This window comes from Liolophura sinensis, chromosome 8 (genome assembly GCF_032854445.1).
Source record: "Liolophura sinensis isolate JHLJ2023 chromosome 8, CUHK_Ljap_v2, whole genome shotgun sequence".
NCBI lineage: Eukaryota > Metazoa > Mollusca > Polyplacophora > Chitonida > Chitonidae > Liolophura > Liolophura sinensis.
This window is the reverse complement of record NC_088302.1, coordinates 57,246,861-57,307,808: the sequence shown is the minus strand read 5'-3', so window position 1 is coordinate 57,307,808 and position 60,948 is coordinate 57,246,861. Positions and strand designations below refer to the sequence as shown.

Genomic DNA, 60,948 nt, shown 5'->3' with positions numbered 1-60,948 from the left:
AAAGGTGACAAAACTGTTAGCATTATCTCTAAGCTATCCCCATCAGCACACGTCCCCGACTGTAACAAAACCAATGTCTGATGACATTATCTCTAAGCTTTCCCCATCAGCATACGTCCCCGACCGTAACAAAACCAATGTCTGATGACATTATCTGTAAGCTTTCCCGATCAGCACACGTCCCCGACTGTAACAAAACCAATGTCTGATGACATTATCTCTAAGCTTTCCCCATCAGCACACGTCCCCGACCGTAACAAAACCAATGTCTGATGACATTATCTCTAAGCCTTTCCCATCAGCACACGTCCCCGACTGTAACAAAGCCAATGCCTCATGACATTATCTCTAGGCTTTCCCCATCAGCACAGGTCCCCTACCGTAACAAAACCAATGTCTGATGACATTATCTGTAAGCTTTCCCGATCAGCACACGTCCCCGACTGTAACAAAACCAATGTCTGATGACATTATCTCTAAGCTATCCCCATCAGCACACGTCCCCGACTGTAACAAAACCAATGTCTGATGACATTATCTCTAAGCTTTCCCCATCAGCACACGTCCCCGACTGTAACAAAACCAATGTCTGATGACATTATCTCTAAGCTTTCCCCATCAGCACACGTCCCCGACTGTAACAAAACCAATGTCTGATGACATTATCTCTAAGCTTTCCCCATCAGCACACGTCCCCGACTGTAACAAAACCAATGTCTGATGGCATTATCTCTAAGCCTTTCCCATCAGCATACCTTCCCGACTGTAACAAAGCCAATGCCTCATGACATTATCTCTAGGCTTTCCCCATCAGCACAGGTCCCCTACCGTAACAAAACCAATGTCTGATGACATTATCTCTAAGCTATCCCCATCAGCACACGTCCCCGACTGTAACAAAACCAATGTCTGATGACATTATCTCTAAGCTTTCCCCATCAGCACACGTCCCCGACCGTAACAAAACCAATGTCTGATGACATTATCTCTAAGCCTTTCCCATCAGCATACATCCCCGACAGTAACAAAGCCAATGCCTCATGACATTATCTCTAGGCTTTCCCCATCAGCACAGGTCCCCGACTGTAACAAAACCAATGCCTGATGACATTGTCTCTAAGCTTTCCCCATCAGCACACGTCCCCGACTGTAACAAAACCAATGTCTGATGACATCTGTAAGCGTTCCCCATCAGCACACATCCCCGACCGTAACAAAACCAATGTTTGATGACATTATCTCTAAGATTCTCCATCAGCACACGTCCCCAACTGTAACAAAACCAATGTCTGATGACATTATCTCTAAGCTTTCCCCATCAGCACACGTCCCCGACTGTAACAAAACCAATGTCTGATGACATTATCTCTAAGCTTTCCCCATCAGCATACCTCTCCGACCGTAACAAAACCAATGTCTGATGACATTATCTCTAAGCTTTCCCCATCAGCACACGTCCCCGACTGTAACAAAACCAATGTCTGATGGCATTATCTCTAAGCCTTTCCCATCAGCATACCTTCCCGACAGTAACAAAGCCAATGCCTCATGACATTATCTCTAGGCTTTCCCCATCAGCACACGTTCCCGACTGTAACAAAGCCAATGCCTCATGACATTATCTCTAGGCTTTCCCCATCAGCACACGTTCCCGACTGTAACAAAACCAATGTCGGTTGGCATTGTCTCTAGGCTTTCCCTATCAGCACACATCCCCGTCTGTAACAAAACCAGTGTCGGCTGGCATTATATCCAGGTTTTCCCCATCAGCACACGTCCCAGACTGTAACAAAACCAATTTCGGATGGCATTATCGCTAAGCCTCCACCATCAGCACACGTTCCCGACTGCTGATTCTTTTAATTTGCAGAAATCTTCTCGTTAGCTAGAATTAATCATTGGCCCTGTTTAATAGCCTTTGGCATCAATTACTGACAGCGAGCAATGAATAAACAGAGTATTTTATTGTCCCATTGTCCTATTATACCATTCCAAGATGTTAAGGGTGTAAAATACAATTATTATTTGCAAGGCATTACAATTCAAATGTCAGACATATATGGAAAATATATTATTTCTTTTTTGTTGGCTTATTTATTGCTTGATTTATTACATTTGTTGGCTAATTTACATTATATGTTCACTTATTGACTTGTTGAAATGTTGGTTTCATGTATGTATTTGTTGAAATGGTAATGTGTGTATTTGGACCTAATACTTTATTTATTTGGTAATGTGTGTATTGGTTGGTTTATTTACTTGTTAATGTGTGTATTGGTTGGTTTATTTACTTGTTAGTGTGTTTGTTGTTTGTTTTTTTTTTACTTGTTAATGTATTGCTTGTTTTACTTATTTGTTAATGTGTGTATTTTTAGTTTGTCTATTATCATTTACCTCATGACTTCAGACATATCGTCAGAGAAAGGCGATGTCAGTTCCATTACATGTATAGTGTATATAAACCCAGGAGTGACTCAGGGAAAGATGCAGGCCACATTTGAACTCACAACTCCATGGTCATCGTCTTTTTTCCTATCGTCGTTGACTGCTGGTTATCGAGAGCATGAATTAGATGTAAGCGATGTTTTGAAAAGAGAGCCTAGGCCATTTAATTAACGTCCTAAGAAAGCTAATTTTAACCCCAGAGGCCTGATGTCTGTCTTTGACCAAGGAATACGACGCAATTTCCCACAACCCTCTTTTACATGGATTTGCAAGACCGCTGTTTAGCTCTTTGTTAGTTCTACTTGCTGTAGTTATAATTACGTAAAACTAGACGCAAAATCGAATCATTCCAATGAGATAGTGATTGTCAATTGCCACAAGTGAACTATATTAGAAACGATAAATTTATTGCACTCTGTATATATCGATTCAAAGAATTCCGAAAAGAACCGCTTCATTTTACTATTAGTCTGCTGATACGATAAATAAAGATAACTCTAAAGACAACTAATCGGGTTGTGGGCCGTCAGTCTGTTACAAAGCTTGGATAGCAACACACGGAATAACCTCGGCCCCTGGTGCTTCACCTCTCCACAACAATCGATGTCTTCTGTCAAGGACACCGGTAGAACTTTTAACCGCTCAAAGTACTGGATGACCGGCTGAAAAAACATACGATATATGCGATGCTTAGTCCGGTGTTGCCGCTCATATTGGTATACATGTAGCTCTATTGTAACAATTGTGTGTCATTAAACGTTACTTGTGATATTAATAATCATTATTATTGGGTGAATGAAATAATTATTTCATAAAGCGTTGCAATAACAATCCTTACTGAAAAAATATTTCTATATTCGATACATTTGCAGCGCTTAATGAAACATTTATTTTCATAAGGCCTATCCATTAATTCTGGCATGGCACACGAGACGTGTAATTTAAATAATCATGATAAATTCCAGACATTCCTGCAGATGTACACTTTCGCATCTTTGCAACTTTTTAACAGTAATTAAGGGAGTGGAGGGGTTAGGGTTTGGGGTTAGGTGTGGATGTTTGGTTGGTTGTGTGTGTGTTTGGGCGCGTTCGTTTGGTTGGATGGTTGTGTTCAAGTGTGTGGGTTTTTTGGTTGGTTGGTTGAGTGTGTGGGTGGATAGTTAGCTTGTGTGGAGTTGGTGAGGAGATGGAGATTATAGGCCAGTTGTGCATTCTTATGATCATGACGAAACCGGCCATAATGTTCCCTAGGAAATAGGGGTTCGAAACTCTAACGTAATCTGTAACTTGCTGACTGGAGGAAGAGCTGGGTTTTTGGCCACTGGAAGCAACTAGGAGCAACTGGGAGCATACGATTGGACGCTGGTTTTAGACGATCTACGCGTGCTAGCGATAACAGACAATCACAGGAAGCCAGCACGAGCTGGACTTGAACTCATAGCGACTACACTGGTGAGAGGCTCCTGGGTCATCACGCTGCGCTAGCGAGGCACCCAACTGAGCCATGGAGGCCCCCGCCGCCAATTGCTCACTATCGTAAGGTTTTGTCAAACTTGTCGACATAAGCGCTACGTGCAGGTTGACTGCGTCTAGTTGTACACAGATGCTTACGATCGCAAGTCGACCTGTAGGCCCTGCTTAAAGGCAAGTATCAAGGTCCAATTCAGTGCTACGGTCCGCTTGGGAAATGAAATCCAGAGAACTGTGGACAAAAATGGCTATAATTTGTTCAGTTTGGACATTCATGTCCGAGCCTCGAACATGTCATGGCGAAGACCCTATTAATAATAGTACGTTAGATATCGGATGCCAGACAACGGTAGATGAGATATCGGCAGAGCGATCGAAGAACTGTATTACGTCTGAGTAATACGATCGGACGCCAGACAACGGTTGATGAGATGTCTGCAGAGCGAACAAAGAACTCTATATTGTACGCTTAATAAGGTAGGCAAATATGTTACAGTTTGGGCGCCAGACAATGACAGGTGAGATGTCGGCAGAGCGAGCGAAGGGCCCGATTTCGTCCGAGTATTACGGCATATATCAAAGATCGGATGCCAGAAAACGGCGGGTGACATGTCGGCAAAGCGAGCGAAGAACCCTATTACGTTCGAGTAATACGGTATATGTTATAGATCACACGCCAGACAACGGCAGGTGACATGTCGGCAAAGCGAGCGAATAACCCTATTACATCCGAGTAATGCTGTATATGTTATAGATCACATGTCAGACAACGGGTAGGTGAGATGTCGGCAGAGCGAGCGAAGGACCCTGTTACGGCAGGTGAAATGTCGACAGAGCGAGCGAACAACTCAATTAATACGGTATATTCTATAGACTGGACACGAAAACGACAGGTGAGATGTCGGCAGAGCGATATACAGTGGATGACAGACAATCGCAGGTGAGATAAGTGGTCCAAGTATAACTACGACAATAATCACGAGACAAGACACAAAGGTGAAAAACACATGTATTTTCATATAAGACAGGGTTATTCTTAAATATTTATTTGTTTATATACTTCAATGGTGTTTTTGGATCGCCATACTCAAGAATATTTCACTTAATCGACGACGGCCAGCATTATGGTGGGAGGAAACCGGACAGAGCCCGGGGAGAATCTTCTTAATGGGGCTTTTTATTAAATCCGGTTAATAAGACGACGCTGTAAAAGACAGAAATAGACACACTTCACATGTGACGTTTCGAAGAAATTTTTCTTCGAAAAAAGTAAAACCACCAACGGCACTCCTGCCTTGCCTGAAATATCTTGAATATTGTTCAGGATGCCATCGACCTCAACACACAGGTTCTCAACAACCGGTGGTTAATCTTTCAAGGTAAACTACAGGTAAGTTGGTATGTTTTCTATTTTTTGATAACAAACCGTCTCACCATTGAACTGCACATTAAATAAGCATGTCACAAAAAGAAACCTTCTGGCTAGAAAACATTAAACATGGCTGCCAATATTCAATTGATTAAACAGTTCAAGTTTCACTGAAAAAAATCCTACAAGAAATTTCAAGGCAGTTAAAAATCTGACAAGAAGAAAATATCCGCTTTAAAGAAAGCACATTTTTCCGCAAGAGCGCAGTTATTTAACAATTTTCCTCATGTGAAATTGTAAGAGTCTGACATACATTCATAAATAAATATGTTCATGAAAATATGTCAAAAGAGTTTGATGGCATCGTTTGTGTCACTGACATGACTGATGAGTGGTTATTACGTTTTCCCGCATGTAGGCCTACAGGTAGTGACCTCTGATAACAGAGGAACACAGAGTTTGATGGCATCGTTTGTGTCGCCGACATGGCTGATGGGTGGTTATCACGTTTTCCCGCATGTGCATGTACTGACCTCTGATGACAGAGGAACCAAGCGTTTCATGGCATCCTTTGTGTCACTGATATGACTGATTGGTGGTTATCACGTTTTACCGCATGTACAGGTAGTGACCTCTGATAACAGAGGAACCCAGAGTTTGATGGCATCGTTTGTGTCACTGTCATGACTGATGGGTGGTTATCACATTTTCCCGCATGTACAGGTAGTGACCTCTGATGACAGAGGAACCCAGAGTTTGATGGCATCGTTTGTGTCACTGTCATGACTGATGGGTGGTTATCACGTTTTCCCGCATGTACAGGTAGTGACCTCTGATAACAGAGGAACCCAGAGTTTGATGGCATCGTTTGTGTCACTGTCATGACTGATGGGTGGTTATCACGTTTTCCCGCAAGTACATGTAGTGACCTCTAATGACAGGAACCAACATACATGTAAATTATGTCTCCATACCACCCTCCAAAACAACATTACAACTGGTAATCTTAACAACAAATGCCATTGGTGATTTTAACCATGAATAGCACAGCTAATGATGTACACTGTATATTCCGGTACTCTTACAGCCAAGTAGAAAATGTAATTTTGTACAATGACAATTTAAACATAAATCAAGCCTGTACAACTATGCAATGATGATCTTCAGTAACATGATCACAGATAAACCAGGCTAAACCCAAATATATTCTCTGTAAACAGTGTGGAGTGTGTCAGATATTAAGCTACACAGCTTGACAGCAAACTCTGTTATGTCCAGGATAAATGTGTCCCTACTCAATACTTAAGTTGTCTCTTCATACAGTTATATGTATGTGTGAGCATGGCGTGAGTGTGAAAACCATCAGACAAACAGCTATCTCAAAAAAGTTCAACAGCTGGACTGACATTCGAAATAGGAAGCTTTTCACATTGGAATGTTTAAACAATGTATTATCATAATCTATCAAGCTATCAGAAGTTTGGCTGAAGTCCAAACTTCCATTTCCTCAACATGTGTATGAGGTTAAACCTGATCAGTGGAAGAACTGCTGTACAGAATCCCCATAAAGGCATTTAAAAATATGGATTTCATATAACAAGTTAAAACGGATGCCACCTTGAACATGTTGACAATGTATAATACTGTACAGTATAAAACACAATCTGGTATACAAATGATCCACCTGTAAGAAAACAGTACATGTACAGCTAATGCACATGAAGGTGTAATTCTCACAGCTGTTCTAGGTATGGTGGATGTTGTAACCAGGAGTGCAGTAATCCTGATTACTCCCTTAAATGAGAAGGACAAAGGAACTGTCCCAACAGACTGGGTATAAATATATACTTTACATGTACACCTACATGCACATACGAAAAGGGGGAAAAGTCAGGTCAGGAACTGGAGCTTTTAGAGGATGTCATAACTTCAGGAAGGTTCTGTTGATTATGCTGAGGTCCTAGAGGCTCATCAAGACTTTGTTCACGCATGCTGGCCTCTAAATAGTTATTCATACTCATTGTGATGGACTTCTCAAAGGGGCGAGAGAGCAGTTCAGATGAAGCCTCAAATGATGACAGTAACTCTGAGCTTGTTCGTGGCTGCTGCACCACCTCTGCACTGGCACTGTCATCCTCAGCGTGTCTCTGCACAATGGAGGGTGCACTGTTAGACTGGTAGCCCTGGCCTGTCCAGTCACCCTCATCACCCAGATCCCTCCCTGGCCCTGCATCTGAGCCGTACTGAAGCAGGGGTATTGTCTCTGCAGATGGGGTGCTTTTTGTCAAGCCAACAGTTGGGCCTCTTCTCCCAACAGTGTGTCGGACATTTTTACCTGGAAATAAAACCAGATAAAAAATTGTATTTCTCAAAGTGGACAAATCATGGCATTTGCAGATGTATATACCTGTATCTGACTGGGGCACATACAGACTTATACCTTTAAAGGTATCTCCGTATTTCTACATGTTTATTTATTCAGTTTATTTAATTGGTGTTTTACACCGTACTCAAAAATATTTCACTTGTATGATGGTTGCCAGCATTATGGTGGAATCCCACAAACATCCGTAGTTGGTTCACAGATCATCCCATGTACGGTCCGAGAAGAAGCCAGCATGAGCTGGACTTGAACTCACAACCACACTGGTGAGAGGCTCCTGTGTCATTTCACTGCACTGGTATGCTAACAATATCGGCCAGGGACGTCCCCAAATACATATCTGATACAAGGACATACTGACCTGCAAATCAGATACTGGGACACAATGACCTACATATCAGACACAGGGACAGACTGACCTACATATCGGATACAGGGACTTACTTACCTGCATATCAGAAACAGGGACATACCAAGCTACATATCAGGTGCAGGGAGATACTGACCTACCTGCATATCAGATACAGGGACATACCAAGCTACATATCAGATGCAGGGAGATACTGACCTACATATCAATACAGGGACATATCAGATACAGGGACATACTGATCTACAAATCAGATACAGTGACATACAGGCCTTCACACCAAATACAGGGACATATTGACCTACATATCAAATACAGGGACATACTGACCTACATATCAGATACTAGGACACAATGACCTACACATCAGATACAGGGATATACTGACCTACACATCAGATACAGGAACATACTGACCTACATATCAGATACAAGGACATACTGACCTACATATCAGATAAAGGGACATATTGACCTACATATCAGGTACATGGACATACTGATCTACACATCAGATGCATGGACATATTGACCTACATATCAGATACAGGGACATACTGACCTACATATCAGATAAAGGGACATATTGACCTACACATCAGATACAGGGACATACTTACCTACACATCAGATACAGGAACATACTGACCTACATATCAGATACAGGGACATACTGACCTACATATCAATGCAGGGACATACTGATCTACATATCAATACAGGGACATACCGACCTACATATCAGATAAAGGGACATACTGACATACACATCAGATACAGGGCCATATTGACCTACACATCAGATACAGGAACATACTGACCTACATATCAGATACAGGGACATACTGACCTACATATCAATGCAGGGACATACTGATCTACATATCAGATAAAGGGACATATAGACCAACAAATCAGATACAGGGACATACTGACCTACACATCAGATACAGGGACATACTGACCTACATATCAGATACAGGGACATACTGACCTACATATCAGATACAGGGACACACTGACCTACATATCAGATACATGGACATACAGACCTACAAATCAGATACAGTGATATACTGATCTACATATCAATACAGGGATATACTGACATACATATCAGATCCATGGACATACTGACCTACATATCATATACTGGGACACAATGACCTACATATCAGATAAATGGACATACAAACATACAAATCAGATACAGTGATATACTGATCTACATATCAATACAGGGACATACTGACCTACATATCAGATAAAGGGACATACTGACCTACATATCAGATACAGGGACATACTGACCTACACATCAGATACAGGAACATACTGACCTACAAATCAGATAAAGGGACATACTGGCCTACATATCAGATACATGGACATACTGACCTACACATCCGATACAGGGACATACTGACCTACACATCAGATACATGGACATACTGACCTACACATCAGATACAGGGACATACTGACCTACATATCAATACAGGGGCATACTGATCTACATATCAACACACGGACATACAGACCTACATATCAGATACAGGGACATACTGACCTACACATCAGATACAGGGACATACTGACATACATATCAGATACAGGGACATACTGACCTACACATCAGATACATGAACATACTGACCTACAAATCAGATAAAGGGACACACTGGCCTATATATCAGATACATGGACATACTGACCTACACATCCGATACAGGGACATACTGACCTACATATCAATACAGGGACATACAGACCTACATATCAGATGCAGGGACATACAGATCTACAAATCAGATAGAGGGACATACTGACCTACATATCAGATACATGGACATACCGACCTACATATCAGATACAGCGACATACTGACCTACACATCAGATACAGGAACATACTGACCTACACACCAGATCAATGGACATACTGACCTACACATCAGATACAGGGACATACTGACCTACACATCAGATAAAGGGGCATACTGACCTACACATCAGATACAGGGACATACTGACCTACACATCAGATCCATGGACATACAGACCTACATATCAGATACAGGGACATACAGATCTACAAATCAGATACAGGGACATACAAGACCTACATATCAGATACAGGGACATACTGACCTACATATCAGATCCATGGACATACAGACCTACATATCAGATCCATGGACATACAGGCCTACACATCAGATACAGGGACATACTGACCTACATATCAGATCCATGGACATACAGACCTACATATCAGATACATGGACATACAGACCTACAAATCAGATAAAGGGACATACTGGCCTACATATCAGATACATGGACATATTGACCTACATATCAATACAGGGACATACAGACCTACATATCAGATCCATAGACATACAGACCTACATATCAGATCCATAGACATACAGATCTACACATCAGATACAGGGACATACTGACCTATATATCTGACGTGCTCTACAACATCATCCCTGACATCTGAGACATCCCACATGGACAGAAAGGAGGAGCAGCAGTCACCAGATGCACCGCCGGATGTCTCCATGAAAGGTTTGTGCGAAAATGAGAAATAGTGGGCCAATGCTGCCAGAAACATTTCAATACAGATAAGGAAATCCTGAAAAAAGTCAAATTTTAAGTGAGCAAATGTGCAATTACATGTACAGTTGAAGACCATGCATGTAGAATACAAGACAATGCCTGAGTTATGTTCACATTAATCCCATGCCCTCACTGGTGGTGAGTACCATGCTGCCATATAATACGTTAAAAATTCTTCAGTAGAATTTGACCATAAAATGCATGGCGCTAGTATTTAATCCTGGAACAACCTCAAGTGGAGACAATGTCATGCTCACTAAAGGGAGACAACTCTAACTGATATGACTTACCTGAATACCAGTGGCCACATCTTTTACAGTATAAAATACCCAGGTCTTTTCCGCAGATATCACCCCAAATTTGACCAGAGCTGCAATTACTACAGCTTGCCTGAAGACAATAAGAATATACACCTTAGTCTTGAAAACGGATCACAACAGTACTTGAGATGCAGTTCAACATGACACAATGTTAGCAAAACAAAACAAATGCACAGCTGTACTGAAATCCAGTATTTTAAAACAAGATGATTTGCAAGTACTCTTACAGAAAAAAAGGTAAAGGTGCTAAATGTACCAAAGGTAAACACATTTGGAAGTTGTACCACAGCAGCATACATGTACATAAATAGGTGTGTCTAATATTTACAATGCTCGCCATGGGAATCACACTTCACTTTGTTGTCTATGGTAAGTTTGTAGGACGCAGCCTTGATTAACATTAAACTAACCAACAAACCGCAGAATATAATACCTTTCAAATTTCTGCACAGACTTACCAAAATGACAAGAATACAACTGCTTTGACACACATAAATTTTGGAACAGGCCTAATGGGTTTTAATTCCTCCTTGGTTCCTCTGTAAAACATCACCAAACAATACATAGCCCACTGGAAGAAAAAGGTGCAGAGAAAAAGCTTTAAAACCTTCTATAAAACATCACCAAACAATACATAGCCCACTGGAAGAAAAAGGTGCAGAGAAAAAGCTTTAAAACCTTCTATAAAACATCACCAAACAATACATAGTCCATTGGAAGGAAAAGGTGCAGAAAAAAGCTTTAAAACCTTCTATAAAACATCACCAAACAATACATAGCCCACTGGAAGAAAAAGGTGCAGAGAAAAAGCTTTAAAACCTTCTATAAAACATCACCAAACAATACATAGTCCATTGGAAGGAAAAGGTGCAGAGAAAAAGCTTTAAAACCTTCTATAAAACATCACCAAACAATACATAGCCCACTGGAAGAAAAAGGTGCAGAGAAAAAGCTTTAAAACCTTCTATAAAACATCCCCAAACAATACATAGCCCACTGAAAGAAAAAGGTGACAAGAAAAAAGCTTTAAAACTTTCTATAGTTCTGTACACCTATTAAAGCTAACACTGCTTGTCTCACTATGTACATGGTACAACTTTTAATAAAATATTGAAAAAAACTAAAAGCCGTGCTATAAAAATTCAGCAGATTAAAAGAAGCCACATCATTAAATTAAATGTAAAAGAAAAACTGTCTGACACAAAATACATGCAATTTATTAATTCAACTAGAATAGTATTACATAAAAGTACTGTATGAGTACATTTGGGGTACTTTCAGCTGGAAGAATATTGTATTCATGGTAGTTGGCTATCAACTACAGACAAAAACAAATCTGAGAGTGGGATTTACTCATTTGTTTAATCTTATTACAGGAAAAATATAACACAAGACCTTCAACCTTGTTCCCTGCATTTTTTCTCAGGTGACAATAATTTCTAGTAAACTTGTCAACTATATACTGTATCAGTAAAACATGGCCATGCATAAAAGTCACAGATGTTTGAGCCCTGACAAACAGAAGCACTTTGTCCACTTACCACCTAGACAAAGGTAGGTGAGCATTGACAACAGACACTTTTTGTCCATCTATTACCTGAGAACAGGTGAGCGTGACAAACTCATTCACACTGTCTACTTACTACCTGGGCAAAAGTGACTTTGTCCACTTACCATGTGGGCAAAGGTGAATGAACACTGACAAACACACGCATTTTGTCCAGTTACCACCTGGGCAAGGATGAGTGAGTGCTAACAAAGAGATGCACTTAGTCCTCTTACCACCTGGGAAAAGGTGAGTGAGCACTGAGGAACAGACACACTTTGTCCACTTACCACCAGGGCATGGGTGACTGAGCAGGTGAGCGAGTGCTTACACACACACATATTTTGTCCACTTACCACCTGGGAAACGGCATGCACGCAGGCACGCACCGCACGCATGCACGCACGCACCGCACGCATGCACCGCACACTTTGTCCATTTACCACCTGGGAAGAGATTACACACACACACACTGTCCACATACCACCTGGGCTCAGGTGAGCAAGTGCTTACACACACACACACATGCTTTGTCCACTTACCACCTGGGAACAGGTGAGCGAGTGTTTACACACACAGAGGCTTTGTCCATGTACCACCTGGGAACAGGTGAGTGAGTGCTTACACACACACACGATCTGTTCATGTGCCACCTGGGAACAAGTGAGTGACCACTGACAAACATACACACTCTGTCCACTTACCACCTGGGAACAGGTGAGCGAGTGTTTACACACACACACACACACCTGCTTTGTCCACTTACCACCTGAGAACAAGTGAGTGACCACTGACAAACATACACACTCTGTCCACTTACCACCTGGGAACAGGTGAGCGAGTGTTTACACACACACACACACCTGCTTTGTCCACTTACCACGTGGGAACAAGTGAGTGACCACTGACAAACATACACACTCTGTCCACTTACCACCTGGGAACAGGTGAGCGAGTGTTTACACACACACACACCTGCTTTGTCCACTTACCACCTGGGAACAAGTGAGTGACCACTGACTAACATACACACTCTGTCCACTTACCACCTGGGAACAGGTGAGCGAGTGTTTACACATACACAGAGGCTTTGTCCACGTACCACCTGGGAACAAGTGAGTGAGCACTGACAAACATACACACTCTGTTCACTTACCATCTGGGAACAGATGAGTGAATGTTTACACAAACACACACAGGCTTTGTCCACGTATCACCTGGGAACAAGTGAGTGACCACTGACAAACATACGCACTCTGTTCACTTACCACCTGGGAACAGGTGAGCGAGTGTTTACACATACACAGAGGCTTTGTCCACGTACCACCTGGGAACAAGTGAGTGAGCACTGACAAACATACACACTCTGTTCACTTACCATCTGGGAACAGATGAGTGAGTGTTTAGACACACACACAGGCTTTGTCCACGTACCACCTGGGAACAAGTGAGTGAGCACTGACAAACATACACACTCTGTCCACTTACCATCTGGGAACAGATGAGTGAGTGTTTACACACACACACAGGCTTTGTCCACGTACCACCTGGGAACAAGTGAGTGAGCACTGACAAACACACACACTCTGTCCACTTACCACCTGGGAGCAGGTGAGCGAGTGTTTACACACACCCACACACACTTAGTCCACTGACCACCTGGGAACAGGTGAGCGAGTGCTTGCACACACACATGCTTTGTCCACTTACTACCTGGGAACAGGTGAGTGAGTGCTTACACACACACACACTCTTTGTCCATTTACCACCTGGGAACAGGTGAGTGAGTGCTTACACACCCACACATGCTTTGTCCACTTACCACCTGGGAACAGGTGAGCGAATGTTTACACACACACATAGTCCACTTACCACCTGGGAACAGGTGGTGAGCGAGTGCTTACACACACACACATGCTTTGTCCTCTTACCACCTGGGAACAGGTGAGCGAGTGTTTACAAACACACACAGGCTTTGTCCATGTACCACCTGTGAACAAGTGAGTGAGCACTGACAAACATACACACTCTGTCCACTTACCATCTGGGAACAGATGAGTGAGTGTTTACACACACACACAGGCTTTGTCCACGTACCACCTGTGAACAAGTGAGTGAGCACTGACAAACAGACACACTTTGTCCACTTACCACCTGTGAACAAGTGAGTGAGCACTGACAAACAGACACACTTTGTCCACTTACCACCTGGGATATGTTGTTAATAACCACAATGTATGACCAGGAAGTCTTGAAGTTGAAGTCTCCTTCATCATACACCCCGGCTAGTTCACATATTCTACAAGGAATGAAATAACAAAATCTATTATACCAAAAGCACAAATGCACTTTGTTGCCTGCAGAATATATCACTGACCAACAAAAGATACTCTGTTACCGTGTACACAGAGAAGCTAAAGTGAATACAAACATTACTTAGAGACAACAAGATGTGTACTTTCTGTCAACATAATGTGATAAATGAATTGGATGGGTAATTAGTTTCCCATATCATATCAAAAGGATAAAATTAAAGTTATAATAGATAACTTACAAGGCAATAGCTGTAGTTGTTGGTCTGACAACTGTGTACTGCAAAACACCATGCTTACACTTCTGAATAAAAGACCTGTGTAAGAAGTCAGAAGAAAAACAAACAAACAAAATATTATGATACACTAATGCAGAACTAAGATGGAGAGCATACTAAGATGCACATACATGTACATGTCCATATTGTGTTATTATCCTGTTCTCTACAAATGTCCATACAAATTAATATCTCTTCTACACTGTGTGTACTTATAGCTGGTAAACTAGCAGAAGTGATATATCTATCAGGTACAGAGTTCCTTCACTGTGAGACAAACAGCAGTTGTAAGCTGGAACACCACATGCCTTAAGCATAATACACTAAATCTCTGGAAATATACTGGTACATGTTAGCTAGTACTATACAGGTACATGTCAGTGAGCACAGTCAGAATCACTTGTCTTTGTATATGTATATTACATGTCTTAACTCCTGTCCTGTCTGTGTACCAACAGACTTCATGATGATCACCAAAACCCAAACAATGTCAGCATACATGTAGTCTCACTGTCACTTACCCTCCCATAGGCCATAAGGGTAACCAGCAAAAGGGTATGATGTGCTTGACACTGGGTTTGACCTCTACCACCTGTTCCAGGTCAGGGTACTCCGTCCTTAAGTAGGTTAGAAGATAGGTCATAAAGTTGTATATTACATAGGCTTCGTAGCACTCTCTCAAAGTGTCCAGATAAATGGCTGCCCCAGGAAAACGTAAGCCAAACCACTGTGAAGTGTAAAAAAGGACCTGCATCATTACGTGTTCATTAAAAAGATAAAATCATGGGGCCTGTACACAAAGTATTAAACGTGTAGGCTTTTTTAGGGTTATAAAAAATATTGAATGTGTCACGACAATGAGATATCACAAGGTATTCAGGGAACACCAGTAGCTCGCCTTATTGAGCAGTTTGTAAACTGCATAATGTTCAAGTCAGGTGATATGTTCAACTTTTGTTGTCTATGTCAAAACAAAGCAGAACGACACTGGCATACATCATTTTTTGATTATATTGTGCTAAGATGTTGCCATTAAATCATCAAGAGAGCTAGCTGAGAATGATTACATGCACTGTCATACATCGTATATTTTATCACTTTTATCACATAATTATTGCAGAGCAGTGACTTTGTTTGTTATAGAGTTGTAAATTGCTGCAGTAGTGAAAGAGGTCATTGTGGGTGGTGATGTGGTCTTTATATGCAAATAACAAACTGCATTTAGCAATTTAGCAATTTTAGCAAATTTAACAATTTAGCGTGTAGAAATGCCAGCTGAATTGGCATCATAATTCCATAACTGAGCTGTCAGTATTCTTCTTGGTTCAAAATAAACATTGCTTATTGTACATATTCCTGTTTATCATAGCGTTATAACCCAGGGCAGTGACAAGAGTCATGCAGTTCATTTGATGTCAAAGAAAAAATAAACAAAAAGCCTGAAACTGTTATACATGTACCAATGTGACAGATTATAGGGCTACACATATTCTTGTACATCTTACCACACGACTCTCCTGTAATAAAACAACTGTATGCATAAATACTGTTTGCAATAATAAGGTGTACCCACAGTAGGTGAAATAATATTTCCACATGGGGAAAGATTCAGGCTAGAATATATACAATAAAAACTTACAGCGTTTAAGGCATAAATTGGGACCATCCATAGAATTCTGTAGAAAAATAATAATAAATATGTACATGTAATTAAATTTATTTATTTGATTGGTGTTTTATGCTGTACTCAAGAATATTTCACTTATATGACGGCAGCCAGCATTATGGTGGGAGGAAACCAGGCAAACCCATGACCATCTGCAGGTTGCTGGCAGACATTCCCATTGCTATTGCTATACTTGTGCCACAATATTAATGTAACAATTTAGTATTATACATGTATTTTTTTCTCATTGTGTGGTGACAATGTCTAGTTCCAACCTATAATTGCAATCAGATTTATGGATGAAGGAAACTAGAGCACTCAACATAAACTACATGCAATGTGCACCTATGATTTGCACTTAAATTACAATAATCTGTGTCAGTAACATGCACTAGGCTATAGTATTTGCCAGCATGTTTTATGAACTACTAGTATCTACATGTACCAGCTACTTGTATCAGCCATCAATGCAGATTCCCAAATTCAGAAATATTATTACTCAATAACTTAATGTTCTAAACTGAGTAGAAATAAACAAACCTGATGATATGCCTCTGAAGATAGGGTTGGCTGTAGTAAACAAGGTGTTGAAGGATGCCCCAGAATGATATAGGAAGCGCCATCATTACAAACAACCCACCCACAAACCAGGCAATCACATGCTTCTGAGCATCTTTCCTGTCCAGTTCCCAGATACACATGGGCAGTGCCACGACAAGCAGTAGAAAATAGATGACCACAACAAGGGGCCTTATCCATGCCCTCCACTGGTGAAGATAGTTCATTTTGTCTGTACTTTATTGAGTCCACCTGTATGCCATTGCTACATCCAAACCACAGGAATGGCAAAGGTGCGCTGAACTTTTTGTGTCCCTCTGTAAACACACACACACATTGTTGAACTGGTCTAACAGGTCTGTCTAATTTGCCACTGTCAAAATAAATAATTTAGATCTTGAAATTATCAGAAATGGTGAAATGCTTGTAATAATAGTTGGAATTACTCAAGTACGGGTTTATGTCAATTAGATTTCAAGTCCACCTGGAAGTTAAAAAAATCAAGAGGAAATGATATTTTAGTTACAAACTAATGTACACAGGCCTGCAATGGGCAGCATGTATGAATCTCCCCCCTTCCTCCTGCCAAAATAAAATATGTCACAAATCAAGCAAAAAAAAAAAAAAACAACAAAAAAACATACTAGATCCAAATACATATGCAAAATTCAACTCTTTATTTGTCAAACTTTTGTAAGTGCAGTATAGTTGCAAATTCCAACACTTCTAATTTCTTGTTCACCTAACCAAAGTTTCTCATGTGATTGGTCAGTCAAAGCGATTTTACTGTCTGATTTCTGTCACTTTTAAATGTGTCCACAAAATTGTGTAATTTCTAATGTTGTCACTGCCAGTCATGACTGTGAGATAAAAGCTCAACCAGGAATTGACCTATAGAAACGATCAATGAAGAGTACATTGTATTCTTGTGACATGGATGAAAATTCCAAAAGAATAAGAATTTGAAAACTACAGCATGTGTACCCAAATGTACCAAAACCAAATACATGTATGTAACTAGGTTTCTTTGGATATCAACACTTGTAAGATATTTGGTTAGCCAACATAAAAGTAACCCATCTATTCTGCACGCTCTCTACAGGACCCATGCACGCAGATTTGAGTAAAGGCTGTACAGGCAGCGGACCCCTAGAGCCAAGCCTCAAAAGTCTAGACTGTTCAAGCCACACTGTAGGCCTACAAGCTGGGTTAACATGCAAGTTGTGCAATGGTGTGGATTTCACTAGTTTTGGGATAAATACTAGTATCCGCCCAAAAGCCCATGTACAAGCCGCGATAAAATCACAGCAGTAAACAGAAAACTTTAAGTTAAAGAGAGCTCGTGTAGCACCTAAACCAGAGATACTGATCGAGATACCTGTAGCATACATGTGACAGATACGTTGTTATTACTGGTTTATGTGGACTAAAACCCTCTTACCAATCATGCATTCAAACCTTGCTATTTCGCTATGGATCCCATTATTTTGTATGCCAAAAATTACCAGTGAAGCGAAATAATTTACAACCTTCTTTTTACCTTTTGTTGCGATGTGACGCACGTCTGCCATTTCCCTATCATGTGACATGTACTATACTACATTTCACACATACTAGAAATCGGTTTCCTATAAAGCATTTCTTAATAAACGTGTAAAATGCAAAAATGGAATTTTTTTTACAAAACAAAAATGCACCAAAGCAGGCGAATTCCGTTTTATGAGAGGTACATCTATCCTTTGTAAGGAACCTTAGAAAAGTCTGCAGCCAAAACAATAGGCCCTATACAGAACTCGGAATGTTCTGGAGCGATTGTTCTGGCCTGATTATATGAAATGGTCTATACCGGACGTAGGTGGATGTTGTGGCGAGAGTTTAGACATGATTCACAAACATGGGGATAGTATGGCCTGACGAGTGACTCGTCAGCTAAACCTAGATGAGTATTCGGTTATTGTACTTAACCTGTGTTTACGTGAAGACACGTGTGATTCTGAGGCACTTATCTTATCTGTGAATCCTATCGTAACTAACGTATCCTTCCAGAGGGTGGTAAGTAACAGTTTACAAAACAGTTGAACTGAATGTCATGACGTTTCTACATCTGTGATTGTGAGTGTGTGACAGAGTGATAGACTGACTCTTTGTTTACATTTACACGCGCCCATGATAGTCTAAAATAAGATGACGTGTGGAATGTGTTTTACGATCTCCTCGTATTTATGTTTTAACCGTGGTCTTTTAAATATATAGCCTACAGCTTTCTAATGAAGTCTCATCTACACAGGTGCGTATCTCAATTATCACAAACCATTAGGCGAATGTCGAGTAGCTCGTGAATCCCATTTTCATTTAATCAAGGTAGCGGTCCGACATCATGTACTTTGATTTACTGAGCTCTTCAAAACTATTAACTTCAAAACCCCGACCTTTCCGCCTTGAACATGCATGATCCATGGACCAATCAGATTTCACCTAACTTGTTGACACTGACAGGAGTTCAAAACTACATGGGAGGCATGTGGCTGTAGTGACAAATATGTGGTGTATGAAAAAAAATTGATTTGGCACTAGGTGTAGAAGAGCTAGAATAAAAAATAACTCCCTGCATGTTGATGTGTTTAGTGTTGTCAAGCTGTTTGGCCTCTTTCGCAATCACCAGTATTGCCTGATAGCTCAGTGACTTTCAGCTGCCTGTTTGTTTGTGAAACAAACATCAGTGAAAGCACACTGATCATGTCATATGTTTATTGCAGTGGTATAAGGTTTTTGAAGACTTTTATATGTACAGTGAAGCATGGGTGATCACAAAGTCTGTAGCAAGTATCAACCTTGCTGACAGGAAAATGGTAAATCTGGTCTAAGGATAGCTTATATATTTACTCATACATGGAGACTGCTGCCATCTTTGGCCCTGGAGCGGTAGATCCAGGCTTATGCCTGGGTCGAGTCACACCTAAGACTTTAAAAGAGGAAGTTGTAACTTCCTTGCTTGGCATTCAGCATGAAGGGGATAGTGCAACAACTGGTTGACCTGTATTAGTATAATGGCTTAGGCAGGGCGGCTTAATTGCCTTCGATAAGTCGTCTCAGTGAAGCAGCGCTAGTTAAAAGAGTGGTGGAAATCCGTCCTGCAACAAGGAGGCACATTACACACATACACCCTAAAGATTTCTTCATCGTCATATGACTGAAAAATTGTTGAGTACAACGTTAAACCCCAAGCACCCACTCACTCCTTGGCCCGATTATCACATTATGTCAGTATTTAGCTACCTCATCAGCCATTGGCTAAGCTTACTGCGTGCGGGATACTTAACATTCAAATCCACTTAATACATGGTCTCATTTTCTCGTTTTTTTTTTTTTTCAACTATTGACACTTACCATTATCGGGTATTTCCTCAGAAAATCTCGGGTGGACTGGAAAATAAGGTTTGTTTTGAGATACACATCCTGTGATGAGGTCTGCCTACTTGACTTCAATTGGTATGTCAGTCAGGTTGATATTTAGAATCTAGGCATCATGTAAAATATGTCACAGTGTTATTTACGTAAACCAATCTATAGAACATGCAACATGCAAAAGCGGACGATGATGTCGTTTGGAAAGCTTATTCTAGAGTGAAGTAGAAGTATGAAGTGCCCGATGCTTTTAAAGTGACAACAAATTGGTGCTTGACAGCCAGTTATTTTCTTTCCCCCACCAAAATGTCAACCACAGGTGGACATGCGCCGCATGCGAAAACAATAGCTGCGTGCTGTGTTAAATGAGTGGATTTACATTTAGTTTGTCAACAATGAAGAATAAACTGTAGAATACTAGCAGTGGATGGAAGTTCAAAGCTAAAGCAATTTTCCTTTCCGATGTACAGTTTGTCAGGTTGTAAAATGTATTATATGATGACACTCTCAAATTGTCAAAAACATGTTTGTTTGAAAATATCTTTGACTGGCTGGAATGCACTGACAGAATGGTATTTCCTGGGCTGTACCATGCTTTAGATACCCTTCACCTTGCTATATACATGTAATACCAGTATATGTAATTCATTCCCATGTAATGCTGGTACATGTAATTCATTCCCATGTAATGCTGGTACATGTAATTCATTCCCATGTAATGCCGGTGCATGTAATTCATTCCCATGTAATGCTGGTACATGTAATTCATTCCCATGTAATGCCGGTACATGTAATTCATTCCCATGTAATGCTGGTACATGTAATTCATTCCCATGTAATGCTGGTACATGTAATTCATTCCCTGGATATCACACATATGGCACACTAGGGCTAAGGTAGTTTTTAATGGTCTTAATGCTGACATATTTTTTTTGTTTTCTTTCAGTTTGTTTCTCTACACATTCCTGATATTTGTTGTGTTTTGTAGATTGTTGTACTGCCCCAGAAAATGGAGTGTCAGGAAGAGCGGTCACGCCCCCCTCGTCCTCCCCCACCCACAGTGTCTGCAGACAGCCAGTCCGCTGTCAGAAGTGACACTTACTCCAGACTTAAACGCATCCATGATGAAGCTTATGAACACATTGACCGAGGGCTGTCATTGGATGAGCAGGGAAGTATCCAGGAGGCCATTGAGTGCTACGTCAAAGGTCTTGTTGTGATTGAGCAAGCCTTGGGACTAGGTACAGAGACAACAGACATTCCCGCCCAGCACAAAGATACGGCTAGAAAACTTCTTAGCAAAATGACAAAATCTAAGCTCCAGATTGAGAGCCGCCTTGAGAGCCTGCGGCCTGCGGCTGCCTTGGCGGAAACAGGAGCAGGTGCCATGGACTTGTCAGAGGAGCAGCCCCCTTCTTACGAGGAAGCCACCAGCACTGGTCACACGTCCTTCCTGGAGTTGGGCGATAGCCTATACAATGAAGAGAGCGCAGCAGCCTGCAGTCCACTGGCAGCCAATGCCACTGAGTTGTACAGCATCCCTGAGGGCGTTCAGATATTCTACATCACCCCTGAGGGGTTTGTCAGTGCCCCATCCTACCCTAGTGCTCTGAGGGCCTACAAGTTTGAGCAGGATGCGGAAGTAGCTAACCCCGTGCAGCGGCCCCCTGCCTTTCTTCAGGTCGGAGACTGGTTTTACCCGCTCGTCCCTGGTGTCTCTCCAGCTCTACATGCAAGCTATGGAGCTTACATCTTTCCAGATGTTGGTAACCCATATGAAGGTAAGACTGTGTCATATTTCAAATGTAAACATGATTTACATGCTTTGGAATTGCAGATATCTATACTTTGTTTTATTGTTACTGTATATGATCGGAAATTTCTTAATGATAAAGTTTCTGGTTTTGCCTGATTCTGATAAATTTACTGGTTTTGCTTGATTCTGATAAAGTTACTGGTTTTGCCTGATTCTGATAAAGTTACTGGTCTTGCTTGATTCTGATAAAGTTACTAGTTTTCCTGATTCTGATAAAGTTACTGGTTTAGCCTGATTCTGAGAGTTCCATTCATTATTGAAAGATGTTTTCGTTTTGTTTTGAATCTAGTATCATACATGTATCTTACTGGAAAAATGTCAGTACCAGAAGGGATATTTTGGGATTCTGTAAAAATAAGCTTTGTTGGGCAAATTGTTAAGGCGTTTATTTTGTGACAGCCACTGGATAAGACATACATGTTGCAAGCTGTGGTGACCTGCACTATATTGTACCAGATTTCCTTCCCTGGAAAACCTGAGCACCAATCAGTCATCATTTCTTGTTAATGTGTTAGATAAACACGAGGATGGCAGAAACAGTATCCTGTGTATAAAACACTGGAGCGAGAACAGTACTCAGAGAGTCTCCGCTTAGCCCACACACATCATATCACTAGTCTAGAGCTTCATGTCCCGTTTTTCAGACAGATATTATACCTGTAATTTCACATGATTTCGATCAGAACTCTTATAGAACTAAGGACTGCTTTCTTGCCTGTGATGTAATTCCCAGGTCCATTGCAAGCTGTTTGTATCTACACAACTACCATTCATGTGCCCTCTTGCAGTTGTCTAAACCCTAAACCTCAGTTGAATAACCTTAACTTGTTTGCCCAGGTTCATCTGTAGGAGTTATCCTCCCTGACACTGTGTCCCCGGCTGATCGCCAACGTTTTGAGGATCTTATGGAATCCCTGACAGCAATGCACGAGCAGGAAGAACCAATCAGTGCTGAGGACCTTGGGGAGGCAGGCGAACAGGTTGCCATAGAGACTGCCGGCGCTGGAACCAAAAAAGAAGAAGAGAGAGTAGCCACAAAGATTTCACATGGGATTACAGTAGGTATGTGTGTCTTGTGTCCTGCTAGCTGAGAAGAGAGAGTAATTAAATGAGTAGTAACAAAGATGTTACAAAGGTTTACAGTAGGTTTGTGGATCCTATGTCCAGCTAACAGAGAACAGAAAGTAGCAACAAAGATTTTACACAGGTCTACAGCAGTTTCGTGGGTTGTGTGTCCTACTAGCAGAGAGTGGCCACAAAGATTTTACTCAGGATTACAGTAGGTTTGTGGGCCCTGTGTCCTATGTCCCGCCCGCAGAGAATCGTTACAAATACATGTACTGTATTGCGGATGATGAGAGAAAGACCTGTGTCCTGCCAGCAGAGAATTGTTACAGGTACATGTACTGTATTGCGGATGATGAGAGAAAGACCTGTGTCCTGCCAGCAGAGAATCGTTACAAATACATGTACTGTATTGCGGATGATGAGAGAAAGACCTGTGTCCTGCCAGCAGAGAATTGTTACAGGTACATGTACTGTATTGCGGATGATGAGGGAAAGACCTGTGTCCTGCCAGCAGAGAATCGTTACAGGTACATGTAGTGTATTGCGGATGATGAGAGAAAGACCTGTGTCCTGCCAGCAGAGAATTGTTACAGGTACATGTACTGCATTGCGGATGATGAGAGAAAGACCTGTGTCCTGCCAGCAGAGAATCGTTACAGGTACATGTAGTGTATTGTGGATGATGAGAGAAAGACCTGTGTCCTGCCAGCAGAGAATTGTTACAGGTACATGTACTGTATTGCGGATGATGAGAGAAAGACCTGTGTCCTGCCAGCAGAGAATTGTTACAGGTACATGTACTGTATTGCGGATGATGAGAGAAAGACCTGTGTCCTGCCAGTAGAGAATTGTTACAGGTACATGTACTGTATTGCGGATGATGAGAGAAAGACCTGTGTCCTGCCAGCAGAGAATTGTTACAGGTACATGTACTGTATTGCGGATGATGAGAGAAAGACCTGTGTCCTGCCAGCAGAGAATTGTTACAAATACATGTACTGTATTGCGGATGATGAGAGAAAGACCTGTGTCCTGCCAGCAGAGAATTGTTACAAATACATGTACTGTATTGCGGATGATGAGAGAAAGACCTGTGTCCCGCCAGCAGAGAATTGTTACAGGTACATGTACTGTATTGCGGATGATGAGAGAAAGACCTGTGTCCCGCCAGCAGAGAATCGTTACAGGTACATGTACTGTATTGCGGATGATGAGAGAAAGACCTGTGTTCCGCCAGCAGAGAATCGTTACAGGTACATGTACTGTATTGCGGATGATGAGAGAAAGACCTGTGTCCCGCCAGCAGAGAATTGTTACAGGTACATGTACTGTATTGCGGATGATGAGAGAAAGACCTGTGTCCTGCCAGCAGAGAATTGTTACAGGTACATGTACTGTATTGCGGATGATGAGAGAAAGACCTGTGTCCTGCCAGCAGAGAATTGTTACAGGTACATGTACTGCATTGCGGATGATGAGAGAAAGACCTGTGTTCTGCCAGCAGAGAATTGTTACAGGTACATGTACTGCATTGCGGATGATGAGAGAAAGACCTGTGTCCCGCCAGCAGAGAATTGTTACAGGTACATGTACTGTATTGCGGATGATGAGAGAAAGACCTGTGTTCTGCCAGCAGAGAATCGTTACAAATACATGTACTGTATTGCGGATGATGAGAGAAAGACCTGTGTTCTGCCAGCAGAGAATCGTTACAAATACATGTACTGTATTGCGGATGATGAGAGAAAGACCTGTATCCCGCCAGCAGAGAATTGTTACAAATACATGTACTGTATTGCGGATGATGAGAGAAAGACCTGTGTCCTGCCAGCAGAGAATTGTTACAAATACATGTACTGTATTGCGGATGATGAGAGAAAGACCTGTGTCCCGCCAGCAGAGAATTGTTACAGGTACATGTACTGTATTGCGGATGATGAGAGAAAGACCTGTGTCCTGCCAGCAGAGAATTGTTACAGGTACATGTACTGTATTGCGGATGATGAGAGAAAGACCTGTGTCCTGCCAGCAGAGAATTGTTACAGGTACATGTACTGTATTGCGGATGATGAGAGAAAGACCTGTGTCCCGCCAGCAGAGAATTGTTACAGGTACATGTACTGTATTGCGGATGATGAGAGAAAGACCTGTGTTCTGCCAGCAGAGAATCGTTACAAATACATGTACTGTATTGCGGATGATGAGAGAAAGACCTGTATCCCGCCAGCAGAGAATTGTTACAGGTACATGTACTGTATTGCGGATGATGAGAGAAAGACCTGTGTCCTGCCAGCAGAGAATTGTTACAGGTACATGTAGTGTTTTATGGATGATGAGAGAAAGAAGGACAATTAATCCACTCAAGCATGCCTCACTTACATAATGACGGCCAGCTTTTTCATAGTTAAAGGATTCCAGGCTCTAACCCACAGCCATCTGCAGGTTGCTGCAAGACCTTCTCACGTACGATGACTGCTGTAAATAAAGTTTTTGCAGTGACTTAATGAAAACCACATATGTGTATTGACTACATGTATGTCAGTCTGCCCTTACATTTGTCAGTACCACTTGTAAGATAATACAGTGTATATACATGTACTTGTATGAAATCATGGCCAAAAGCTTTTGTAAGTCAACTGTGGAATGCACATCAGACATGTATAGGTAAGAGGAGTGTAACGCACACCAGACATGTATATGTAAGGGGAGTGTAATGCACATTGGACATATATATGTAAGGGAAGTGTAACGCACATCGGACATGTATATGTAAGAGGAGTGTAACGCACATCGTATATGTAAAGGGAGTGTAACGCACATCGGACATGTATATGTAAGGGGAGTGTAACGCACATCGGACCTGTACATGTAAGAGGAGTGTAACACACATCGGACATGTATATGTAAGAGGAGTATAACGCACATCGGACATGTATATGTAAGAGGAGTGTAACGCACATCTGACATGTACATGTAAGGGGAGTGTAACGCACATCGGACATGTATATGTAAGAGGAGTGTAACGCGCATCGGACATGTACATGTAAGAGGAGTGTAACGCGCATCGGACATGTATACGTAAGAGGAGTGTAACGCACATCGGACATGTATATGTAAGAGGAGTGTAACGCACATCGGACATGTATATGTAAGAGGAGCATAACGCACATGGGACATGTACATGTAAGAGGAGTGTAACGCACAACGGACATGTATATGTAAGAGGAGTGTAACGCACATCTGACATGTATATGTAAGAGGAGTGTAATCGAGGATCATGATGATAGATCAACTCAACCAGCTGTCATTGGTTTCTACTGGACTTTATTAGTGCCCAGTTCTAGGTAACCAAATATCGATATATTGTACCGGCTCCTCTTGTAGAACATGACACAGTATGTTAGAGACCCGTTATGTTAGAGACCCATTACACAAAGTCTAATACATCATTATTAATTCATAGCATATTCAAATCACTCATACAGCTCTCTGGTTACAAAACAGTCTGCTTGATTTACACAGTTGTCCACAGTAATAGTACAAACTAAATTCTAGAAAACAAAATAATACTTTATATTAATCTGTATTGTGTTGGTTTACATAACAATGTAGGGTAATCACTGTTGTCACTCAGCCATACTTGTATAAAGCCCAGTGTGATACCTTACACAATCCATTTTAATGGAAGAGCGCTCAAGAAGTTCATCTACATGTACGTTTGATAACAATACAATCTATGGGTTGACAGCCCAAATTCTCACTGTTCGCTAAGTCCAAAGACTGGAATAAGTGACGCCAGTCTAATGAGGATTAGACTGTATTTACACAGATTCAGAATTATCTTCACATTTCTTCACTCATAAATTGTGCAATATATTTGTTTGACTATATTGCGTTTTGGCAGGATTACATGATGCCGAGTTACAAAGTACACTTGTCTAAAAAAATATATCTCCTTACAACAGAAAATCATATTTACTAAATGTAAGTAGGCCTATTTTGAGAAAATATTGGTCATATACTTAGCAATCTGACACCAGGCAAAGTGTTTTTAAAAACATACACTCATCTAAGGGAAAGCCACTGCTCACCTTTGGCATTGTTTGGTGTCAACTCTGGTAAATTTGGCAAGACATTCCTGTGACATGACTATAAATGTTGTACATATCATTCAGTCCATCCTACACATGTTTGGTGTCAACTCTGGTATCTTTGGCAAGACATTCCTGTGACATGACTGTAAATGTTGTACATATCATTCAGACCATCCTACACATGTTTGGTGTCAACTCTGGTATCCTTGGCAAGACATTCCTGTGACATGACTGTAAATGTTGTACATATCATTCAGACCATCCAACACATGTTTGGTGTCAACTCTGGTATCTTTGGCAAGACATTCCTGTGACATGACTGTAAATGTTGTACATGTCATGCAGACCATCCTACACATGTTTGGTGTCAACTCTGGTATCTTTGGCAAGACATTCCTGTGACATGACTGTAAATGTTGTACATATCATTCAGACCATCCTACACATGTTTGGTGTCAGCTCTGGTATCTTTGGCAAGACATTCCTGTGACATGACTGTAAATGTTGTACATATCATTCAGACCATCCTACACATGTTTGGTGTCAACTCTGGTATCTTTGGCAAGACATCCCTGTGACATGACTGTAAATGTTGTACATGTCATGCAGACCATCCTTCACATGTTTGGTGTCAACTATGGTATCTTTGGCAAGACATTCCTGTGACATGACTGTAAATGTTGTACATGTCATTCCGACCATCCTACACATGTTTGGTGTCAACTCTGGTGTCCTTGGCAAGACATTCCTGTGACATGACTGTAAATGTTGTTCATGTCATTCCGACCATCCTACACATGTTTGGTGTCAACTCTGGTGTCCTTGGCAAGACATTCCTGTGACATGACTGTAAATGTTGTACATGTCATTCCAACCATCCTACACATGTTTGGTGTCAGCTCTGGTATCCTTGGCAAGACATCCCTGTGACATGACTGTAAATGTTGTACATGTCATGCAGACCATCCTTCACATGTTTGGTGTCAACTATGGTATCTTTGGCAAGACATTCCTGTGACATGACTGTAAATGTTGTACATGTCATTCCGACCATCCTACACATGTTTGGTGTCAACTCTGGTGTCCTTGGCAAGACATTCCTGTGACATGACTGTAAATGTTGTTCATGTCATTCCGACCATCCTACACATGTTTGGTGTCAACTCTGGTGTCCTTGGCAAGACATTCCTGTGACATGACTGTAAATGTTGTACATGTCATTCCAACCATCCTACACATGTTTGGTGTCAGCTCTGGTATCCTTGGCAAGACATTCCTGTGACATGACTGTAAATGTTGTACATGTCATTCCAACCATCCTACACATGTTTGGTGTCAACTCTGGTATCCTTGGCAAGACATTCCTGTGGCATGACTGTAAATGTTGTACATATCATCCAGACCATCCTACACATGTTTGGTGTCAACTCGGTATCTTTGGCAAGACAGTCATGTGGCATGACTGTAAATATTGTACATGTCATCCAGACCATCCTACACATGTTTCATGGAGACACTGTCATGATTTGGCAGAAATGATATTGAAAACATGGTTCAAGCCAAAGTTTTCAGTGAAGTTTTTTGGCATGATGAAGGGCTTTGATTTACTGCAGGCAGTCTGGTTTCCTTCATCCATAAACTTGAACACTGTCATATGGAAGTGGAAAGCTCCTTCCATAAACCTGAACACTGTCCATATGGAAGTGGAAAGCTCCTTGGATACTCGTTAAACATCAGTGAGATATTAAAATACAATTGAACTTTTTCACTCAGACTTGTGATCTGTTGTTTAATCCACAGCTGCTGAGTGGATGTCGTGGGGGGTGGGGAAAGGAGCTGAAAAGGCTGGAGAGATGATCCGCCGTGGGTCTGCGCAGCTCCGCAGCAGGCTGACAACAGAGGAGAAACCACGGGAAATCCCCGAGAAATACCAGAAGGGCGTGGAAAGGGCCAGACAAGCCACACACGTAGCTGTCACAGCCAGTGGATTTCTGGGTATGTACAGCTAACTAAATACGGCAAACTGAAATCATCACACAGTGAAGTTTAGTGGCTACATGTGCACCTGATTGCTTGCAGGCTTGATCAGCTACCGATAACTGATTGTTTTAATATGCTACACATTTCACGTGTCCACCTGATTGCTTGCAGGCTTGATCAGCTACCGATAACTGATTGTTTTAATATCCTACACATTTCACGTGTCCACCTGATTGCTTGCAGGCTTGATCAGCTACCGATAACTGATTGTTTTAATATCCTACACATTGCTTGCAGGCTTTATCGTCGATCACTGATTGTTTTAATATTTGACACATTTTCCATGTCCACAACTTTCTGTGTCATAACAGTAAACAAGCTGGGCCAGGCTACAATGGCTTTAGGCAGGTATTTGGCACCTCATGTGAAGAGACATGGACAGAGGATACTTCCCCGCTCCTTCTCTCAGAAGAGTCAAGATGGACACTCTAAGATGGACGACTTTGTAGAAGTGGCTGCTAGTGGACTTCATGGTAAGCATATCAAAAGGCAAAAAGTACTATTTTAGATGCAAATAAATGTTACAAAATATATTTGGTGTTGAAACTTGCATGCTTCCAGTAAAATATCATCCCATGTTCCAAGCAAACCTCAAAACACCTTTGTAAAATCAGTAGAGCTCTTAGAATGAGGAAAGGTCAGGGAGTTCATCATGGATGAAATTTAGGGTCATTTAGAATAACTTAAATTTTAGTTTCAGATGTGATATATTCTTGAGTGCTAGGTATACATGTAGTTTAATTCTGTGTGCATGCAGGTTTTGGTACATGTATACACCAGGGGTTTGATTCTGTGTACATGGAGGTTTTGGTACATTTATACACCAAGGTTTGATTCTTTGCACATGGAGGTTTTGGTACATGTATACACCAGGGTTTGATTCTGTGTATATGCAGGTTTTGGTACATGTATACACCAAGGTTTGATTCTGTGTACATGGAGGTTTTGGTACATTTATACACCAAGGTTTGATTCTTTGCACATGGAGGTTTTGGTACATGTATACACCAAGGTTTGATTCTGTGTACATGCAGGTTTTGGTACATGTATACACCAGGGTTTGATTCTGTGTACACGCAGGTTTTGATACATGTATGCATCAGGGTTTTATTCTGTGTACATGGAGGTTTTGGTACATGTATACACCAGGGTTTGATTCTGTGTACACGCAGGTTTTGATACATGTATGCATCAGGGTTTTATTCTGTGTACATGGAGGTTTTGGTACATGTGAACACCAGGGTTTGATTCTGTATACATGCAGGTTTTGGTACATGTGAACACCAGGGTTTGATTCTGTGTGCATGCAGGTTTTGGTACATGTATACACCTTGGTTTGATTCTGTGTATATGCAGGTTTTGGAACATGTATACACCAAGGTTTGATTCTGTGTACATGTGAACAACAGGGTTTGATTCTGTGTACATGCAGGTTTTGGTACATGTGAACACCAGGGTTTGATTCTGTGTATATGCAGGTTTTGGAACATGTATACACCGAGGTTTGATTCTGTGTATATGCAGGTTTTGGTACATGTATACACCAGGGTTTGATTCTGTGTGCATGCAAGTTTTGGTACATGTATACACCTTGGTTTGATTCTGTGTATATGCAGGTTTTGGAACATGTATACACCAAGGTTTGATTCTGTGTACATGCAGGTTTTGGTAGATGTGTACACCAAGGTTTGATTCTGTGTACATGGAGGTTTTGGTACATGTATACACCAAGGTTTGATTCTGTGTACATGCAGGTGTTGGTACACGTATACACCAAGGTTTGATTCTGTGTACATGGAGGTTTTGGTACATGTATACACCAGGGTTTGATTCTGTGTACATGGAGGTTTTGGTACATGTATACACCAAGGTTTGATTCTGTGTGCATGCAAGTTTTGGTACATGTATACACCAAGGTTTGATTCTGTGTACATGGAGGTTTTGGTAGATGTGTACACCAGGGTTTGATTCTGTGTGCATGCAGGTTTTGGTACATGTATACACCAAGGTTTGATTCTGTGTGCATGCAAGTTTTGGTACATGTATACACCAAGGTTTGATTCTGTGTACATGGAGGTTTTGGTGCATGTATACACCAAGGTTTGATTCTGTGGACATGGAGGTTTTGGTACGAGCATACACCAGGGTTTGATTCTGTGTACATGGAGGTTTTGGTACATGTATACACCAAGGTTTGATTCTGTGTACATGGAGGTTTTGGTACATGTATACACCGAGGTTTGATTCTGTGGACATGGAGGTTTTGGTACGAGCATACACCAGGGTTTGATTCTGTGTACATGGAGGTTTTGGTACATGTATACACCGAGGTTTGATTCTGTGGACATGGAGGTTTTGGTACGAGCATACACCAGGGTTTGATTCTGTGTACATGGAGGTTTTGGTACATGTATACACCAGGGTTTGATTCTGTGTATATGCAGGTTTTGGTACATGTATACACCAAGGTTTGATTCTGTGTATATGCAGGTGTTGGTACACGTATACACCAAGGTTTGATTCTGTGTACATGCAGGTTTTGATACATGTATACATCATGGTTTTATTCTGTGTCTGTGCAGGTTAGGGTACACGTATACACCAGAGTTTGATTCTGTGTATATGCAGGTTTTGGTACATGTACAGGTATGGTTGATTCTGTGTATATGCAGGTTTTGGTACATGTACAGGTATGGTTGATTCTGTGTATATGCAGGTTTTGGTACATGTACAGGTATGGTTGATTCTGTGTATATGCAGGTTTTGGTACATGCACATGTAGGGTTGATTCCGTGTATATGCAGGTTTTGGTACACATACAGGTATGGTTGATTCTGTGTATATGCAGGTTTTGGTACATGTACATGTATGGTTGATTTAATGTACATGCAGGTTTTGGTACATGCACATGTAGGTTTGATTCTGTGTATATGCAGGTTTTGGTACATGTACAGGTATGGTTGATTCTGTGTATATGCAGGTTTTGGTACATGTACATGTATGGTTGATTTAATGTACATGCAGGTTTTGGTACATGCACATGTAGGGTTGATTCTGTGTATATGCAGGTTTTGGTACACATACAGGTATGGTTGATTCTGTGTATATGCAGGTTTTGGTACATGCACATGTATGTTTGATATTGTTTACATGTACATGCAGGTTTTGGGATAAAGGTGTGATTCTTTGTATTTGCAGGTTTTGGTACAGTCTACATGGGGTTAGAGGCTGCAGCTAAGGCTCTGGCAAGAAACCTGGCCAATGAAACTGTCCAAGTTGTGAATCATAAGTAAGTAATGGGATACACCATCCAGTTAGGGTTGTGTGAAAAACAACTATTTTCGTGAAAAAACATTGCTGGATTTTAGCATAGTTTGTTATTTGTTTTAGAATTATAAGTGTTAACTCTGTGTTTTTTATGACAAACCAGGACATGGTCAAACATACCCTCTATTTGTTGTTAGGACTATATAAATGACATTGTGGTTTGTCTTATTTGCAGGTATGGTGCAGATGCTGCAAAGTTTGCAGACCACACTTTGTATGCCACAGGGAATCTAGCCATGACTGGCTACAATGTGAACCATCTGGGTGTCAAAGCCATCGCAAAACGTGCTGCCAAAGATACAGGCAAAGCAGTGCTATTAGATCACAAGCGGAGTAAGGAGGACCCCACCAAAAGTAAGCCAAGTGCAACATCAGCGGAGAAGCCTCTGGGTCCTGATAAGGGTAAACCTGGGGGTAAACATTAGTGGAAGTTTAGGAGGAAATCTCAGGGCTGATTCCATAAAAGTTTGTTGTCTTTTTGCTTTGTGAGACAACAGCAAATCTTCATGATAGATAATGTCAAGGTTTGTGCCTTCTTTCTTCAAAAAAAAAGAAGGAGGTTCTATTCTTTTTGGTGTACAGTTAAATCTACGGAGCAATGTTATATGTATTATAAGTAGATTGTCTTTAATAACTTTGCGGTGATAAATACCATGTGATATACAGTGTATGTGCTATAAGCTTCTTTCTGATTGGTCACATTACATTATTGATCACCATAATTTGATGAGTGGTTTGATTTGCTAACTGAGCCATGTTATAGTGCTAGTCTTTGCAGGTAATACTTCGTCTTTATGTTATATTTGTTTTTATACTTGTTTCCTCTTTCTGGTAAAACCCTGGAGTCTTCCAACCCAAATGGTGGTAGTATATGTATACATAATTCTATCTCCAATATCAAATAATTTATATCAGATGTTGTATCACATGGCATTTAATTCAGAAAAAAGTGAAATACTTTCAGGCATTGCTGGTATGAACATGTAGGTGTTTTATTGCTGAGTTCCACATGGACTTCAGTGTTACTGATACTATATGTTATACAGTGTTAATTTGTTTAAGTATTACAAATGGTGTATGTGGTAAGACTATTCTATAAATTGTGATTTCTGAACAATCCTGCTACATGTACTTAACAGTAGTGATAAATGCGTGATTTTCTTTTTGGGTTTGCTTTTCTCCCTTTGTTATGTATTTTTGATGACACTCTGAAACAAACTAAAATAAAAAATAATTGTTGATGTCCAGTTGTCCATGTCCATGTACGTTTTGAGTGGTACAAAGTACTTCAGATTACTATGCCAACATGACGTTGAAATATACAGCTCTTTAAACTGGACTGTTGAAGCCTCTTGTTTATAGTAGATTGGGATTTCCCTGCTCACATAGTGTGTGATTTCCTTGCTCACATTGCCTGCGATTTTCCTGCTCACATTGTTTGCGATTTTCCTGCTCACATTGTTTGTGATTTCTCTGCTCATATTGTTTATGATTTCCCTGCGCACATTGCTTGCGATTTCCATGCTCACATTGTTTGTGATTTCCCTGCTCACATTGCTTGTGATTTCCATGCTCACATTGTTTGTGATTTCCCTGCTCACATTGCTTTTGATTTCCATGCTCACATTGCTTTTGATTTCCGTGCTCACATTGCTTGTGATTTCCATGCTCACATTGTTTGTGATTTCCCTGCTCACATGGCTTGCAATTTCCCTGCTCACATGGCTTTCGATTTCCATGCTCACATTGCTTTTGATTTCCCTGCTCACATTGCTTTTGTTTTCTGTGCTCACATTGCTTGTGATTTCCATGCTCACATTGTTTGTGACTGCTCACATTGCTTGCGATTTCCCTGCTCACATTGCTTTCGATTTCCATGTTCACATTGCCTTTGATTTCCCTGCTCACATTGCTTTTGATTTCCATGCTCACATTGCTTGTGATTTCCATGCTCACATTGTTTGTGATTCTCTGCTCACATTGTTTGTGATTTCCCTGCTCACATTGCTTGTGGGGCCTGGGTGACAATAAGCAATTGATGGTGTCTGTGTGGTGATTTGCCCTATGTAATGTTCATTGAGGAGGTGGTTACCAGGCATATGAATTCATGTAACTTCAGTAGCTAGGGTACTTTCATTTAGACTGTTATATGTATTGGGTGGGGCAAAGCTGACAGAACCTGGAAAAAAAGCACCACACGCCTTCCCAGGTACTGGTACCTAACAAAGCTGGCAGAGCATTGAAAACAGCTCCACACATCTTCCTAGGTACTGGCACCTAAGAAAGCTATCAGAACCTGGAAAACAGCACCACACTCCTTCCCAGGTACGGTTACTAAACAAACCTGGCAGAGTGTGGAAAACCACACCACACACCTTCCCAGGTACAGGTACCTGACAAAGCTGGCAGAGCGTGGGAAACAGCGCCACACAGCTTCCTAAGAAAGCTTGCAGAGGGTGGAAACAACACCTCACATCTTCCCAGGTTCTGGCACCTAACAAAGCTATCAGAACCTGGAAAACAGCACCACACATCTTTTCAGGTACAGGTACCTGACAAAGCTGATAAAGCGTGGAAAACTGCACCACACACCTTTCCAGGTACAGGAATCTGACAAAGGTGGCAGAGCGTAGAAAAACAGCACCCTACTCCATCTAGGTACAGGTACCGAACAAAGCTGGCAGAGCCTGAAGCTTGCAGAGCCTGGAAACAACACCACACTCCTTCTAGGTACAGGTACCTAACAAAGCTGACAGAACGTGGAAACAGCACCACACACCTTCCCAGGTACAGGTACCTGACAAAGCTGATAAAGCCTGGAAAACCGCACCACACACCTTCCCAGGTACAAGAATCTGACAAAGCTGGCAGAGCGTGGAAAACAGCACCACACAGCTTCCTAGGTACAGGTACCTGACAAAGCTGACAGAGCCTGGAAAACTGCACCACACACCTTCCCAGGTACAGGAATCTGACAAAGCTAGCAGAGCGTGGAAAACAACACCCTACTCCTAGGTACAGGTACCTAACAAAGCTGGCAGAGCCTGGAAATCAGCACCCTACTCTTTCTAGGTACAGGTACCTAACAAAGCTGGCAGAGCCTGGAAATCAGCACCCTATTCATTCTAGGTACAGGTACCTAACAAAGCTGGCAGAGCCTGGAAACAGCACCACACTCTTTATAGGTACAGGTACTGAACAAAGCTGGCAGAGCCTGGAAACAGCACCACACTCCTTCTAGGTACAGGTACCTAACAAAGCTGGCAGAGCCTGGAAACATCACCACACTCCTTCTAGGTACAGGTACCTAACAAAGCTGGCAGAGCCTGGAAAACAGCACTACACTCCTTCCCAGGTACAGGTGCCTATAAAGTATCACGTTAAACCGAAGTATACATTAATGTAATCTTGAAAGTGAGATAAGAGTTGTCAGGTCAAGGTTTAAAAATTAGAACTCCATAGTCCGTTGAGTACAGGCTATGTGCAAAGTGTGTAGTAAGGCTTCAAATTTTCACTTTTCGGGCCGAATTTTTCAGGGGACAGCATGTTTGTTTACAAACGACCATTGCCCGACCGCTACCGATAAAGGATTCGGATCCATTCGGCATGTTGCTTCTGTTTGTTTGCACCATCAACATGTACTTAGTATGTGACATGTTACTTCTGTTTGTTTGCACCATCTACATGTACTTAGTATGTGACATGTTACTTCTGTTTGTTTGCACCATCTACATGTACTTAGTATGTGACATGTTACTTCTGTTTGTTTGCACCATCTACATGTACTTAGTATGTGACGTGTTACTTCTGTTTGTTTGCACCATCTACATGTACTTAGTATGTGGCATGTTGCTTCTGTTTGTTTGCACCATCTACATGTACTTAGTATGTGACATGTTACTTCTGTTTGTTTGCACCATCTACATGTACTTAGTATGTGACATGTTACTTCTGTTTGTTTGCACCATCTACATGTACATAGTATGTAGCATGTTACTTCTGTTTGTTTGCACCATCTACATGTGCTTAGTATGTGACATGTTACTTCTGTTTGTTTGCACCATCTACATGTACTTTGTATGTGACGTGTTACTTCTGTTTGTTTGCACCATCTACATGTACTTAGTATGTGGCATGTTACTTCTGTTTGTTTGCATCATCTACATGTACTTAGTATGTGACATGTTACTTCTGTTTGTTTGCACCATCTACATGTACTTAGTATGTGACGTGTTACTTCTGTTTGTTTGCACCATCAACATGTACTTAGTATGTGGCATGTTACTTCTGTTTGTTTGCACCATCAACATGTACTTAGTATGTGACATGTTACTTCTGTTTGTTTGCACCATCTACATGTGCTTAGTATGTGACATGTTACTTCTGTTTGTTTGCACCATCTACATGTACTTAGTATGTGACATGTTACTTCTGTTTGTTTGCACCATCAACATGTACTTAGTATGTGACATGTTACTTCTGTTTGTTTGCACCATCAACATGTACTTAGTATGTGACATGTTACTTCTGTTTTATTTGCACCATCAACATGTACTTAGTATGTGACATGTTACTTCTGTTTGTTTGCACCATCAACATGTACTTAGTATGTGGCATGTTACTTCTGTTTGTTTGCACCATCAACATGTACTTAGTATGTGACATGTTACTTCTGTTTGTTTGCACCATCTACATGTACTTAGTATGTGGCATGTTACTTCTGTTTGTTTGCACCATCTACATGTACTTAGTATGTGACATGTTACTTCTGTTTGTTTGCACCATCAACATGTACTTAGTATGTGACATGTTACTTCTGTTTGTTTGCACCATCTACATGTACTTAGTATGTGGCATGTTACTTCTGTTTGTTTGCACCATCTACATGTACTTAGTATGTGACATGTTACTTCTGTTTGTTTGCACCATCTACATGTACTTAGTATGTGACGTGTTACTTCTGTTTGTTTGCACCATCTACATGTACTTAGTATGTGACGTGTTACTTCTGTTTGTTTGCACCATCTACATGTACTTAGTATGTGGCATGTTACTTCTGTTTGTTTGCACCATCTACATGTACTTAGTATGTGACATGTTACTTCTGTTTGTTTGCACCATCAACATGTACTTAGTATGTGACGTGTTACTTCTGTTTGTTTGCACCATCTACATGTACTTAGTATGTGGCATGTTACTTCTGTTTGTTTGCACCATCTACATGTACTTAGTATGTGACATGTTACTTCTGTTTGTTTGCACCATCTACATGTACTTAGTATGTGGCATGTTACTTTTAGTTTTTTTGCCTTTGAAGTGTATAGTAAACCTGTGTCACACATTTCAGTATAATTGTATGGCTTGATACTTGATAGACTACTGCATGGTAGCTCTAGAAATGTGATGGAGTAAAATAAATCATTTCTTTATATTACATGTACGTTGCGGTACGTTTGTTTACTTACATGTTCAGTATATGTCTTGTCACTAAAGCTTTTTCACCAACAGAGTCACAGTCACAGAATCACAGCATATGTTTTTTCACTAAAGTTTTTGCACCGATGGAGATTCAGAGTTAAATTCATTGGGTATGCTTATTCCTAAATTAAATCAGTTAATTAAGGAACAAACAAATGACCATGTAGTTTTCCTGAATGTATTCCTGTGGCTAAGTTTTCAAAGTTTTGTTGGTGGCATAATACCGCTGTATCATGGTTGTATACGTACATTCATGTATAGTCTACTAATAAATCTGGCTTATTGATTTTCGGTCTTATTTCAAAACTTACTCAAGTTTAGTTGGATACAAGTTTGATTCTCTACAACATTGGTGGTGGTACGACATTTGGGGGTTTAGTGAGCTGTTTGTGAGCTGTTAGTATAAGGTTGATATAAAGATTGAACGCATTCAGATTGTTGCTGAGTTGTTCTGTTTTTGCTTAGAAGGGTTTTTTTACTGCTCTTCCATGCTGTGTATGAGTCAAACAGGTAGGAGGCATGTGTTTGCTTTCGCACTCTTTCCAGGGGGTCCTCCGTGGCCGAGGTGATAGCGTGCCTGCTCGGTGCAATGACCCAGGAGCCTCTCATTAATGCGGTTGCTCTGAGTTCAAGTCCCGCTCATGTAGCTTCCTCTCCCGCACTACGTGGGAAGGTCTGACAGAGGATGGTTGTAGGTTTCCCCCTGGCTCAGACCAGTTTCCTCCTACTGCAATGCTGGTCTCCATCGTATAAGTGTTATTTGTTTGTGTAGGGCGCCAATTAAATCAATCAATCAATCAATAAAAAAATAAATTAATAAATAAATGCTTCCGGGGCCCAGTTGTTCAAAAGTGTGTTAGCTACTACTCGTATTTAGTCATATTTTGTATTTGAAATTTTAACCAAACTCAGCAAGCAATGCAGTAATTCTTCAAACTCAAGGTATAAGAGCAGCAGTTTTAGTTCATCTTTAATACACTGGTGTACAATTGTTTTCAGACTAAGTACAAAATTAAAGACTTAGCTTAAATCTGGTATATAAAGTCTTAAACCAGTTTTGAACAACCGGGCCCAGATTGCTTGCTAGTCTGGTAATACATGATGCCATTTCATTGATGAGCGCATACAGAGTACTGATAGACACTTTGTCAGTATCTGTGCGGGAAGGCCGTTGTGTCTTGTGTTACGAGCATATAAAGTGTAATGATAGACACTTGGTCACTATCTCTGCGGGTAGGCCATTATGTCTGGTGCTATAAGCGTACGCAGAGTACTGATAACAGTTTGTCAATCTTTGCGGGTAGGCCATTATGTCTGATGCTATAAGCGTACGCAGAGTACTGATAACAGTTTGTCAATCTTTGCGGGTAGGCCATTATGTCTGATGCTATAAGCGTACACAGAATACCGATAACACTTTGTCAATGTTTGCGGGTAGGCCATTATGTCTGGTGCTATAAGCGTACACAAGAGTAGGCCTACTTGTAGACACTTTGTCAATCTTTACGGGTAGGCCATTACGTCTGGTGCTATAAGCGTACACAAGAGTACTTGTAGACACTTTGTCAATCTTTGCGGGTAGGCCGTTATGTCTGGTGCTATAAGCGTACACAGAGTACGGATAACACTTTGTCAATGTTTGCGGGTAAGCCATTATGTCTGGTGCTATAAGCGTACACAAGAGTACTTGTAGACACTTTGTCAATCTTTACGGGTAGGCCTTACGTCTGGTGCTATAAGCGTACACAGAGTACTTGTAGACACTTTGTCAATCTTTGCGGGTAGACCATTATGTATGGTCCTATGCCTTTACACAGAGTACGGATAGACACTTTAGTTAATGAGCGTATTCAGAGTACTGATAGACATTCGGGTCAGTGCGTGGTCTCTGCTGGGAGGCCCTTATGTCGGGTGCTATAAGCGTACACAAGAGTACTGATAGGCATTTGGGTCAGTGCCTTTTCTCTGCGGGGAGGCCCTTATATCGGGTGTCTTCGGCAAAACGTGTCACTGAGGCAACACGATGGGTGAATTGTGTGTCGGTATATTAAAACCAGTCAGTGATATTTACGACGAGTGGGATAAGGCTGGAACAAAACAGTCTCAGTTAGCAATTTGTTCAGCCTTTAGGAAACACGCATGTATATTTGTCGTTGATGTATATTTGTCGTTGACCGAAGGATTGCCTATTGAAATTGAAGGTACAAATGAAAACCGGAAGGAGGAATTACACAAGGCGATGGGTTAGAGCTCGTCTTGTTTACAGGAATGTAAATGTAACTTTCATGACAGAACAAGAAAATTCTGGCATGCCACGTTCGTATGTACCCAGGGCTCCATGTAACTCCTCTCGAGCTTGAGTACTCGGCTTCATCGCACAGGTGCTCTACGGATGGCAGAGGGAACATAAGCCTTCATCGTACAGGAAACGGGATTAGCGGGTGTAATGATTTCCCGTGGGAACACAAACCTTCATCGTACATGGGCTAGGATTGGCTGGTTAAGTGATTGCCCATGGGAAAACAAGCCTTGATCCTTCGGGAACTAGGATTGGCAGGTGTAGTGGTTACCCGTGGAAACACAAGCCTTGATCTTACGGGAACTGGGATTGGCTGGTGTAGTGGTTACCCGTGGAAACACAAGCCTTGATCTTACGGGAAATAAGATTGGCTGGTGTAGTGGTTACCCGTGGAAACACAAGTCTTGATCTTACGGGAACTGGGATTGGCTGGTGTAGTGGTTACCCGTGGAAACACAAGCCTTGATCTTACGGGAACTGGGATTGGCTGGTGTAGTGGTTACCCGTGGTAAAACAAGCCTTCATCGTACATGAAATAGGATTGGCTGGTGTGGTGATTGCTCATGGGAAAACAAGCCTTGATGCTTCGAGAACTAGGATTGGCAGGTGTAGTGATTATCCGTGGGAACACAGGCCTTGATCTTACGGGAACTGGGATTGGCTGGTGTAGTGGTTACCCGTGGAAACACAAGCCTTGATCTTACGGGAACTGGGATTGGCTGGTATAGTGGTTGCCCGTGGTAACACAAGCCTTCATCGTACATGAAATAGGATTGGCTGGTGTGGTGATTACCCGTGCGAACACAAGCCTTGAAATAGGATTGGCTGGTGTAGTGGTTACCCGTGGAAACACAAGCCTTGATCTTACGGGAACTGGGTGTAGTGGTTGCTTGTGGTAACACAAAACTTTATCGTATACGGACCAGGATTGGCTGGTTTAATGGTTACCCATGATAACACAAACCTTCATCATAGAGAAACTAGGATTGGCTGGTGTAGTGGTTACACATAGCTACAACCCGTGGTGAACCCTGATCACCATCTCCTGAAAGTTTAGTCAGCCAACATAAAACTATATAAGGGGCCTCCGTGGCTCAGTTGGTTAGCGCAGCGTAATGACCAACGAGTCTCTCACCAATGCGGTGTGAGTTCAAGTCCAGCTCATGCTGGCTTCCTCTCCGCCCTTACGTGGGAAGGTCTGCCAGCAACCTGCGGATGGTCGTGGGCTTCCCCCTGGCTCTGCCCGGTTTCCACCCATCATCAAGCTGGCCGCCGTTATATAAGTGAAATATTCTTGAGTACGGCATAAACACCAATCAAATAAATGAATAAAACTATATATAGTACCGTACAGCAAAGCAAAGGCATTCATGAAGTTGTTCATGGCTCGGGACATACGATATTTTTATACGAAACTTGCTTCTCCGAGTAAGTCTGACAGCAGTTCTAATCCGCTTGATTATTATTTTTGTATTACGTGTTTTTTTATGAAATTATAATTTGAAGACATTGAATCTATAATCGCCATAACAGCCACTCGTGTACGAGTCGCCTGACATGTCTAATCAGTAAACAAGCTAACCCACGACACAAATCCCAGACATTCTGAAGAAGCCAGTCAATTAGGAAATTGTCAAAGCCAGGAAAACGCATCCAGGCCTAACATGATCGCTTTTGTTTCCAAAATGTAGAACTGGACTTCATTCTTTAAAGAGACACATTACCGATGACATCAACGAACGCAAGTGGCTATACAGTATTTGGAAACATGGTCAAAGAGTGATTTTTTTTTTTCGGACGGGGTTACCTCCCCTCGTTTAGGCGACAAGCGATGATCAGTGAATATGAAGTGTCAGACCCGACATTGTGTTGTAATTTTGCAGACTACTATATATGACTTTAGTTCTCCGGAATAGGTCTTTGGGAACTACGAATAGTTTAGCACATGGTCGATAAAAAGGGAGATCGTATTTGGTTGAGTAGATTTAAAATTCGCTCTCAGTCATGTCTCTGAAGACAATTAGCGGCTCGTAGTTTTGTTATTAACTATTCACTGGGGAGCTGGTATTACAAACAGCGCCTGCTAGTGGCCTAGATGTGATTGAATGGTCCTGTCAGGTAGCGCTTTGACCACTTACTTTATGTACAATTAAAGTAGGAATTTTCTGGCGTTAAAAATTTGGCTCTGGTGGCTCCGTTACCTATTCAATTAGCTATTCACCGGGTATTGCTAACAGCGCCTCTTGTGGTCAGTCTTAAACATATTGGTGTGTAGATGTACGGTTATTTAAACTTAATTTTTCCCTTCTGATTCTCATAAATGACATTTTTGGCAAGTATAGTCCTAGGGCGTTTGTCAGCTAAACCATCCAAAAAACTGTGAATTTTTTTCGACAAAATGTCTCTTTTAAAGCGGAAGTGTTCCACGTTATGTCAACTACCAGGACAACAGATGTGTTTAGCAGGTATGGCCATGATGATTACAATCCCTTTAGCCTACGATAACTTTAGCTTTGTACGAGTGAATATTAATAGAAACGTTTGTCTAAGTGGCGCCTTAATTGTTTTAACGGCCATTGATTGATGATAAGTTACACTATCAAAATTAAAATCGCTTCGAGGTCTTTTTTACGAATTTATAAATTTCGAGTGTGATGAGATCCAATTATCACATCCCCAGGGAAGCGTCCAGGGGGTGGAGATAGGTATTGGTGGGTGGATGGTGGTGTTATGGGGTGCATATGCATAGCATGTGGAAGATTCTTGGGTGCCAGATGGCTTTAGACATAGTTTGACCATTTCCCGACCACAAACGTGTAACCTACAGGAATCCGGTGGATAGTTATGGGGACATTACATACTTTTGTAACTTCATGTCTATGTGGATTGTGACACGGCACAACATTAACAGCATATTTATAGCACTAGCAGGAAAAAGAACAGCGCGTAAGCACCGGCCCATAAAAGACTTGGGTATCATCAAACTTTAAAAGCGAAGACATACAGGTACATAGTGCTGGCTACATCCGCTGGCATACAGGTACATAGTGCTGGCTACATACAGTGACAAACAGGTACATGGTGCTGGCTACATCCGTTGACATACAGGTACATAGTGCTGGCTACATACAGTGACATACAGGTACATAGTGCGGGCTACATCCGTTGACATACAGGTACATAGTGCTGGCTACATCCGTTGACATACAGGTACATACTGCTGGCTACATACAGTGACAAACAGGTAAATGGTGCTGGCTACATCCGTTGACATACAGGTACATGGTGCTGGCTACATACAATGACATACAGGTACATAGTGCTGGTTACATCCGTTGACATACAGATACATAGTGCTGGCTACATCCGTTGACATACAGGTACATATTGCTGGCTACATACAGTGACAAACAGGTACATGGTGCCGGCTTCATCCGTTGACATACAGGCACAAGTACATGGTGCTGGCTACATCCATTGGCATACAGGTACATGGTGTTGGTTACATCCATTGACGTACAGGTACATGTAAATAGTGCTGGCTACATCCGTTGACATACAAGTACATAGTGCTGGTTACAAACATTGAGCTACAGGTACATAGTGTTGATTAGAGGCACTGACATACAGGTAGATGGTGCTGGATACAAACATTGGCATGTAGATAGATGGTGCTGGTTACAAACTTTGAGATACAAGTACATAGTGTTGATTAGAAGAACTGACATAAAGGTGTATGGTCCTGGCTACAAGCATTGGTATACAGATATATAATGCTGGCTGCAAGCATTGACACACAAGTAAACAATGCTGGTTACAAGCATTGACACACAGGTACATAGTGCTGGCTACAAGCATTAACATACAGATACATAGTGATGGTTACAACTATTGACATACAGGTAGATGATGCTCACTACAAGCATTGGCATACAGGTGCATAGTGTTGTTTACAAGCATTGGCATACAAATACATAGTCCTGGCTACAAGCATTGGCACACAGGTACATAGTCCTGGCTACAAGCATTGGCACACAGGTGTACATTGCTGGGCATATCCATTGGCATACAAGCACGTGGTGCTGGCTATAAACATTGACACCCAGTTACATAGTGGTAGCTATAGTGCTGGCTACATACATTGACATACAGGTACATAGCGCTGGCTACAAGCGTTGACACACAGGTGCATAGTGAAATGGTCTTGAGTACGGCGTAAAACACCAATAAATAAAATAAATAAATAAATACATTGACATACGGGTACATAGAACTGGCTACATACATTGACATACAGGTATATAGTGGTTTTTACAGGCGTTGACATACAAGTACATAGTGGTGGCTACATACATTAACATACAAGTACATCGTGGTGGTTACAAGCGTGGACATATAGGTGCATTGTGGTGGTTGCCAGCATTGACATACAGGTACATAGTCCTGGTTTAAAGCATTGGCATGCAAGAAGATAGTGCTGCCTTCAAGCACTGACACACAAGTACGTAATGCTGGTTACAAGCATTGACATACAGGTACATAGTGCTGGCTACAAGCAATGGCACACGAGTACATAATTCTGGTTACAAGCATTGACATACAGGTACACAGTGGTGGTTATAAGCATTAACAAAATGTTACATAATAATAACGGTGTAAAATAAGAGCATTGATAACTTTTCAAATATATTGACGATGAAATAATCCACCTGTTTTCAGTAGATGTTGCATTTGTAAAATTCTTGGGTTACGCATGCATTATTCACTTCTTGAGTAAACGGCGTCGGTATAGAACATATAAATATATATTCAATGATATTCCCTTAAAAGCAGGATGCCTACATTGATTTTTGTTCAGTGTTTATCGCAATATAGATCCATCATCCGGCTCTAACCCTAATATAAAATAATATGCTAGTTCAGTTAGTAGTGGAAAAAAATATTCAGATTAACCATTCCATTATTTGGAGAAAGTTAAATGAATAAGGAATTTGTAGAACCAGAGGCCAGAGAGGAATCCGTCAATCCGTACTGAGGTTGTAAACTGTGAAGGTATGCACCCTTGTACTGGGTTGTAAACTGTGAAGGTATGCAGCCTTGTACTGGGTTGTAAACTGTGAAGGTATGATGCCTTGTACTGGGTTGTAAGCTGTGAAGGTATGCAGCCTTGTACTGGGTTGTAAACTGTGAAGGTATGCTGCCTTGTACTGGGTTGTAAACTGTGAAGGTACGCAGCCTTGTACTGGGTTGTAAACTGTATAAGTATGCAGCCTTGTACTGGGTTGTAAACTGTGAAGGTCGCCAGCCTTGTACTTGTTTGTAAACTGTGAAGGTATGCAGCCTTGTACTGGGTTGTAAACTGTGAAGGTACGCAGCCTTGTACTGGGTTGTAAACTGTGAAGGTATGCTGCCTTGTACTGGGTTGTAAACTGTGAAGGTATGCAGCCTTGTACTGGGTTGTAAACTGTGAAGGTATGCAGCCTTGTACTGGGTTGTAAACTGTGAAAGTATGCAGCCTTGTACTGGGTTGTAAACTGTGAAGGTAGCCAGCCCTGTACTGGGTTGTAAACTGTGAAGGTATGCAGCCTTGTACTGGGTAGTAAACTGTGAAGGTATGCAGCCTTGTACTGGGTAGTAAACTGTGAAGGTATACATCCTCGTACTGGGTTGTAAACTGTGAAAGTATGCAGCCTTGTATTGGGTTGTAAACTGTGAAGGTTTGCAGCCTTGTACTGGGTAGTAAACTGTGAAGGTATGCAGCCTTGTACTGGGTAGTAAGCTGTGAAGGTATGCATCCTTGTACTGGGTTGTAAACTGTGAAGGTATGCAGCCTTGTACTGGGTAGTAAGCTGTGAAGGTATGCATCCTTGTACTGGGTAGTAAGCTGTGAAGGTATGCAGCCTTGTACTGGGTAGTAAGCTGTGAAGGTATGCATCCTTGTACTGGGTTGTAAACTATGAAGGTATGCACCATTGTACTGGGTTGTAAACTGTGAAGGTATGCAGCCTTGTACTGGGTAGTAAACTGTGAAGGTATGCAGCCTTGTACTGGGTAGTAAGCTGTGAAGGTATGCATCCTCGTACTGGGTTGTAAACTGTGAAAGTATGCAGCCTTGTATTGGGTTGTAAACTGTGAAGGTTTGCAGCCTTGTACTGGGTAGTAAGCTGTGAAGGTATGCTGACTTGTACTGGGTTGTAAACTGTGAAGGTATGCAGCCTTGTACTGGGTAGTAAGTTGTGAAGGTATGCATTCTTGTACTGGGTTGTAAACTGTGAAGGTATGCATTCTTGTACTGGGTTGTAAACTGTGAAGGTATGCAGCCTTGTACTGGGTTGTAAGCTGTGAAGGTATGCACCCTTGTACTGGGTTGTAAACTATGAAGGTATGCAGCCTTGTACTGGGTAGTAAACTGTGAAGGTATGCACCCTTGTACTGGGTAGTAAACTGTGAAGGTATGCAGCCTTGTACTGGGTTGTAAACTATGAAGGTATAGAACCTTGTACTGGGTTGTAAACTGTAATGGTATGCAGCCTTGTACTGGGTTGCAAACTGTGAAGGTATGCAGCCTTGTATTGGGTTGTAAACTGTGAAGGTATGCAGCCTTGTACTGGGTTGTAAACTGTGAAGGTATGCACCCTTGTACTGGGTTGCAAACTGTGAAGGTATGCAGCCTTGTATTGGGTTGTAAACTGTGAAGGTATGCAGCCTTGTACTGGGTAGTAAACTGTGAAGGTATGCAGCCTTGTACTGGGTTGTAACCTGTGAAGGTATGCAGCCTTGTACTGGGTTGTAAACTGTGAAGGTCGCCAGCCTTGTACTGGGTAGTAAACTGTGAAGGTATGCAGCCTTGTACTGGGTTGTAAACTGTGAAGGTATGCAGCCTTGTACTGGGTTGTAACCTGTGAAGGTATGCAGCCTTGTACTGGGTTGTAAACTGTGAAGGTCGCCAGCCTTGTACTGGGTTGTAAACTGTGAAGGTATGCAGCCTTGTACTGGGTTGTAAACTGTGAAGGTATGCTGCCTTGTACTGGGTTGTAAACTATGAAGGTATGCAGCCTTGTACTGGGTAGTAAACTGTGAAGGTATGCAGCCTTGTACTGGGTTGTAAACTGTGAAGGTATGCAGCCTTGTACTGGGTTGTAAACTGTGAAGGTCGCCAGCCTTGTACTGGGTTGTAAACTGTGAAGGTATGCAGCCTTGTTCTGCGTTGTAAACTGTGAAGGTATGCTGCCTTGTACTGGGTTGTAAACTGTGAAGGTATGCAGCCTTGTACTGGGTAGTAAACTGTGAAGGTATGCTGCCTTGTACTGGGTTGTAAACTATGAAGGTAGCCAGCCTTGTACTGGGTTGTAAATTGTGTAATTTATTTATTTATTTATTTGATTGGTGTTTTACGCCGTACTCAAGAATATTTCACTTATACGACGGCGGTCAGCGTTATGGTGGGAGGAAACCGGGGATAGCCCGGGGGAAACCCACGACCATCTGCAGGTTGCTGGCAGACCTTCCCACGTACGGCCGGAGAGGAAGCCAGGATGAGCTGGACTTGAACTCACAGCGATCGCATTGGTGAGAGACTCCTGGGTCATTACGCTGCGCGAGCGCGCTAACCGACTGAGCCACGGAGGCCCCTTGTAAACTGTGAAGGTATACAACCTTGTACTGGGTTGTAAACTGTGAAGGTATGCAGCCTTGTACTGGGTTGTAAACTGTGAAGGTATACAGCCTCGTACTGGGTTGTAAACTGTGAAGGTATGCAGCCTTGTACTAGGTTGTAAACTGTGAAGGTATACAACCTTGTACTGGGTTGTAAACTGTGAAGCTATTCAGGTATTCTATAAATGATATGATTTCGTCTTCTGATCCCCTGGAATTATTTTATTCCTTATGAGTTATGTACGGTGTATACAGGGCTTTTCGCAAAGAGACTATCCTTAAGTCTAAGTAAAAGCGATTTATATAAAGCCTGACAAGTCTAGCCCTCTTTCGTGTGATTCTTGGCAACAGAAATATAGTTTATTGGTAGGAGTTTAATGATAAAATGTATGTTTAAATGATAAAATGACACTGACATCGCACAAAGCATTTCGTTTCTCTCTATGCATGTACGCCTTTTGTGGGGTTTTACGTTGTACTGAACAATTTGCCAGTGATATGACGATAATGAAACATCAGTTGTGTGAACATATTCTGTGCACGAGTCCTTGCCGCCAAAGTGTTGACGCCACTGAAGTATTATGCGGAAGACACCAGACATGACACCCCACCCAGTAAAACTATAGTGACACCGGGCCAGCCAGGCCTGTTTCCTTGCTCAAACCTCTCAATGATAAGAACAGGCAGTAAAAAGTACCATTTTTAAAGTCTTTAGTATTACCCACCCCGGAATTGATTCCAGGCCTCCCGACATCGAGGCGTACGCTTTCACTATTAGGCCACAAAATAGGTCCTTGTAGTTTCTAACAACTATGTTTAATGATATTCTCACACTGGCATCACACATAACCTATAGTTTCTAACAACTATGTTTAATGATATTCTCACACTGGCATCACACATAACCTATAGTTTCTAACAATTATGTTTAATGATACTCTCAAACTGGCATCAGACATAACCTATAGTTTCTAACTATTATGTTTAATGATACTCTCAAACTGTCATCACACATAACCTATAGTTTCTAACTATTATGTTTAATGATACTCTCAAACTGGCATCAGACATAACCTATAGTTTCTAACAATTATGTTTAATGATACTCTCAGACTGGCATCACACATAACCTATAGTTTCTAACATTTATGTATCATGATACTGTCACACTGGCATCAGACATAACCTATAGTTTCTAACAATTATGTTTAATGATACTGTCACACTGGCATCACGCATAACCTATAGTTTCCTACAATTATGTTTAATGATACTGTCACACTGGCATCACACATAACTAATAGTTTCTAACAATTATGTTTAATGATACTGTCACAATGCCATCACACATAACCTATAGTTTCTAACAATTATATTTAATGATACTCTCACACTGGCATCACGCATAACCAATAGTTTCTAACAATTATGTTTAATGATACTCTCAAACTGTCATCACACATAACCTATAGTTTCTAACAATTATGTTTAATGATACTGTCAAACTGGCATCACGCATAACCAATAGTTTCTAACAATCATGTTTAATGATACTCTCAAACTGGCATCACACATAACCTATAGTTTCTAACAATTATGTTTAATGATACTGTCAAACTGGCATCACGCATAACCAATAGTTTCTAACATTTATGTATCATGATACTGTCACAATGCCATCACACATAACCTATAGTTTCTAACAATTATGTATAATGATACTGTCACACTGGCATTACGCATAACCAATAGTTTCTAACAATCATGTTTAATGATACTCTCAAACTGGCATCACACATAACCTATAGTTTCTAACAATTATGTTTAATGATACTCTCAAACTGGCATCACGCATAACCAATAGTTTCTAACAATCATGTTTAATGATACTCTCAAACTGGCATCACACATAACCTATAGTTTCTAACAATTATGTATAATGATACTGTCACACTGGCATCACACATAACCTATAGTTTCTAACAATTATGTTTAATGATACTCTCACACTGGCATCACACATAACCTATAGTTTCTAACAATTATGTATAATGATACTGTCACACTGGCATCACACATAACCTATAGTTTCTAACTATTATGTTTAATGATACTCTCAAACTGGCATCACACATAACCTATAGTTTCTAACAATTATGTTTAATGATAATCTCACACTGGCATCACACATAACCTATAGTTTCCTACAATTATGTTTAATGATACTGTCACACTGGCATCAGACATAACCTATAGTTTCTGACAATTATGTGTAATGATACTCTCAAACTGGCATCACACATAACCTATAGTTTCTAACAATTATGTTTAATAATACTGTCACACTGGCATCACACATAACCTATAGTTTCTAACAATTATGTTTAATGATACTCTCACACTGGCATCACACATAACCTATAGTTTCTAACAATTATGTTTAATGATACTCTCAGACTGGCATCAGAAATAACCTATAGTTTGTAACAATTATGTTTAATGATACTGTCACACTGGCATCACACATAACCTATAGTTTCCTACAATTATGTTTAATGATACTGTCACACTGGCATCACACATAACCTATAGTTTCTAACAATTAAGTTTAATGATACTCTCACAATGGCATCACACATAATACCAGTTTTTAGCAATTATGTCTAATGGTACTTTCACGACATCTCACATAACCTACATGTATACTTAGCTATTAAACATAGGTCTTATCAAGTTTACTGCTTTTTTTTTAAAAAAAAAAAAAAGTTTTTTTATTCTTTATAATGTGCTCACACTTCCTCCTTACTTATCCTTTGTGAATGCCCTGGGGCCTCCGTGGCTCAGTTGGTTGGCGTGCTAGCGCAGAGTAATGACCCAGAAGCCTCTCACCAATGCGGTCGCTGTGAGATCAAGTGCAGCTCATGCTGGCATCCTCTCCGGCCGTACTTGGGACGGTCTGACAGCTACCTGCGGATGGTCGTGGGTTTCCCCCGGTCTCTTCCATTATAATGCTCGTATAAGTAAAATATTATTGGGTAGAACACCAATCAAATAAATAAATAAATTGTGAATGCTCTACAGCACGCTTTTCAACCAGACATGGCATCCGCTCACCTTTGCACATGTAGAACCCGCTCTTCAACCAGACATGGCATCCGCTCACCTTTGCACAAGTGGAACCCGCTCTTCAACCAGACATGACATCCGCTCACCTTTGCACAAGTAGAACCCGCTCTTCAGCCAGACATGGCATCCGCTCACCTTTGCACAAGTAGAACCCGCTCTTCAACCAGACATGGCATCCGCTCACCTTTGCACATGTAGAACCCGCTCTTCAACCAGACATGGCATCCGCTCACCTTTGCACATGTAGAACCCGCTCTTCAACCAGACATGGCATCCGCTCACATTCGCACAAGTAGAACCCGCTCTTCAGCCAGACATGGCATCCGCTCACCTTTGCACAAGTAGAACCCGCTCTTCAACCAGACATGGCATCCGCTCACCTTTGCACAAGTAGAGCCCAGAATCTAAATCTTCATACACAGTTCCACAGTCCTGGGAAATTCTTTCGGTCCTCCTAACATACTTTGGTTAAATCCAAATCTTGTCAATCAAAGAAATTGACTAACTCATCCACAATATGTGTAGTGAATTCAAATCAGTGCTTGCCCTAGTAATATAGTTGCCTGTGCTATTCCCCAGTTATTGTATTACTGTTCATTGACATACCAGTGTTTTAACGACCCAAATCAAGCTCACGGGACTTTATTTCCACCAACTTTATTAATTTAGCCCATTTTGTACACCTGATATTTAAGCGAATAAGCAAAGAAATAAAATACATGTACTCTAGAGTTGACAAGGGCAGCAGCGTTGACAAGGGTAGCAGTGTTGACAAGAGTAGCAGTGTTGACAAAGGCAGGGGCCTTGAGACACATATTCAGCATATTCCCATATCATCGCCATTCCATGTTGTCTTCCTTTGATTCTGAAAACACTGGAGACATAGATTACCGCAGGAGAGTGCGCTTGTACTGTGCCACGTTAGCACAGTCACCGGTATTTACAGGTCACACCCGGTTGTGTCGATCCTAAAAACACTGGTTTGGAATGTCGGGAAAAGGATAGTGCCCGGGGTGTATTCCAAATACAGTGACCTGGACAGAGTACATATGCACTAAGTGAGAGACTAGAGGGCCAAACGATGACCACTACCAACAGTACGATCCCAGAAATCTAATCGTATCCAGGTCAACAATCTGTGGATAAAAGAATGGAAGTGGCATATTATTCCCACACAATGAGACCGTATAGATGAGCACGTACTTTTTACAGTTATTTACCAAACGAATGACATTAAATATTACAGATGTTCTGAGACAGAATAGCATAGTTACACTCAGAATGTTTGCTTTTCTGATCAAAGATAGGCGACGAAATCTGTAGGGGTCAAAGGAATGGAAACACGATCTAAGGTTAGACAGTACAAAGAGGTCAGGTGACACTGTTATAAATATGTACAATGTCTTCAAGGCACGAAAAATGCGCCAAGAATGCTTGCAGTCAGAAAGGGCTTGGTAATCTGACCTAAGTCTAGTGAAAACTTCAGGGTCACAGATAACAGAGGTAAGTATAAATACAGAGCTGGCAGTGAACTCGTTTGGTAACTTGGAATCAGATCCATTCAGACAGAAAGCACAGAATGGCTCTCGCTCCGGTACTCGTCTTCTTGCTTACTCTAACACTGGTTGTATCATTGCAAACAAACGCCGACACAAACGCTTGTGTAAACGAGGACCCGTGCACATGTAAATTCAAAAACGGAAATGTCCTCAGTCTGCGCTCTCTTGCCAACTCAGATTCCACTGCCGCCTTCAATCTCTTGAACGTGTTTGGGTTTTATGACTTTTATTTCAACCCTTGTCTCACGTTCACAGAAGGTTCCTGTGGGGGTGGTGACGTGGCCGTCTGCCAACATGTCCGCAGTATGGCAGGATCTGGAAACTACACCTGCGGGGTGCAAAGCTCAGCTCGCTTTGTCCACAGGGACTCTGACACTTCTGGTCTGTACCTTCGCTATGACAATGGCGATGATGACCGTAAGACGTACATCAAGCTGGTTTGCGGAAATGGAACCGAATCATCCCTGAAGTTTTTGTCCGAATCGCCGGTAAAGGTCTACAATCTGGAACTGACCTCGCCGTGCGCATGCCCGGGAGCTGACGAGAACTGCAAGCAAAAACTCCGATGTATCAAGGTAAGAATTCTGGGCAAAAATTAAATATTCAGTGTGATCCTAAAGGTATTACGACAATACTGTCTGCATTTTCACCCAGTTTTATTGCACTCCGTTGAGTACCAGTATTAATGGTTTGCATCGCTCAGATAGATTGACTGTAACATACAAAGAAATAGTGTTGTATCAGTCACATAGCCATACAGGAAATAATAACACGGATTGATTGCTGTAATACGTGCTGTTGTTACATTACTGGGATCACAAATTAGTATAATAAACATTCAGAACGTATTCTAGAGCGCTACATGATATTGCTTTACTATTTATATGACTAGAACATCAAATTACCCGCTCTATGTACCGTGAACTGTGAACTTATAAACTGTGGCACATCTCGGTAATATAAATTCACTATCTGTTTACATTACAAAAGGATGCGGGCCACGTGGCTTTGCTACACGTACCAAAATAACACAAATATCGAAACTAAATGAAGCAATAGCAAAAAGATATGCAGATTTCTGCTTGCTGTTACTGTTACTGTTTATAATGACAATAAACACATTATACGACGTACCGATTGGTATTCTTCCCACGATCGCTTACTGAGAGTAGAGGAATGAAGAACACATTATCGCATGGAGGCCGCCATATTGTGAACAAGGTAGATAACTGTGCGTTAACACTAAACACTAAGAACGGAGTTACCTCCCATTAGCGTGCATAAAGTAGTTAACATTACTTGCTTACGTTTGGCCGTTACATTCAGTGTAGAGAAATCCTGTATTCCTCGAAACAAATGGGGTACCTTATCCCGTGCTATGGCGCCCAAGCATTTTTTGCCTTACAGTACAGGATTATACGTTACCAATTTGCCGACAAACCGCCATGGCAAGGGCTGGAATAGATAACAGTCTACAGAGCTAAGGTTCGGGCCATCCATAGGGCGTTGTTGAAGTTTGGATTTCAAAATGATCAGTTAAACCGGCATGCACAGCTGTTTGTTACAAAATTCTGTTACAATTCCCGTGTTTTGCTTCAGGAGGACGAATGTTCTTGCCGTTTGTCTGATGGAAGAGGAACCATCAATTTGCGCGCGCTCAGTTCTCCAAAGTCTCCCATCCAGTTCTCTACTCACGGCCGGAAACAGTTCCTCTATAACCCGTGTCAAGGTAATGTCAACATACATCGTCTTGCCTACATTCAGACCTCTACAACCCGTGTCAAGGTAAGGTCAGAATGCATCGTCTTGTTTACACTCAGACCTCTACAACTCGTGTCAAAGTAATGTCAACATACATGGTCTTGTCTACATGGTATTGTCCACATCCAGACCTATACAACCCGTGTCAAGGTAGCGTCAGAATGCAACGTCTTGTCAACGCTCATACCTCTACAACCCGTGTCAAGGTAACGTCAGAATGCAACGTCTTGTCAACGCTCATACCTCTACAACCCGTGTCAAGGTAAGGTCAGAATGCAACGTCTTGTCAACGCTCATACCTCTACAATCCGTGTCAAGGTGACGTCAGAATGCATCGTCCTTTTTACACTCAGACCTCTACAACCCGTGTCAAGGTAACGTCAGAATGCAGCGTCCTTTTCACACTCAGACCTCTACAACCCGTTTCAAGGTAATGTCAACATACATGGTATTGTCTACATGGTATTGTCCACATTCAGACCTATACAACCCGTGTCAAGGTAACGTCAGAATGCAACGTCTTGTCAACGCTCATACCTCAACCCGTGTCAAGGTAACGTCAGAATGCAACGTCTTGTCAACGCTCATACCTCTACAACCCGTGTCAAGGTAGGTCAACATACATGGTCTTGTCTACATGGTATTGTCCACATTCATACCTCTACAACCTGTGTCAAGGTAAGGTCAGAATGCAACGTCTTGTCAACGCTCATACCTCTACAACCCGTGTCAAGGTAACGTCGGAATGCATCGTCCTTTTTAAACTCAGACCTCTACAACCCCTGTCAACGTGACGTCAGAATGCACTCAGACCTCTACAACCCGTTTCAGGGTAATGTAAACATACATCGTCTTGTCTACATGGTATTGTCCACATTGAAACCTCTACCACCCGTGTCAAGGTAACGTCAACATACAACATCTTGTTTACACTCAGACCTCTACAACCCGTGTCAAGGTAACGTCAGAATGTATCGTCCTTTTTACACTCAGACCTCTGCAACCCGTGTCAAGGTAACGTCAGAATGCATCGTCTTTTTTCACACTCAGACCTTTACAACCCGTTTCAAGGTAACGTCAGAATGTATCGTCCTTTTTACACTCAGACCTCTGCAACCCGTGTCAAGGTAACGTCAGAATGCATCGTCTTTTTTCACACTCAGACCTTTACAACCCGTTTCAAGGTAGCGTTAACATACATTGTCTTGTCCACATTGAAACCTCTACAACCCGTGTCAAGGTAATGTCAACATACAACATCTTGTTTACACTCAGACCTCTACAACCCGTGTCAAGGTAAAGTCAACATACAACATCTTGTTTACACTCAGACCTCTACAACCCGTGTCAAGGTAAAGTCAACATGTATCGATTTGACTATTAGTTAATTACAGAGGCCATTAACAGAAACCTGCGACTTGGATGAGGCCATTTTACTTCGTACACCCGCTAATAATCTCACAGGCTGATATGGCCTCACTTTCATTGACACCTTCCGGCTTTTTCTCAGAGTGCTGTAAACACCAATGATGTATATCTACTGACGATGGTCGATATAACAACCTCATACCTCAGGTATACTAAAAGACTTGTGCATTTTCCACCTATTTCCTCCCTTATCTGGATCGGGATAGAATGTAGGACAAATAAATAGGGCTTTAAATGGTAAACATAAACAACAGGCTAATGAATTCTCTACCCCCGAGCAATGAAATTCGATTACTCCTGACTGATGTGATTAGGGTCCCTCTCAGAAAGAATAAAGTCAATTTTTCATGTAGAATTGAATTCAAACATATTTTTTCTTCCACCGGCAGGTTTCCGGATCCACAGTAAAAACGCCAGTGTAAACCAGTGCCATGACGTGTCTCTGTGTGGACGAGAGAACGTGGGACAGGCCGCAGAACGTAACCTGGACCTGGGCAAACCGTCCAATGTCCAGTTTGATTTCAGTTATTACGACAACTCCGTGTCACTGATGTACATGGGCGCGGCGGGAAGGCAAGTACCGTCGTTCAGCTTAGCAACGGACTGAATGTTCTACTTATAGAATATTTTGCAGAAACTTACATGAATCAGTGAGTTATACATATAGAATTCCTTCTCAATCATTCAATCACTTTTACAGATCGTCAAGAGTTAAGTTGGTATGCGACAGACGAGCTCGAGAAAAACCGGTGTTCGAGTTCGTGAAGTCAAGCGGAAAGAACTTCGTAAGTGTTAAACTGCTTGCATATTACCTGGGTCTCTCATGGAATTTTTGTCTTAGCTGGCATGTTGCATTATATCGCCTCCTAACCAACCTACCTGCATTATTCTCCACTCTTTCAAAGAATTCCATACTTAATCAGGATGCCTGCCTTATTACCAACTCAATTCCTCGACCAACATTTCCCCCCACTCTCTCATATAATTCCTCGCTTAACCAACATGCCTGAGTTATTCCTCACTTTTCTATGTATTCCTCACTTAACCAGCATCCCTGCATTATTCTCCACTCTCCCATGGAATTTCTCACTTAACCAACCTCTCTGTATTATTCTCCACTCTCCCAAAGGATTCCATACCTGATCAGGAAGCCTGCCTTATTACCCACTCAATTCCTCAACCAGCATCCCCCGTCCTTCCACTCTCTCATATAGTTCCTCGCTTAACCAGTATCCCTGCAGTTTTCCTTCACTCTTTCATGGAATTCCTCTTAACCAGCACTCCTGAGTTATTCCTCACTTTTCCATGGAATTCCCCACTTAACCAGCATCCCTGCGTTATTGCCCCACTCTCTCATGGAATTCCTTACTTACTCAGCATGTCTGCATTATTCCCCACTCTGCCATGTAATTCCCCACCTAACCAGCATCCCCGCATTGTTCACCACTCTTTCCATCGCCAAAGTATTTTGGTTTTGTAGTTCAGGTTACATGTCAGTGTGTGTGCAGAGTTATCCACCCGGCCTGCAAGGGGGGCGCTCTGGCCTGTTTTCGCTCTCTTCCTGTTGTGTTGTTGGACTGCGTTTGGTATTGTGCATTGTGAACGAAAATACATTTCTACCTTACTGATACACGGTCATCTCGCTTGTGGTTTTATCGCTGTAATATCGGGACTCCTCCTACCTCAACTGGCGTATGGAATTCCGTACTTAACCACCATCCCTGTATTATTGCCCCACTCTCTATGGAATTCCTCACTTAACCAGCATGTCGCTTTATTTCTACGCTCAGTCATGGCATTTAGTCTCTACCATTGATGTATATAATAAAGCTAACAATGTCAATCATCCCTTGCTTAGCACTACATGTGTGTTGCCCAGTTTTCCGTATCTGGTGTGCTCGGCATAAGGTTTCAGGGCGCCACGATTATATAAAAGTGATTAAGAAGAACAATACAGACTTAATATGACTAAAGTAATGTTGAAATCGACATTAAACTTCAAGCCAAATCAGAAAAAAAAATGTCTATGTACTTTGGTACTGAAGTTTCCTCTCCGGCCGTACGTGGGAAGGTCTGACAACTCTGCCCGGTTTCCACCCACCATAATGCTGGCCTCCGCCGTATAAGTGAAATATTCTTGAGTACGGCGTAAAACACCAATCAAATAAATAAATAAATGCTCAAGTTTGTCGCCCCGTCGAATTTGTCGAGTTTATCATTAAAGAAGTTTAGGGTCAAAATTTCAAGGTTTGAAATCTGACGTAACTGGAATATGTTAATAATGTTAATTAACAAAGCTGTGACCTGATATGGCACATTATACCTCTCCTCCCCAGGCAGGGGGTATAATCATCGTGAAAACTACCTTGTTCGCATGTATATAAAAAAGTCTATACCGGCTAGCAATCTACAAAGAATGTTATTAAATCATATGTTAGAAGATTTATAAGGACTGAAGGGTCGGCTTGAAGCTTACCCGTCTTTATTATAAAGGTACTGGTGTAGAGCCTGTTGAGGCTGTGGTTCTCGCAATTTACGTCTGTTTCAGATATTTCGCCTAAGGAGCGTTTGCGCATGCCCGGGCGGATGTGTCGCCCCCGCGCGTTTTTGTCAGAAAGTCGATTCCTGCACCTGCAGATACGACGACGGTTCCGGGACAATCAGTTTGCATTACCTGGACAACCCTTACTCTCCGCTCCAAACTGCGGTTCAGCCGTTCCCGTCCGTCTTCTATAACTTCTTCTACAATCCATGCTCAGGTTTGAAGTTGGGTGAGTCTTGCTTTATCGGCGTGGCAATGTTACAAATGTACGTCATAGTGGCATGTGACCATGTAGATCACAACGTTTGTTTAAGTGCTCAGATATACGTACCACGCAAATGAGTAGAACTTCTGACGAAAGGCATTACGCATAATAGTGCATATCAGGAGTCAATCGAGCGCCTTCATGACTCCAATCCTAGGCCTCTTCAAACACAGTCGGGGTTCTCAGTGACTAACCCAATTAAATCTTCTTCTTCGCCATCAAATAGGCCGCAGATTCAGAGCTGATTTGACTGGTGCTTTAAGTTAGGATATTTGGTTGATGTGTGATGATGAAGTATTCACCTGTCATCGACAGAAGTTTTCACCTCTCATCGACAGAAGTTTTCATCTGTCATCGACAGAACTATTGACCTGTTATCAACAGAGGTATTAACATTTAATCGACAGAAGTATTCACCCGTTATCGACAGAAGTTTTCACCTGTCATCGACAGAACTATTCACCTGTTATCGACAGAGGTATTAACATTTCATCGACAGAAGTATTCACTTGTCATCGACAGACATATTCACCTGTCATCGACAGAAGTTTTTGCCTGTCATCGACAGACATATTCACTTGTTATCGACAGAGGTATTAACATTTCATCGACAATCGTATTCACCTGTCATCGACAGAGGTATTAACATTTCATCGACAGACGTATTCACCTGTTATCGACAGAGGTATTAATATTTCATCGACAGAAGCATTCACCTGTCATCGACAGACGTATTTACCTGTCATCGACAGACGTATTCACCTGTTATCGACAAACGTATTCACCTGTTATCGACAGAGGTATTAACATTTCATCGACAGACGTATTCACCTGTCATCGACAGACGTATTCACCCCTTATCACTGCTTACTTATCTTTCAGGGGGATCCTGTTCGCAGGTATCAGCGTGTCAACAAATCAACGACACCTTTGGTGGCATCAATCTGTCATACCGTCTAGGCGCGGTGCAGCCCTCGACCTTCATCCAGAGTAATGAGGGACAGGTTATCATACAATACACAGGTACTATACATCTAATCTATATCTTCCCGTAGTCATCATCCAACACAGGCATTATAAGTTAAATCTACCCCTTTCCAGAGAGTCATCATGCAATGCTCAGGTATTATACGTCCAATCCATACAGTTATTAGCCATCACTCATTAATTGTACGCCCAATCTATCCCTTCCCATAAAGTCATCATCCAATATTTAGGTATTATACGTCCAATGTATCCATTCCCAAAGAATCACCATCCCATACTCACGTATTATACGTGCAATCTATCTCTTGCTATAGAATTATCATCCAATTCTCAGGAATTATACGTCCAATCTATCCCTTCACATAGTATCATCATCCAATACTCAAGAATACGTCCACTCTATCCATTTCCATAGAAACATCATCCGATACTTAAGTATTATACGTCCAATCTACCCCTTTCCATAGAATCGTCATCCTATACTCAGGAATTATACGTCCAATCTACCCCTTGCTATAGAATTATCATCCAATTCTCAGGTATTATACGTCCAATCTATCCCTTCACATAGCATCATCATCCAATACTCAGGAATTATACAACCAATCTATCCATTTCCATAGCACCACCATCCGATACTTAGGTGCTATACGCCCAATCTATCCCTTTCCATAGAATCATCATCCAATACTCAGGAATTATACGTCCAATCTACCCCTTTCCATAGAATCATCACCCAGTACGCAGGTA

At 41.5% G+C, this 60,948-nt stretch overlaps 3 protein-coding genes across 5 annotated transcripts in view; 2 read left to right on the top strand and 1 right to left on the bottom strand.

The window, feature by feature from the left end:
- Positions 1-4,908: 4,908 nt before the first annotated feature.
- On the bottom strand, positions 4,909-18,923 carry LOC135472387 (transmembrane protein 184C-like). Of its 3 annotated transcripts, none has more exons than XM_064751864.1 (10): positions 18,888-18,923; positions 17,330-17,720; positions 16,763-16,799; positions 15,645-15,850; positions 15,088-15,162; positions 14,739-14,832; positions 11,446-11,558; positions 10,958-11,057; positions 10,506-10,683; positions 4,909-7,619 (listed from the first exon to the last, which is right to left on the bottom strand). In XM_064751864.1, exons 2-10 carry the CDS (start codon positions 17,572-17,574, stop codon positions 7,180-7,182), a joined length of 1,488 nt encoding a protein of 495 aa, XP_064607934.1. In that variant the 5' UTR covers positions 17,575-17,720; positions 18,888-18,923; the 3' UTR covers positions 4,909-7,179. The 3 variants fall into 3 exon arrangements, with proteins under 3 accessions (XP_064607934.1, XP_064607933.1, XP_064607932.1); XM_064751863.1 differs by having other exon boundaries at positions 17,330-17,664; positions 18,888-18,922; XM_064751862.1 differs by lacking the exon at positions 18,888-18,923 and having other exon boundaries at positions 17,330-18,262.
- A 311-nt stretch (positions 18,924-19,234) lies between these two features.
- LOC135472247 (spartin-like) lies at positions 19,235-36,856 on the top strand. The gene is made up of 7 exons (XM_064751656.1): positions 19,235-19,399; positions 21,741-22,533; positions 23,406-23,630; positions 29,531-29,725; positions 30,082-30,243; positions 32,969-33,059; positions 33,273-36,856. The coding sequence occupies exons 2-7, from the start codon at positions 21,762-21,764 to the stop codon at positions 33,520-33,522; spliced, it is 1,695 nt and encodes a 564-aa protein (XP_064607726.1). The 5' UTR covers positions 19,235-19,399; positions 21,741-21,761; the 3' UTR covers positions 33,523-36,856.
- A 15,388-nt stretch (positions 36,857-52,244) lies between these two features.
- The window catches only part of LOC135473713 (uncharacterized), a 9,719-nt gene continuing 1,015 nt past the window's right edge, over positions 52,245-60,948 (top strand). The window contains exons 1-6 of the mRNA XM_064753579.1: positions 52,245-53,790; positions 54,815-54,944; positions 56,794-56,977; positions 57,105-57,189; positions 58,953-59,175; positions 60,094-60,234. Of these exons, the coding sequence (XP_064609649.1) occupies positions 53,236-53,790; positions 54,815-54,944; positions 56,794-56,977; positions 57,105-57,189; positions 58,953-59,175; positions 60,094-60,234 (1,318 nt within the window). The 5' untranslated portion in view covers positions 52,245-53,235. The remainder of the gene's footprint in view (positions 53,791-54,814; positions 54,945-56,793; positions 56,978-57,104; positions 57,190-58,952; positions 59,176-60,093; positions 60,235-60,948) is intronic.

Bases quoted from the DNA above. Each gene is read 5' to 3' on its own strand.
- LOC135472387 (XM_064751864.1), bottom strand. From the start codon at position 17,574: ATGAACTATCTTCACCAGTGGAGGGCATGGATAAGGCCCCTTGTTGTG. The intron at 16,800-17,329 runs GTTTGTTTATTT...ATTTTTCTACAG, and splicing joins CTTCAGAGGCATATCATCAG to AATTCTATGGATGGTCCCAA. The intron at 15,163-15,644 runs GTAAGTGACAGT...CTTCTTACACAG, and splicing joins CCCTTATGGCCTATGGGAGG to GTCTTTTATTCAGAAGTGTA.
- LOC135472247 (XM_064751656.1), top strand. From the start codon at position 21,762: ATGGAGTGTCAGGAAGAGCGGTCACGCCCCCCTCGTCCTCCCCCACCC. The intron at 23,631-29,530 runs GTATGTGTGTCT...TTTAATCCACAG, and splicing joins TTCACATGGGATTACAGTAG to CTGCTGAGTGGATGTCGTGG. The intron at 33,060-33,272 runs GTAAGTAATGGG...TCTTATTTGCAG, and splicing joins GTCCAAGTTGTGAATCATAA to GTATGGTGCAGATGCTGCAA.